The sequence below is a fragment of the Pezoporus wallicus genome, unplaced genomic scaffold (genome assembly GCF_028554395.1).
Source record: "Pezoporus wallicus isolate ANWC-B61680 ecotype Strahan unplaced genomic scaffold, APGP_CSIRO_Pwel_v1 contig_1438, whole genome shotgun sequence".
Taxonomy (NCBI): domain Eukaryota; kingdom Metazoa; phylum Chordata; class Aves; order Psittaciformes; family Psittacidae; genus Pezoporus; species Pezoporus wallicus.
The window spans coordinates 1383683-1455771 of record NW_026638681.1 but is presented as its reverse complement, the minus strand read 5'-3'; the positions used below and the strand labels follow the sequence as shown (position 1 = coordinate 1455771).

General features: G+C 40.1%; 1 protein-coding gene across 1 annotated transcript; it reads left to right on the top strand.

Annotated features, from left to right (window-relative positions):
* The first annotated feature begins 30783 nt into the window (after positions 1-30783).
* PRRG1 (proline rich and Gla domain 1) lies at positions 30784-60936 on the top strand. Its single transcript, XM_057411849.1, has 4 exons — positions 30784-30832; positions 46781-46830; positions 50997-51157; positions 58997-60936. The coding sequence occupies exons 2-4, from the start codon at positions 46821-46823 to the stop codon at positions 59519-59521; spliced, it is 696 nt and encodes a 231-aa protein (XP_057267832.1). The 5' UTR covers positions 30784-30832; positions 46781-46820; the 3' UTR covers positions 59522-60936.
* The last annotated feature ends 11153 nt before the right edge of the window (positions 60937-72089 follow it).

Here is a 72089-nt window from a genome sequence, read left to right as displayed (position 1 = left end):
CAATTGGTCCTGCTAACCAGCTCTGCATCAGTGCATCCTGCTAGCCAGTTCTGCATCAGCCACCATTACACAGTACTAACTCCATCTAATGTTTAGCTTTGCCGGAAGAAGCTTATTCATTAATAGATTAGGTCAGATTGTTTTGCACCAGTGCTGAAACTAGTCATGCTCATGGAGACCATCTCCATCTGCTCATATTGGTTCCTTTTATTGGGCAAATACCAACTACTGTTGGAACTGAAGTCCCCAGAAGTCTAACTTTCCAAAGACAACACAAAAAGTCAGAAGGTCTTCAAAACTGGAGTAGAGAGTTACATATGGTTCAAATTAACTCAAGTAACTATTCCATTAAATTTCCTAATTGTTCAACTGGAATATATGCTGAAAAAGCCTGTTTAAGCAATGAATTGAGAAATATTTGAAAATGAAAGGGAGAGGTAGCATTTTAAGTACTTTATTAGGAAATTTAGGTGTAGTGAATGGAAAGTGAATTCTGTAGACCTTGAATCAATTTGGGATAAATTATCATTGATGTGAAATGATGTGATTAAAGCCTTCCTACAGAGAAATGAAAGACTGCAGGTTTCAGTACATAGCCAAGGAGAATTATCATTCCTTGAAAAAGCTGTGTTCTCATTAGTTTCAAATGCTATAATAATAGCAGATAAATCTAATTGGGATTAGGTCCATGTGGTTTCCTGATATTAAAATGCATTACTGTAAGGATTAACAGAAGCAAAGTTGACCTAATTAAGTATAGAAAGGTCTGTCAACAGTATCTTAAAAAACTGCAAACCAGTAGCTTTACTTACTGTTGTGGTTTAAACCCAGTCAGGTAATTTGTTCGCTCACTTCCCCCCCCTTTTCTTGCCCTCCCCCTGCTCTAGGAGGGATGGAGAGGAGAATTGAAAAGAATGCAACTCCCACGGGTTGAGATAAGAACAGTTTAGTAACTAAGGTATAACACAAATCACTACTGCTACCACCAATGATAATAATGATAAAGGAAATAACAAGGGAAGAGAATACAACACCTCACCACCCGCTGACCGATAACTCGCCCCCAAGCCCGACCAAGCTCCGACCGATACCTCCTCCAACCCTGCAGTCTCTCAGCCCTTCCGGCTAACTCCCAGTTACATCCAGGGCATGACGTGCTGTGGTATGGAATACCTCTTTGGTCAGTTTGGGTCAGGTGTCCTGTCTCTGCTTCCTCCTGGCTTCCCCTCCTCCCTGGCAGAGCATGAGCCTCACAAAGTCCTTGGCCAAACCAAAACATCCTTGTTATCAGCTCTGTTCCCGAGCTGAAATCAAAACACAGCACTGCACCAGCTACCAAGAAGGAGAAACATGACTGCTACTGCTGAACCCAGGACAACTTACTTTACTGAATGGAGCTGTATCGCAGATGTATGAAAGGACCACACACAAACGGGTGACCCTTGGAAAGTCTCCCCTACAGAATGACAACTACTACCATAACAGAAACAACAGGAGCTTAATGGAAGATATTGAAGAAGAAAGCTTTTTATGAATCCATAGTAAACCAATTAGTGACATGGTCTCTAGGAATCAAGAAGAAAACTGAATATAATCAGCAAGAAATTACAGTATAGGCATCAGAGATTAAGATGAGAGCAGGTCGAAGGTGGTGATCCTCCCCCTCTACTCTGCTCTCATGAGACCTCACTTGGAGTATCGTGTGCAGTTCTGGTGTGCTCAACATAAAAAGGACATGGAACTGTTGGAACAAGTCCAGAGGAGGGCCACGAGGATGATCAGGGGGCTGGAGCACTTCCCGTGTGAAGACAGGCTGAGAAAGTTGGGGCTGTTCAGCCTGGAGAAGAGAAGGCTGCGTGGAGACCTCCTAGCAGCCTTCCAGTATCTGAAGGGGGCCTATAGGGATGCTGGGGAGGGACTCTTCATTAGGGACTGTAGTGACAGGATGTCCTGGGTTCAGCAGTAGCAGTCATGTTTCTTCTTCGTGTTAGCTGGTGCAGTGCTGTGTTTTGACTTCCAGCCTGGGAGCAGTCCTGGTGATACTGATGTTTTCGGTTGCTGCTAAACCACAGTGATAATCACTGCAGCCAAACCAGAGGACCAATTCGTACCAATATCGGTTGCCCCTGTACGCAAGGGAAAAAGCAAAAAAGAGGCAAGAAGGGTGAAGCAAGATGAAGAACCAATGAATTCACCACCTGGTCTAGCATCTGATCAGGAGTCATCATCACATGGTGAAGAAGAAGAGGTAACTTCTCAACCACAGACCTCAACTGAGCTACGGAATATGCAAAAAGATTTTACCCGTCAACCAGGGGAGCACATCATCACCTGGTTACTCCGATGCTGGGACAATGGGGCCGATGGTCACGAGCTAGAAGGTACAGAAGCCAAGCAGCTGGGATCACTTGCTAGAGAAGGGGGAATGGACAAAACAATTGCAAGAGAGAAAAAGTCCCTCAGTCTTTGGAGGTGGCTCTTGGCAGCTGTGAAAGAAAGGTTTCCATACAAGAATGATGTTATGAGTCATTCGGCCAAGTGGACTACTATAGACAAAGGCATCCAGTCTCTGAGGGAATCAGTCATCGTAGAGATGATCTATCACATCAAGCCGAATAACGGGGATACACCTATAGATCCAGATGAAGTTGAATGTACACGACCCATGTGGCGAAAACTTACACGGAATGCACCGTCATCATATGCCCATTCACTGGCAACAGTGACCTGGAATGACATAGTACCACTAACAGTGGATGAAATGGTTCATAAACTCCGAGAGGTCGAAGGCAATCTCACCCCTTCCATCATCTCAGCTGTGAAAAAACTGTCCCAGGACCTCGAAAAATTGAGGGACGATGTCTCTGATTTATCCAGCTCCTCACGTGTACCAACACACGTCTCAGCTATTAACAAAAGGCGTCCTATTGTTCAAGAGAGGAGATACAGAAGGTATACGCCACGGGGTACCCTATGGTTTTACCTGCTGGATCACGGAGAAGACATGACAAAGTGGGATGGAAAACCTACTTCAGCTTTGGAGGAACGGGTGAGTGAACTGAAGAGGGGAGCAAGGGCCAAGACTGATTGTCCCATGAGAGCTACGGCTTCAGTCTCTGGTGAGCAGTTTCCCAGATGGAGTGGAAGAGCTGATTTTACTCCAGCTCCTGTGATAATGAAGAATAATCCCTTTCAACACGACTTAAGTGTCCAATGCTGTGACGACCATTAGAGGGGCCCTGCCTCCAGCCAGGTGGAGGTAGGGGACAATCGGATTTACTGGACTGTGTGGATCAGATGGCCTGGCACATCAGTCCCACAGAAGTGTAAGGCTCTAGTAGGTACCGGTGCACAGTGTACCCTGATGCCATCAAGCTGTCAAGGGGTGGAACCCATCTATATTTCTGGAGTGACAGGAGGATCCCAAGAGTTGACTGTGCTGGAGGCTGAAATCAGCCTGACTGGGAGGGAGTGGCAAAAGCACCCTATTGTGACTGGTCCAGAGGCTCCATGCATCCTCGGCATAGACTACCTCAAGAGAGGGTACTTCAAAGACCCAAAAGGGTACCGGTGGGCTTTTGGTATTGCTGCTTTGGAGACTGAGGAAATTGAGCAGCTGTCCACCTTGCCTGGTCTCTCAGAAGATCCCTCTGCTGTGGGGTTGCTGAAAGTTGAAGAACAACAAGTGCCAATTGCGACCACAACAGTGCACCGGCGGCAATATCGCACCAACCGAGACTCCCTGATTCCCATCCATCAGCTGATCCGTAGACTGAAGAGTCAGGGGGTCATCAGCAGGACCCGCTCACCCTTCAATAGCCCCATATGGCCAGTGTGAAAGTCTAATGGAGAATGGAGACAGTAGACTATCGTGGCCTGAATGAAGTCACACCACCATTGAGTGCTGCCGTACCGGACATGCTAGAACTTCAGTATGAACTAGAGTCAAAGGCAGCCAAGTGGTATGCCACGATTGATATTGCCAATGCATTTTTCTCAATTCCTTTGGCAGCAGAGTGCAGGCCACAGTTTGCTTTTACTTGGAGGGGTGTCCAGTTCACTTGGAACTGACTGCCCCAGGGGTGGAAACACAGCCCTACCATTTGCCATGGACTGATCCAGACTGCACTGGAACAGGGGCAAGCTCCAGAATACCTGCAATACATTGATGACATTATTGTGTGGGGCGATACAGCGGAAGAAGTCTTTGAGAAAGGGAGGAAAATAATCCAAATCCTGCTGAAAGCCGGTTTTGCCATAAAACGGAGTATGGTCAAGGGACCTGCACAGGAGATTCAATTTTTGGGAATAAAATGGCAAGATGGACGTAGACAGATCCCCACAGATGTGATCAACAAGATAACAGCAATGTCTCCACCAACTAATAAGAAAGAAACGCAAGCTTTCTTGGGTGCAGTGGGGTTCTGGAGAATGCACATCCCAAATTACAGTTCGATTGTAAGCCCTCTCTGTCATGTGACCTGGAAGAAGAATGATTTTAAATGGGACCCTGAGCAACAACAAGCCTTTGAGCAAATTAAATGCGAGATAGGTCATGCAGCTGTTGACGCGGGAGTCATGGACAATGCAGAGACGATCAATGTGATCAAGCGATTGCCAAATTTATTACAAAGCCTTAACTCCTTATATACTATTTCTTACATGCAGTTACAGTGATTTGGCATGTTATGATTGGATACATGTCTTGAAGACCCTTAGTGACTAACATATAATTGGTTAAGCACAGGTGTGAGAACTTGACCTCAAAGCTTGCCAACAGTCCACAGTTCTCATTAACTCAGTGAATTCCAGCTTCTTCCTATCTTGCTTGCTTAAGCTTCTTTGGGCCTCTCATGGCCTTGCTGTATCTTTCGGGATTATTCAGAGTTTATGTACCAATTATGCATTCTCCTGTGAGAACACTGTCTCCACATGCAGCAGCCCTTGGAGCTCTCCGGACTGGGCCAGATGTAAAAAACGTACTATACACTGCAGCTGGGGAGAACGGTCCTACCTGGAGCCTCTGGCAGAAAGCTCCAGGGGAGACTCGAGGTCGACCCCTCGGCTTTTGGAGTCAAGGGATACAAAGGATCTGAGGCCAGCTATACCCCAACTGAGAAAGAGATACTGGCAGCCTATGAAGGGGTTCGAGCTGCTTCGGAAGTGATTGGCACTGAAGCACAGTTCCTCCTGGTACCCCAGTTGCCCGTGCTGGGCTGGATGTTCAAAGGCAGGGTCTCCTCTACACATCATGCAACTGATGCTACATGGAGTACATGGGCTGCACTAATTACACAACGAACTCGAATAGGAAATCTCAGTCGTCCAGGCATTCTAGAAGTCATCATGGACTGGCCAGAGGGCAAAGATTTTGGAATGTCACCAAAGGAGGAGGCGGTGCATGCTGAAGAGGCCCCACCATATAATAAACTGTCAGAAAGTGAAAAGCAGTATGCCTTGTTTACTGATGGATCCTGCCATATTGTGGGAAAGCATCGGAGATGGAAGGCAGCTGCATGGAGTCCTGGACGACAAGTTGCAGAAACTGCTGAAGGAGAGGGTGAATCGAGTCAGTTTGCCGAGGTGAAAGCCATCCAGCTGGCCCTGGACATTGCTGAACGAGAAAAGTGGCCAGTACTTTATCTCTATACTGACTCATGGATGGTGGCAAATGCCCTGTGGGGGTGGTTGAAGCAATGGAAGCAGAGCAACTGGCAACGCAGAGGTAAACCCATCCGGGCTGCTGCACTGTGGGAAGATATTGCTGCCCGGGTGCAGAACCTGGTGGTGAAGGTACGTCATGTAGATGCCCATGTACCCAAGAGTCGGGCCACTGAGGAACACCAGAACAACCAACAAGTGGATAAAGCGGCTAAGATTGAAGTGGCTCAGATGGACTTAGATTGGCAACATAAAGGTGAATTATTTTTGGCCCGGTGGGCCCATGACACTTCAGGCCATCAGGGCAGAGATGCAACATATAGATGGGCCCGTGACCGAGGGGTGGACTTAACAATGGACACTATTGCCCAGGTTATTCATGAGTGTGAAACATGTGCTGCAATTAAACAAGCCAAGCGGTTAAAGCCTCTTTGGTATGGAGGATGATGGTTGACATATAAATATGGGGAGGCCTGGCAGATTGACTATATCACACTGCCACCAACCCACCAAGGCAAGCGCCATGTGCTTACCATGGTGGAAGCAACCACCGGGTGGCTGGAAACATACGCTGTGCCCCATGCCACTGCCCGGAACACCATCCTGGGCCTTGAGAAACAGATTTTGTGGCGACACGGCACCCCAGAGAGAATTGAGTCAGACAATGGGACTCATTTCCAGAGTAGCCTTATAGACACTTGGGCCAAAGAGCATGGCATTGAGTGGGTATATCACATCCCCTACCATGCACCAGCCTCTGGGAAAATTGAACGGTACAATGGGCTGTTAAAAACTACACCGAGAGCAATGGGTGGGGGAACTTTCAAGCATTGGGATACACACTTACCAAAGGCCACCTGGTTGGTCAACACCAGAGGATCTGCCAACAGGGCTGGCCCAGCCCAGTCAGAACTTTTACATATTGTAGAGGGGGACAAAGTTCCCGTGGTGCATATGAAGAATTTGCTGGGGCAGACAGTCTGGGTAATTCCTGCTTCAGGTAAAGGCAAACCCACTCGTGGGATTGCTTTTGCTCAGGGACCTGGATATACTTGGTGGGTAAGGCAGGAAGATGGGGAAGTCCGATGTATACCTCAAGGGGATTTGATTTTAGGGGAAAACAGCCAGTGAACTCAATTGTATGCTGTTGCCTGCTGTGTAATGCTTTTATAGCCCATCAACAAGATGTCTCCAGGTCACCAGCGACTGGCCCTGACTTCCCTCCAACCATCATCCCAATGGAGAATGCACTTTGATAGAACTGGATGAGTTCTGCATTAAAGGAACAACCAGCATCAGCAGGCAACCATCCAATACTGTACATAGCCTTTCCTGCCCTGAAAGATTGTTACAAGAGATGGAACCTGACATCATGGACCGAATGGACTCGGCAGCATTATAGGGATTGGTCCATGCAGTAAGAAAATGATCTTTTTCTCTTGGTCTGTGTGTATATGGATGTATATATGTGGGAGAGTGATGGTGTATTGAAAATGTAGGATCTGGGCATGATGTGAATGGTATGGAATAAGGGGTGGATAGTGTCCTGGGTTCAGCAGTAGCAGTCATGTTTCTCCTTCATGGTAGCAGGTGCAGTGCTGTGTTTTGACTTCCAGCCTGGGAGCAGTCCTGGTGATACCGATGTTTTCAGTTGTTGCTAGGTGATGTTTACCCTGACCAAGGACTTTCTGAGTCTCATGCTCTGCCAGGGAGGAGGGGAAGCTGTGAGGAAGCAGAGATGGGGTGCCTGACCCAGGCTAGCCAAAGGGGTATTCCATACCACAGCACGTCATGCCCGGGGTGGGGGGTAACTGGGAGTTACTCGGAAGGACACGGGCTTCCGGGTGGGACTCGTTTCTTGGCCGGTGGTATTGTATTCTCTTCCCTTGTTATTTTCTCTTATCATTGTTGTCGTTGGTGGTAGCAGTGGTGATTTGTGTTGTACATTGGTTGCTGGACTGTTCTTGTCTCAACCCGTGGGAGTTGCACTCTTTCGATCCTCCTCCCCATTCCTCTGGGAGCAGGGAAGGGGAGAGCCCCGGGGGGGGGGGGGGCCTTGATTGCTCTCAGCCCGGCACCACAGAGCCTTGCGTGAGATTGTTTAGTGTGAGGTGTCCCTGCCCATGGCAGGGGGATTGGAACTAGATGATCTTAAGATCCTTTTCTAACCCTAACTATTCTATGATTCTATGATTCAGTAAGTCTCAGTGGGACAGACTGTTCTGCAATGCTACAACCTCTAGTCTGTGTGCTATTTCATCCATTATTGAACTATTAGCAATGCAGGTTATGGTTTTATGTACTATAGTGGTAATTTGTTACATATGTTATCTCAAGGTTATTTTCAACAAGGCACTGAAAAATCAATACTTTACGAGGCAAAACATAAATGTTTCCTCAAGATGCCAGTGATTATGTGCAGACTGCAGACTGAACAGTGTGACCAACTGTGTTTTTAAGGAAATGGTGATTTGAACAGGTCACCATGAAGGAGAGAGTTATTGTAGCCTGAAGAGAAGCAAATAATTTTGAGCACATACCAGTAACATTACTGTAAACACACAGATATTAATTACGCATGGGTAGCAATGCATTATATATACATGTATACCTACATTCTTTAAAATGTGCTGCTCAAAGGGAGTTTTCAGGAATCCTAAAATGAGACTGCATACATGATTGAATCACTGACCTTAGAATAAGAAGGTACTGCAAAGTGCTGAGGCTATCACAAAGCCACATCTGGAAAACACTGCCAGAATATCTTAAAGAATGATAAACTCTGCCTGAACAGACAACGGTTATACTGTCAAAGAGTATTATTTTGACAGCTGCTAAAGAAAGGGCAACTTCTGTGTGAGATGGGGGGATTGTGCAATTTATCCATTAACAGAACATAGTGAAGCTGCCCTTAACTAACTGCACAAATGAGGCAGAACTGAGCACTGTGGTAGCCTGCACCACTATAAATGCAGGCATCATTTTATTATTATTAAAAGGCAATGTAACATTCTGCTTCCCCAATGAAGTACGGAGGTAATTTGTGTGCTACAGTCCCAACTACAGAGCATGGAATAAACTCCCTTCTGGAGTACCTGCCCTTGACTGGAGAGAAGGTGCAGCTGACCAGCATTGGGCTGGGCCACTGGACACAAACTAGAGTTAGTGGGGTTCTCTTCACCCTAGCAGAGTGGAAAGTACTTTTTTCATCCTCATGTGTTATGGCTAGATTCCTCTGCTTCTTTTTAAACAGAAACAAAAACATTTCTTAAATAAACAGTTATTCTTCTTGCTCTTCAAAAATTTCCATCTCCTTGTGGCAGCGGATACAAGTTACATTTTATATGCTCCTTAATACCCTTGAGAAGGTGTTATTTTTGTCCTCAGAACTTCCAGTCTCATTTGTTCTGATATCTTTATCCCTCCTTATTGACATTCCTGTTTTTTTCTAATTTGTAATTCATACTCACTAATGTTGGCCCTGTAGATTCTTTCCTTCCTTTAATTTGTTTCTCAATTTTTCCTTTAATTTCTTCCTTCGCTTACCACTGAACAAAATAAACTCCCAGACAGCATTTACTTGACTTATTTCTTGACTGTGGAATGAACCTGGTAATGAGTTTATTTCACAAATTACTTTTTGTCTTAACCTGGTTTATCTCAGAAATTTTCTCAACTTTGGAAATTCATTTGTGATTTGAAGCATATATATAAACACATATGTATAGATAAGATGACTATATAATGCTGAACAGAACTGCCCATGGTTTGTTCATGATGAGTATAACACCACCTCTGGTCCCAAGGTAACCACCAACTTCAAGTCCAGAGATTATTCATTTATCTTTAACTGCCACACTGTTCAAGTTCAAAATATCTATGTAATTAAGAAAGTAGGGAACTCATCCTGACCATACTGAATCAGACCCTGGATATTATTTACATCATAGTTAAAATTAGCTACTGCCTGTAAACAGACAGCAGGTACGCAGGGGATCAGCTCTCTCTTTCACTGCAGTTAAGTGAAGCTTTCTCAGAGAAACTAACTGCAAGACACCCCAGTTGTTTGAGATATCCACCAAACTCTTGGAAATCTTACCCGGAAATCTTACTAGCATTTCCTTCAGGAGAAGGAAGAGCTGCCCAGAATAATATTATGGACCATAAAAAATGCTTCACACATCTGAATGGCCTTGTCCCTTTGGATCTGAAGTGAATAGGAAAAAGAAACAAGCATTTAGAGGCATAGCCTTCAGTTCAAAGACATTCCTTTGAGTTTTGTGGCAGGGATGTAAAAGGTAGTCAGCTCAGAGAGATCTAAGGCCTAGAAATATAAATCCTGAAGTGCAGCAAGACAGATATACTCAAGTGAGACAGAAACTACTAGCTAAATAATTTAACAGTATGAGTAATGTTTCAACTTTGTGCTGCTACTTTTTATGGCATCTAAATCAATTTATTTCTCTAAATAGATCCTGATGCTTTGCTGCAGTAACTGGAAATTACTTTAACCTCTTCCACTCTATCAGTGAAAACTGAAATTAGTTTTATCACTTCATTGTAAATTTTTGCAAATTATGTAATTAGGGAAGAATAAATTATTTGAAACTATGAAAGGGCTAAAGCTATGTTCATCTCTCTGAGGCATTACAGAAATTCTGTAGCTTCAAAACAAGCCAAGTTATTCCTTGTCTTCTTCAGTTTTAAATATGGGTTTCATTATTCAAAGAATAATGAGATAAATAATGAAATGAGTCAGCTGTATCTTTCATCACTGAAATGCCATGTCCACAATGACTGTTTTCCCAGTACACCTAGGAATGCTAGGTTTACATCAGAAAGATATAGAGTCATAGAATCATAGAATAATTAGCGTTGGAAAGGACCTTAAGATCATCCGGTTCCAACCCCCCTGCTGTGGGCAGGGACACCTCACGCTAAATATTGTCATTGTACATGAAATAGGACTTTATTCTTCTTCCTACAGAAGTCTGAAGGACTCCTCCGCATCAGTTCCACAGAGGGCTTTATCAGAAGAGCTGTAGGGAGTCCTGCCAAGGCACTTTACAATAATCTCCGTCTCAAAACTGTCTCTTCTCTTCTGCCAGAGGCTATTTTCCTCAGAAAAGAGCTGGCAGACTGCGGTATGTGCACATACTTCCACTCCTCCAGAGCAAATCCTTAAACTATCAACAAAGACGGGCCACCAACACCAGGCTGCAAAGGGAAAGAGCTAAAGAGCACTTAATTCTGCAAGCTTTGCAACAGGGTGGCAACCTTTTGCAGGATTGAGTAAGGCAGCCACCAAGTGTATCGTATCATCAGTACCTGCCCCAGCCAGATATTGCACATATTCCTCCTAAGGCTGTACATCACAGCATTGCAGTTACAGTACAAGAAGAGAAGTCCCTGAAGTGGATAAGAAGGCATGCTGAACTACTGGGTCCAAAAGTAATTTGCCTTTGATTAGAGAACGTGTGGCTAAGAGATCCTGCTGGAGACTGTCAGAGGGAATTGGGAGGCCCTGAGCAATCCTGGCTAAGGGACTCTGTGGTTTCACACAGCTGATGTGCACGCGCAATGATTACTCTGCTGTTGTATCCAATTAGTGCAGGCTCTCCATGCACACCTTTGCAAAGCAGCTGTACAGCATGAATGCAAGGGTTGATATTCCTGCATCAACTGGAAAGGCTGCCAGACATCTGGAAAAGCAACTGACAGGGAAATAAAGGAAAAAACGTGTCTTCCAGCTATTTTTTAGGGAACACAGTCCAAAGTCTGAAAGGACTGCCAAGACCCTTTAGGGATTTGGACCCTGGAACTCAACAAGGCAGCTAGAAAAATCATTCTTCTAGTATACCAGGAGTGAAGAGGTTAATAATCAGATCCACATGTAGCTGGGACAGAAAAGATACAGAGAGATGTCTTTTTTATGACAGTCTTCCTGTTACTTGATTTTACAAGATACTTGGTATCTTGATAGAGTTGATGAGGCATCCTATCTAAAAGTGGTGGCAACTAATGAAGTGTTGAGAAGGCACCACTGCTGCCTTCTGTTTAATGACCTAGTGATGTGAAGAATACAGACTGTCCATGAGCAGCTCTGTTGGTACGTGCTCCAGGTGTCTGCAAACATGACATCTGCAAAGATGACATTCACTCTGCAGCCATACCTGAAACACACATACCTCAGGTCTTCCCAAAAGTAAACCAGTATTATTATGGAATCATATTATTACTAAAATGCATATGCAGATTCACTTACTTTAACCAGAGAGCGTCCTCATCAACATAGAGAAACCAACATGATACTAGGATCCAAATGCTTTTCTCCTAGATAAAGTAATACACTTTTATGTGTTTATTTAAGCAGCTTAATATTCTTATACACAGGGAGCAGTATTTATTCAATTGGCAAGACCATTTTAGACACACTATATGAAAATACACATTTTCACTTGAAGAATAAAACATTGTAATAGAGAGTAAAAAACACCATAAGTTCTAAAGAACTTATATGTCAGCAGTGCAAGTCAAAAAATGTGACTAGTCAGCTTTTAGCATAGTTTCCCAGAACTAGGAGAAAAAATAAAAGACTAGAAATGCAGGGAACAGCTTGAAACACAGTTGAATTTGTTTTAGAATAGGACCCTCATGCAAGACTGAACTCAGATTGTGTTAATGCTACTGGCATTTGACAGAAGATTACAGCTTGTTCACATGGAAAATTACTGTAATAAAAGGTAAGCTGTGATTCAAAAGTACTACAATGGCATTAATACAAATTCATATGTGGACACTTTCATCTAATTAAGAGGTCTTTTTCCCAGTTTTGGGATTAATTCCTTCAGAACTGATTTCAGCTAGACCAGAAAAAGCCACTCATACCAGAATATGCATCTATAGAGACAGTTATATTAGTACAGCTACATTAGCCTAACTATGCTTCTTTAATTTCCAAAGAAATTTGTAGGATGGAAAGCAGTTGTGGTTGTTGTTATTAACTTTAATTTTTATGATTTAATTGTGACTAAAGAATTAGTAGATTAGATGATATCCACCTACCTTTGCATTTGAATAACCTGCAAGTTTATGTATCACACTTACTTGTTTTTCTTAAACCACAGTTCAAATACAAATGATAGTTTCTCAGTTTCAAAAGACACAACTTTTTATATCTGTAAGAAGAAATTAATATAATGAATTTTGAATAATTTCCTCTAATGAGCTATTGTACAGATATGAAGTTAACTCTTTCTTTGTCAGTGAACCTTGGCAATAGGTATGTAAAAATGTAAAGGATACTATTTAAATAACGAATGACAGATCAAGTATGGTGAGGCAGATAAATGACCTTTGATGACCTCTAATGAAAGATCAGTGTTCAAAACTGGGACTTCTTCTGTAATCAGTCCTACTTATCTTTTAATGCCCTGAGATATGTTACTCAACCAGTTAGCTGAGTATAGTTATCTGAATGATACCATTAAAAATCCAACAGAGAAAAACATAAGCAATTAACACTGTACTGTTCATATTTCATATAAATTCCATGAAAGTCACTCATGCCAAGTTACCTGGGAGTTTGAAATTCTACTTATCACTGTCATAACTAAACAACTTGCAACCCAGATTTCCAGCAATTTAAGACCTTAGTGGGTTTCATGAAATATCTGATCTCCCTTCAGGTTTCACTATAAATATCTACCCTTTGTATTTTTGTCACTATTATTATTGCAAGTACAAAATTAAGAACAGGGTTAGCCAGAAGATAGCCATGTAAAGAAGCTTCCTCAGGAAGAAAAATTGTGTGTGATCCTGACGTTGTCCAATCTCACAGCGCTATGTGCTTTATCTTCTCATTTGTAAGCTGCATCATCTTGGGAGGTCAGCCGTCTTAGTAGCTCATAGACTGAAATTCAGCCTTTCATATAGTCTGGTCTTTATTTTTTAATCTCTTTAAGATTTAGCTCTGAGGCCTTCAAGCAACATGAGGAATACTCTGGGACTATGTGAAGGCATTAAAGAAGACTTGGCATATGCACAGAAGACTAACATCACGAGGAAGTGAGCCTTTATTTGTTGTACCAGGAGGAAGACAAACACAGTTGATACGTCTCTGGAAATCAAGCAGTTTTAATGAAGACAGCACCACAGTTCACTGTGATAAGATGCAGCCAGGACCCAGTGGGTAGTTACCTGCAAAGCGTATTCCATACCTCTGCTCTTTTCAGGCTGTTCTCTTTGTGGTCACTGTGCAGGGTGATGCTCTTTTTTTGAATGCTTAGTTTACTTTTCTGACCCTCAGTATATTCCCCCAGTCCATTCATCTTAACAGATTTCCCTGAATTAAAAACAAACTCTCAAAGGATAAGAAAGATGATTAATCTCTACAAGCTCACAGTTCTCCATGGATTTTTTTATTGTCCTAATGATTTCCATTACCTTGATAACACAATGCATTAATAAAGCAACAATAAGCAAAGAGAGCATATTGGCATTCCAATAAGTAGAAATAATAAATATTATAGTTCAATATATTAAAGAATTATATACTAGGAGTCTTTTGGAAAACAAAGAAGATGTAATGTGAAGAGGAAGAGGCAAACAGGTTAGATCTATAAGGAGTGCCTGAGCGAAAGAATGAATTCCAGCCTGAATCCTGCATTTAGTTCTGTGCCTACAAGAACAGGCTTTTGTTATTGAATTCAACACATCCAGTATTTCACAGAATGTGTAGCCCTCTCTGAGATGCATAATAAGCAAAATTATTATTACCTTTTTTATACATATGTTCCATTTTTGATGCTTTTCACACGACTGTTTATCTGAGAGCTCATGACTCCTACAGAGACTGTTGACACCCCAGCTTGAGCATAGTTATTCTGGCACAGCAGCCTAGTGAAGATGCAGTGTGCATCTGTTGAAGAGGGGTTTTCTGTCAACTTGGTTATGTTTTTTTCCCCTGCAACATTAATCAAGCCAACAAAAGCTCTTTCCTGCATCATGGCTCTATCAGCAAGGGACTATGATTATTTTCACACTTGCAGCTGAAATAACTCTGCTGGCAAAACTCCACAGTGCAGGTCAAATCTGAAAAACAGCTGAGGAAGACTGTATAGTTGATAATAAATAATACATGCTCTGAAAGCCATTGCAAGTTATTTACTTTGTCGGATTTAATGGGACATAGCTGTCCCGTGATGGGCTTTCACTTCTCCTGATAATCTAGTTTCTGTGTAGTGCGCATAATGTTCCTGGGTAGTAACAAAATAGAAACCATTATAATGAGTTAATACAGTACCATTTGCACAGTGCACATTTATGATTACAGCCAGTTCCCTCTAAGCTGCCAAAGAGGACTCTCACAGCTGTAAGCAAGGTTACTATTCACATTATAAGCACTGCCTCAGCAGCTTCCCCTGTGTACAAGATAGGCAGCGCTTCTTAAACTGCCTTCCCACAGGCAGATTCTGCAGGCAGACGTGGTCTGGAGGGACTGGAGACAAGCCATCTCCAAGCTAGAAGCTATGTACAGATGTTGTCAAGGGGCAAAGCTAATAAACCCTGTTACAGTAAACTAGCTTGGGCTCAACAGTGTGCTAAACAGGAGCACAGCTCCCAGTTGACCTAGACTGTGATAACAGTGAGTTCATATCTGCCTGTAGAAGACTGTAGGGTTGTTTAAATCTCTGGAGAACAGGATACTCACTGAAACTCTCAATATACTGCTCAGCACATAGCAAAAATCAGGGGGTCTACCAGACAGCTGAGTCATGATTCACGCATTTAGGGATTCATTGCAATACAAACAGATGGAATAAATTCTAGTACAGATGGGGCCATATACGCCAATAAAAGACCTGAGGTTTGAGGTCTTAAGATTATGAAAACTTCAGGCGCTTAAAAGAGGATCTTCCCATATCTGGTGTTTGCACAATTATGTTTCTTTGGAAAATTTCAGCACAAAACGTTCAGATATACCTGAGACTACAGATAAGGAATAGCATTGTTTTGCCTGTATTAAAAACCAGTCCCGTCGGCCTTTTCATTGAACATTCTGTTTTCTACAGATTCTAGTGCAGGAGCATGACATTTATTCAGGGGTTAATTTTATGTGAGGGAAGATTCTTTTGCATCCTAGTGAAAATCTGTCCAACTCTCCAATGAAATAAAAAAAAAAATCTTAGATTGCACATAGTGGTAACACCTCATTAGAAAACTAACTACAATCTATAGAGTCTAATGTTACTGATTTGCCAAACCACTTGCAGCAACTCAGACTACCCAAACCACCTGTGTGCCATCTATGGGAGACTGTATTTCAGACAGACTTTGTATCTTATGCTCCCCTTGCTATGGTGTGCAGGTAGGGGCTAGAACATAGAATAGGAAACTCTCCCGTGTACTGAGGAGGGAATTGACCTCATCTAACTTTGGTGATTTAAATCTTAAATTTCTAGTCCACAAAAACAGTCAAAATTCACTCTATGGAAACACTACTGAGAATTTTTCCTTTCTGAAAATGCTAGATACTCATCTTCAGATGGGACACATATTACCCTCTGGAGACAACTACTTTCTTCCACGGACCAGAAAGATAATCTACAAATGTAGGTTAGACTAGATGCCTAACTTGTAAATAGCTACAGAAAAGCAAGATGAATCTCAATTTAGGTAAGCCTTGCTACTCGGATGGTGACATAGCTAAAGACTATTTTATAACTCTAGCACAAGAGGCCATCAACTTAGATTACACAACTCCTGCCATTCCTGACTTCTGCGACCTTGACATTGATCCCTGTAGTGTTCCTCTAACTGTTCTTGTGTAGGCAATGTAGCTCCCACTGCCGAGCACATTTACCTTCTAATGACTACTATATGTGATCAGTCACAGTGTTTAAGATTAGAAATCCATTAAAGAAGAATTCTTCTTCTGAATCATGTTCTTTTTAACCTTTGTTTGGATACACTTACATTGGAATTGGGTGCCAGACTACTTTGGTGCTGTATTACTTTGGCTCCTGGAGCTCAGCTACCTCAGGAAAATCCATTTTCCAGCATCTGTTACTCATGATCCACAACATTCTTGAAAAAACAAATCCTCAGTACATCACCAATTGTTATTTCATCCCTAATGTATAGTAGATAAGACAGTTAATATGCTCATATTATGGCAGAAACATACATTCAAGGCAATTTTGTGACTTCAGAGATTTTGTTTAACCTCCTCAATGCATTTTGTATTTAATGTGATATAGAAAAACTGAACTTACACTTCATCTGTAGAACAGATACAATACAAGCTGTAGGTGATTTCCTATGCCAATGATTTCCTCCAACCCTATCTCAAAATAGGTAGGGAAAAAATATTTTTTTCCTCCTATCAACCTGAACCTTCAAGCCAGCTAACACAACTGTGAAAAGATGTCTACTGCCCATTTCCTTTAATGGTCAGTAGACAACTTTTCAATACTTCCTTATACTTTCCTGGATAGTATCCATAAAAGCCCTGAGTGTATTAATAAGCCTTACTGGCCCTGCTCAGTGCCCTGAGGGCCTCCCCCAACCCTGCCCATGGGCTTAGGAGCCCCATCTCAGCCCAGCCAGTGGCTGTCAGTCCCTGCCCCAGTCATGCCATACACTTGCTAGCCTCCAGGTCCACACACCCCTGCCCAGCTTGGTCATGTCACTGCCCTCACTCAGCCCCTGGCTGCCTGTGCCCTGGGGGGAGCATCTGACCCTTCCTGCTCCCTGACAGTAGCCTGAAAACACCTTGCTGACTTTGATAGGTTTCAGCATGTTCACATATACATGAGCAATGATTTTGAAATAATGACTTACTTATAGCTTTCTGCAATTATTAAGAATTATTGTGGTTTTGTTTAGAATCTTACAATATTTGTTGTTCCCTTAGATTCTCATGGATTTAATTCATTTTCTGAGAAGTATGACTTCCAATTAATAAACAGATGAGATCTTTAAGTCCTGCAGAAGCCTAAAAATCTAAATGTCTAAATGCTTGTTAACCATAAGGCAAACAAACCACTTGTGTTATTTTAAAACTTAATAGATTAACTTCTAAATTGCATTAACTGAAACTAGTTGAAAGTGTGGTTGATTATCAGGTATTTTGGCATGTTTAGGCTCCTTCAGGCAAAGGGTAAGGGTGACTTTTTCATTAACATGGGGAATATTCACCATTTCTTACTGTGGAATTTTTTAGGTTGATTAAGGTGGCTTCTCAGGGAATCAGTTTAAAAGAAAAAATAAATTTATCTAGGTTTTAAATGACAGAAAAATTAAAATATGCACAAATCTACCTGAATGGAAAACTGCTGGTGTTGATTTGAACAAAATGTTCCTGTGTTTGTTTCCTAATTTGTTTTCTTTTCACTTTTTTCTTAGTGAAAAAAAAAAAAAAATCATCATTTTGAATCCATTAATACTGCTAGGAAGGAACTTAATTTTTCCAAACGATTATTAATGTTTCTATGTGTGTGGAATAAATATAACATCACCCCCAATCACAAGTCTCTCAGGTTCATTAGGGAGACATGCTAGGGACAGCAACTTGGCAAACTCATTAAGAGTTTCTTGTCGCAATCAAATTTGTCCTGTCATTAGTTGCCAGGCACATTATAATAGGGAGAACAAAACTTTGTAACTCTGCTTCCCCATTCATTAAATTTTGCACTGAATATACCATCTTTGTTTTGCAGGAAGCATCTACAAAGGCTGGCAGAGTGTAGAAATGATCATGCTGAAAAGGATTTTGTTAGCCAGTGCTGGACATAGATTAGCATTATTTGTTTCTTTGAAATTACAATACTGTAGCTCTAAGTGACAAAACAGGGATGCAGGAAGATTTTCTGTGTACTAAGTGCAGAAAACCACAGGTCTATGTTTGAAGACCTCAGGGGCTTTCTATCAATAGGACAGCTAACCTCTAGGTTAAAGTAATTTTTGTGGGAGACTATTGGTGGCACAATACTTCCGAAACGCTTGTCACGTCTATGCCTCAAAAGTGTATTGATGCCAATGCACCTCAGAGTTCATTTCCACAAGGTGGGTCACTAAAAATTGTCTGCTGCTACTACAGGTGAGGTTTTCAGGAGCATCAGATCTGGAAGAAGGTAGGGGACCAAATGGTCAGAACTGGAGAAGAGCTGAAAGAGGGAAGATGGGGAAGGGAGGCTGAGGTAAGACAAAATGAGAGATCTGGAAGAGGGGAAAATGGAAGACAAAGAGGTAAAGGAAGCTCTCCTCCTTTCAGTCACAGCAAGTAAATAAATCAGCTTAGCTGGCTGTGGAACTGAACTTTTAATTTAAGTCTGAAAGTTTGAATACATTGGTCTTCTGGTATTATTAGATAGCTGTTTTCCAAAGTGCCTTTGATCTAGAGATTTCAAAGAACACTGTGAGATTAATTCTGAGCCAAAATTTAATTTATAAACATTTTAAAAACAAACATTTGCACACCCTGATATGAACAGAAAATATGAACATTTTTCTGTGGTGCATAGATAAATTCCATTAAACCAAACATCTTTCTGTCTTTTGTGTGTGCGTGTATGTGTGTAAAGTCTAAAGAGAAGCTGAGAAGCAACAGACCATTTTATTTATATTCATAGCATGGCACAAAGTGAACATAAGGCTAAATAATGGAAGAAACTATTGTTCACATCTTCTACTGCAATAACTTCAGAAGCCATCTGTAACAAATAGATTTTTTTCTTGAATACTATGAATCTTAACCTGATACTTTTCAGACCTAATGCCATCCAGAGGGACCTTGACACACTTGTGAGGTGGGCTGATGACAACCTCATGAAGTCCAACCAAGCCAAGTGCAAGGTCCTACACCTGGGTCGGGGCAATCCCTGGCACAGCTACAGGTTGGGCAGAGAAGAGATTCAGAGCAGCCCTGTGGAGAAGGACTTGGGGGTGTTGGTCGATGAGAAAATGAACATGAGCCAGCTTCAGTGTGCACTCACAGCCCAGAAAGCCAACCATATCTTGGACTGCATCAAAAGGAGCGTGACCAGCAGGTTGAAGGAGGTGATCCTGCCCCTCTATTCTGCTCTTGTGAGACCTCACTTGGAGTATTGTGTGCAGTTCTGGTGTCCTCAACATAAAAAAGGACATAGAACTGTTGGAACAAGTCCACAGGAGGGCCAAGAGGATGATGAGGGAACTGGAGCACCTCCCGTATGAAGATAGGCTGAGAAAGTTGGGGCTGTTCAGCCTGGAGAAGAGAAGGCTGCATGGAGACCTCATAGCAGCCTTACAGCATCTGAAGGGGGCCTATAAGGATCCTGGGGAGAAACTCTTCATTAGGGACTGTAGTGATAGGACAAGGGGTAATGGGTTAAAACTTAAACAGGGGAAGTTTAGATTGGGTATAAGGAAGAAATTCTTTCCTGTTAGGGTGGTGAGGCACTGGAATGGGTTGCCCAGGGAAGTTGTGAATGTGCCATCCCTGGCGGTGTTCAAGGCCAGGTTAGACAGAGCCTTGGATGACCTGGTTTAGTGTGAGGTGTCCCTGCCCATGGCAGGGGAGTTGGAACTAGATGATCTTAAGGTCCTTTCCAGCCCTAAGTATTCTATGATTCTATGATTCTAATGATCTGCATTACTTGAACTGAAATCATTAGCCAAATGCAATTATGGAATAAATTTATAGGATTTCCAGAAGAAATCAAAGTTGATTTATGTATCTGAAACAGATAATACAAATGTTCTCATGAATTTCTCATATTTAGAAAGAATCAAACCTAAGAACAAATTCATTTAGTTTGAATCAGTATTCAACTGCTAAAAAAATTACTTTCTATTTGTATGTTTAAAATCTTTTATTTAATAATCAGCATATACTGGAAAGCAATACAGCACAACAGTAATGCGAACTATTTTTAACATGAAATTGAATATGAAAGCAGGAAATTGAATTTATTTTTATAATATCTATTTGTTTAAGGGAGATCTGAAATATATCACTTCTGAAAGCAATACAAAAATGTATATTTTCCAGCCAAACATGAATTCATCCCCCTGTGTTGCATTATTGCCAACAAGCTGGGCATAAGAAATATAAATGCAACTATGGAAGAATTCAAATGTCTGCTTACTTGGCCTGATTCAGACTTTTTAAAAAAATTCTAAAAAGGAAAACTGTTACACATTTTATTGCTCATTCACCATTTTAAATCTGATCTTGAGGACATATTCAGAGACTTGTATCAGCAAAAATTACACTGTAGGATAAAAATGTAATCTTCATTTTGAGATAGTGTATTTGGTAAAAATCACAAGTATTAGCAAGAAAAATACAATTTCAGCCTCCTGGTTTACCTGACATACCAGTTCAAACTGTTTTCCTTCTAAAATCCTTTCTCCTGTCTCCTTAGCTCTTAAGCCCAAACACATTAACTGTAGAACAATACGAATTTTGTGACAATTTTTTTTCTTTGGGGAAACAACAGATGTTGGCTATTAAATACTTGGATAAAATACTAACACATTTTAAGAGCATGATAATACTTCCCTTTTTGATAAAGGTTTTGATATTTCACTAGCTGAAATCTTACAGTTGGCCATGTACATACTGCCAGAGGACTGGAAAGCAAAATAAAATGTGTTTGCACAAAACTGCCACTGAATGTTTATATAAACTAGTTTCACTTGGCACTGCAACAGATAATAGAAGTGCTACAGTAAACAGCCAAAGTTCCACTGAGGGAGTGATATGTAACAGCAAACGGCTGGGAAAAATGCAGCTGTTCCTTTTGAAGGCTGAGGGTGGAAATGCTCTAGGTTCACAAAGTCCATTTCTTGGCAGGAGGCAGTTTAGGGAAGCTCAGAGGCAACAAAGAGAAAGCACCTGCTACAGAATACAGTGCACTGACTTATAGGAACTCCATCAAGTTAGCTGGCTAATTCATCAGGACTGTACATGACAATAGCTAAAGACATAATATTACATGGCTTTATCATGTATCTCTCTTTTTTCACCATCCTTCTCTTAACACCTCATTCCAAGAATTCATTAAATTCATTAGAGAATGATGAGGTTGTCTTCAATCTGTAAGCCCTCTCTTCTAACACGTAAGCAGACATGTCAGAATACCTGTCACCTTCATCCTAATGAATTTCATCTTGCCAATCAGATATAGGCCAGCATTCCATTTAATAAAACAGAGACCAAAAATATTTAAATTGAGAGATCCTTGCCACTTCTAGATACCACATAAAGGGAAAGGGAAACCACTAAGCATTCTCTCTGCTCTACCAAGCAATGGATATTTATCTTTTGCCATAAGTAGGTGAAATCCTACTGTTTTCTGGCAAATAAATAAGAAACAAATAAACAAATAAAAAAACAACAAGAACAACAACAACAAAAAAAAAAATAGAAGGAGAGATTTGACTGATAATTACTTGAGTGCAAACTATTAGCTTTTCTGTGGTAATTCAGATTGCCATGTTCCAGAAAGATAGTAACAATATTTCCTTGCAAGGTTTACGGGATTTTAATCTGGATAGAATCACTTATAAATACTGGAATAGTGCAGATCAAACAGCCAATTCCAGAGATCTCTCAACCATGCCTTTCTGTGTGAGGCATGCTGCTAATGGCTTAGGATGGTAGGTGGATAAACTAGAATAGTAAGCAGCCCTTCCCTGTCAGGGCAATGCAACTACATCTGATGTAGTATAAAGCAGGCCCTAAGAACACCTGAGTAGTTTTAATGCATGTCCCTCGGAGTGGCAGGATACTCATTTGGTCTATGACTCACTCATCCCAAGAGACTTATTCTGTCCAGAAAAGAAGTAGGGTCTTCTAATAAGATCTCTCATTTAGCAGGACTGTAGCACAACAGAGGATGTTGTCACCATTCTGTTGCAAGTAAATTCAAGAGATGCACTTGGAAGACTGTACAAAATAAACATAATTCTCCATAGACTTTTATTAACAATCGGAAGGCACACAGTGATGCATCTTATAAGACCATGTCAGTGGAATTCTGACAGCGTGAAGTGACAAAGTGTTAAACAAGTCACTTAAATTTATACTTTGGATATTCGCTCTTTTTGTATGCTCACCTTGTCCCTAAGTGTGTGTATCAAACATACATCACAAACAGTATAACAGACTTTAAGAGAAAAAAAAAATGCATTGGAAGGATGCTATTTTATTGAGATGTTCTGGAGAGACACTATAAACCACAGAAAAGAAATCTGAGTTGCTTGTGATGTAACAGGGATGCTGAGATTGCTAGAACAGCCCTATTAAACATAGTTGCTTATTTACTTTTTATATCAAATGGACTTTTAAAAGCCTTGCATGGTGTTATAAAATGTCACTTATCTATTTCCTATTCTTCCTCTCTTCTTGAAAGTACAGAAATATATTCCAAAATCACAGGGTAGAGACTAGCAGTTTGAATCCAAAATCATTTATTTCCACAAGTATCATGGGAACTGGAATTTTCCTAACAGTTATCAGACTCTGTTTTAAGAATGGTATTATTTCATCAGCTATTTGTTTTTCTTCCAGGAAGTTAGTCTGAATATTCTCACATTCTTATCCAGTGAGAAACAAAGCTACTCAGAATCCCTGATTAGAAAACTGCTTATTTTGTTGTCCCAGTAGAGGTCTAGGCACATAATCTTCAGTTCCAAGGTTCACCACTGTCTGAAATAACTTGCAGATTCATGCCATTCAATGCAGCAGGTTTTGTGGCTGTTAATGCGTAAGGAAGAACTGCACAGTTAAAGGCCCTGGTTTGTTTTTAAGTATTTCACTTTATTCGTCTCTTTTTCTTTCCCTCTTTGTTTCAACAACACATAAGAAATTACAAGAGATAGAAACACTTAGGATCAGAAAAATAATGATGGCACTTTCATTGGTGACATGGAGACCACCAATCAAACTAAAATATACATTATAAAACCAGTGGTACAGGACTTAGCCTCCTCTCCTTACTGCAGGTTATAGAATAGAAATACCCTTCAATTACTCTGCAATATGTGCCTATAATGAACAGCACACTTATGTGATCTACAATGATTTAAGTGAATACCATCACAGATAGTGCTTTGTAAACAATTCACAACACAACGGGAACACACATCAAATCCTGTCAGTGTTTGGGAAGGCAATGTAGCAAATCATAACTTAATTTCTGAAAGCACAAAGCCATTTAGAGGCAAGTGGTCAATCATTTAGAACACTAAAGATTCCAATGCTGCTGTGCTAGAATAATAAAGGATTATTAAAAAATCTAAAATATTTGAATCAAGTTAATGTATTATGTGGAGATATTTAAACACACTTGAAAACAGCCCAAGAGTGTATAATTCATTAATGTGGTGCAAATTCAAATAATGCAGCAAGCAACTGTATAGTGAAGCCCATCTGCTGATATGAAGACTTTGTGAGGCAGTTCTTCAGTGCAGAAGCAGGGTTGGGGATCATTATGAGGCAAGACAGTTCAGCTCCTTGGGAACATCACTCCTCAGTACTACCATTACAGACCAATACCCTTGCCTGATTAAGAGGCAACTGTAATGGGCCCTAGAGAAAAGCCAACCTAGTCCTATGTGGCTGAGAGGAACACCTCTCCGGACCAAGATCTCAAGGCAGATGGACTGGAGAGAAGATGCAGCTGAGTATACTGGAAAATATTGTACCATTCCCCACAGCAGTCATAGCTTCTTTGTGCCATCTGAAATTTCAAATCTAGATAGCAAAACAAGATAAAGGGATAAAAGGAGGAGGGAAAGTGTGTGTTGCATTCTTGTTCTCAGACTAGCCTTTTCAGTGCTGAAATTTGCCATTTTTCAGAAGATGAGAAAAAGTCACAGAGCAGAAAACACTGAGTAATGAGAACATTGGATCTGTATCTGACATGGCACTCTAGAAACCTCTTGGGTTTACTTTCATTTGCTTTGTTTGATGACAGAGATAATAAATCAGTTACATTTATGTGAAAGCATGACATCAGAGAAATGCTCTAGTGCAAGGTACAATTTAACTGTGCAAACAAAATGCAGGAAAACTTAATATGTGAGTTTGAAAGACAGTGCTCAAAATAAACCTGCAGCATTTTGGGCAGTGAGTGATACTTTATATATTTCCCCTTTGTTCCTTTCAAGGAAGTTCTGCATTTAAAAGTATCTTTCCCTGTCTCATATTATACAAATAATTAAAAAAGACTTTGTAAGGCACCCTGTCTTCATATGTGTACCCGGTGCCTAAATATAGGGTATAGAGTTGTTGTGTTAAGAGTATAGAAATTTGGCAGAAAGCAAACCCCATGGTGTTCCAGCCAGTCCTCAGAGATCAGAGAGGCTTAGGGCAGCCAGGCTTAACTTCTGGTTATAACCAATTTGACACTCTACATCTGGTCATGTTCAATAAGAACTTTCACAATTGCGGATTCACAAATAGTGTGGTTTCTCGAAGTAACAGAAATACAGGTTTGGAATTGCTGTTGATAATTTCACTTACTGTATTAGCACTAAAATCCAAACCTAAACCATTAATTGAGCTCATACAGAAAAAAAACAATTGGTACTTCATTAAACTTAGTTCCACCTGGAATGCCAGCACAGTTGGAGATGCAAATCTTTCCAAAGAGATGTCCCTGTGATGCTTGCACCTTGCAAAGCAATGGTAACCCAGTAGTTCAGAACTGATAATGCTATATTCCAGAACTGATAATGATACTAATTTAAATGACTGAGATAACATAAAAAGACTGCTCTAAACAAAGAGCAGCCATCCTACTTCTCTGGGCGATGTGCCAGAAGTGGTAATCACATTATCACAGAATCCCAATGGTTGGTAGGGAACTCTAAAGATCATCTAGTCCAACCCTTCTGCAAGAGCAATGAGTAATGAGGCATATCAGACCCCAACCCTCGGATGACTACCCAGAAGAAAAGGGGCAGTGGTTAGGTAAAGGGTAATTCTGGAAGGAGGCAACACGACCACTGACTCAAAAGAAAAGAAAGACTGAGCATGCATACCTGATCAGCATGAGAGGTGAGAGGGACTTTTAACAGTAAGGGGTAGAATACTAATTAATGAATAAAGTGTGTAACTCTCAACCAATGGACACTGATTTGTTTGTTAAAATATACAAAAAGCTTATTTCTATACCACAACAGAAGTTGGGAAGAAACTGAGGTTTATGATATTTTTCATGAAAACTAAGAGTCATTCAGATTAACTGGAAGTTAGGGCTTCCAGGGATGTTTACTACTGCTGTTCTGGTGAATTATTTTTATGAAGTGAGACATCTCAAAGAAGTGGGACCCAAATGTTTCCCCACCTCATGTACAAGAAGCAGAAGAGCAGGGATTCGAGTTTGTTTTCAAAAATCCAAGGAAAGTACCTATACAGCAAATTTATTACCTGCACTAATGGGTCTCATTCTGTCTGGAAATTCTACCTTGGAACATAGATACCTTTCCTAATTTAAATTTTATTAAACTGTGTCCTCAAAACTTGATTAATTTCTGAGGAGAAAGTAAGGAGGATAACTGTAAGATTCCCCAATGACTTCTACTTAAGGATTGGTCTGCTTTTATGCTTCTACTCCTTTCACTAAGGCTCAATGTCAGTTTGCTTTCTCCCAGTATGGCTGTGACATTTCTTGTCCTCTATTCACAGAGGGTTTTTTTAACTTTTTCATTGCTCTGTTGAGTTTTTGGCTCTAAGCCTTCACAAACAAACTGTACAATGTGTCTGGAATCAAGGAAGAAAATACTGCATAATTACCAAGTTAAATATTGTCTCCTAGCCTTTATAAAGAATTTTTTAATCTATTGCCTTTCCTGGTTATTTCCCAACTACCTCTAATTAAGTTAAACAAATATGGTTGAATAACAGATATTCAAACAACTTGTGGCAAGCATTTGTAAATTATTACAGAAAAACTCCCTGCCTTCCAAAGACAGGCAGATCATAGAATCTTACAATCAACTAGGTTGGAAAAGACCTTTAAGACCATCAAATCCAACCTTTACCCCAGGACTGCCAAGTCCACCACTAAACCATGTCACTAAGGGCCTCATTCACACAGTTTTTGAACACTTTCAGGAATGGTGATCCCACCACTTCCCTGGGCAGCCTGTTCCAGTGCTTGATAACTCTCTTGGTAAAGAATTCTTTCCTAATATCCAGCCTAAACCTCCTCTGGCACAGATTGAGGCTGTTACCTCTTGTCCTACCAGCAGCAATTTGCCAAACAGTTTCCAGGTTACAGACAACTATGGGGAAAGGACAGGAAGAAGGACCGAGAACTGCTGCTTCACAGAGCAAGGAAGAGACTGAGCTGAGAAGAGCAGACTGCCTCTCCTGCTGTCTTGTGAGAGGGACAGTTACGCCACTAGATATCCCACTCTCACTTACCAGCAGGGACAATCACATCAACAGTACATCCATTAAGATGTGGCAGGCAGGTAGGGAAATTCAGCCTTTTCCATGAAAATTGGTCCAAATCAACTACAGGAAAAAGCAAAAGGTCAGTTGAGACCATTCTGAGGAAGGCACCTTACTCTCTCAAGCAACTTAATAGAGCTGGCCACTACTTTTTGTCCACACTATGGAAATTTCAAGTGGTGTTATTTTAGGACAAACTTGAGGCCATTATTCTGAAGAATATTCTAGTCTAAGGTATACAGAGTTTCTAAAATTTGTACCTTTCCCATCATTTATTTAGTAAGATATTTTTAAACTTGCAGCCGACTCATAAAATGCCCTTTTATTTTTATTCTGTTTAAAACTAATAGGTATCTGTATATTGAATTACAGAATACAATTTAATTTTAGAAAATAAATAAATAAAACATCAGTGAATTATGTGCTTACAATTAAAAAAAGATGTTCTGATGATTCAGACCAAACTGCAAATAGAATATAAAGTTATCTGTATTTCAAATGCAATTACAATACCATAATTTAAAAGGTATTTTTTTGTTCTAAATGTATTTGAATCTTCCCTCAATTCCTTCTTCACAGCACTGAAGATGCTTTTCTAGTCCTAAAAAGTATTCTCAACATAAGCAATAATAGTGTTTTTCTCACTGGTGCAATTGTTATCAGAGACACACACACACACAAAAAAAGCAACCACAAAATTTTCTTTCATAAAAGAAATTGTGATGAAAGTCTGTCTGTACTGCATATAAAATTTTAGATTTTCATCTTCAGTTTTGAATTGCTATTGCAAAACTTAAACATTCCTTGAAATATCAGACTCTCAGCATTTGAAAATCAAGTGTTTTTTCTCATGCTATTCAGGCAGTCTTTAACATAGAATCATAGAATAGTTAGGGTTGGAAAGGACCTTAAGATCATCTAGTTCTAACCACCCTGCCTTTGGCAGGGACACCTCACACTAAGCCATGTCACCCAAGGCCTTGTCCAACCTGGTCTTAAACACTGCCAGAGATGGAGCATTCACAACCTCCCTGGGCAACCTGTTCCAGCGCCTCACCACCCTAACAGGAAAGAATTTCCTCCTTATATCCATGTCACTGTTCTCTTGGCAAACATTTTACTACTTTGGCTGCAAAGGGCAGCTGAAACTTAGAATAACTTTAAAAGAATTTTCTATTCTACCAGTAATGAAGCCATCTCAAGGTAGGTTAGTGCTCAAAACAAACCAAAATGACTGGTGATTTTTGTAATTTATGCAAATTGCTCATACCTTGAGGTAATTTTTGCAACCAGGGAGTTTAGAAATTTGTCAGAAATAACATCTTTTGTGTCTGCAGACAGCTGGAAGTATATGGCCCTTATAAAAGTGACAATCTTCAAGAGATCAAACGGGTTCACAAGAACTTTTCCATGCAAAAGGTAAACTATCTTAAGTGTGTAAGAATCCATGTTCATTCAATATACCTCTTACTGTGACAAATGTAATACAAAATGAAACATGAAAATTATTTGGGACATTGTTTTTATCTTCTCTGTACAGAGTTTTTTCTTGTACAGTGTGTCTCTGCTTTCTCAGCATTTCAACTATAAATATTAAGTATTATATTGCTAATGGTGCTATATAACTTTCAAAGCACCTTTTCTCCTCTCAGCTTTTGACTTTTGACCTACAGTCTTGAGGTAATAAAAATCAGTGTTTTAAACAAATAAATTAAAATCTAATTATGTAGATAACATTGAATTTTCTGTTTAGTTGAACCATTCTTTTCTAGATACAGATTTTGTCCTTCATAGACATGAATGAATTGGTAAGATTGAGGGCTTTATTGAAATACTTTTTAATATCCGACTGGAATAAATTCTGCGGAGTAGTTTTGACTATCAGTTCTAGAAGGACTGTCTTCTGTGTAGTGAAGTCCATTTTGTTTAGAAGAGCTCAAATGAAACACCAATGAAGGGTACTAACGACTCATAAATGGAGAGAACTGTGAACTACCAAAGGTATACTACATGTGATTCTACTTTCAATGATTATTAACTACCTTATCTTTTTCTCTCTCCTTAAACTTAATGTGACCCTGATGGATTCAGCTACTCAAGAAGTTTATATGGGACTTATTGATGGCCATTTGTTATCAGGCCCTCAGCGAACTTTCAAGCAGCAGAGGTATTTTTTCTTCTACTGTTTCAAGGGATTTGAATTTCTAGATAATTCTGTCCAAGTACTGTCAGATATATTAGTGTCATTTATTTTGTTTAAATCCTGATGGTCTCAGTCCCAGCCCTCAGTTGGCATATATGAAAGCACTAACTTTTAATTATAGGCCAAGATCCATTAAAGAAGCTGAGACATGTCTGAACTATTACAAACTGTGTCTCATCTTTCTGTTCCCTAAATGGCTCTGTGACTGTACAATTACCTCATTCTTCTCCCTGCTCATTGCCAGTTGTCTGTTAATATAAAATTAAAGGTAAAAAGTACTGGTATACAGCATAGTAATCCATTAAAAATTGAAGCCACAGAGCATTGAATGAGAAGGCACAGCAGCGTAAAAAAAAAAAAAAATAAATAAATGCATATTTATAGGGAGCTTTACTTCCATTTTCATGGAATAAATGGCATTTTACGCTCCACACCATTTAGAGCTCAATCTCTTTTCTGGCAAGCTGAGCTGTTATTTTTGTGAATCATTCCTAAGTCATTTATAACCAGGCCACTGCACCACTGACAACAGCGCTTTTGAAGTCAGGTAGGGATTATTAATTTGCCGTGAGTTTTCTGAGCAGCTTTATCTTCTTTCTTCTTTCCATATGTATCCATTAAAAATCATAGAGGCAAACCTGAAGGTACTTGTCACAAACCCTTCCTAAAAAAGAAGCTAACAAACCCTTTGGTTTCAGATAAAGGACCAATTCTGGGCAGCACAAAAAAAAAAAACAAAGAAAAAAAGGCAATCTACCCTCAATTTATGTGAGACACCAGGGTTTTAGGGTTCCTGAAATGCACCTACCAGGAAGCTGAGATCCAAGCACCTCCAAAAGCCCAGCTCCCCGGGGAACAAGACTCACTGCCTCCATGCAGCCACTCCCGGCGACACGGTGAAGGGGTAAATTGTAATTAAATCATAACTTCTCCTGTCATTTTTAGGCCTCCATCAATTGCCGGTGGTGGGGTGGTACAAGTGACCTCCCTACCACAAGGAAAGGCTGCGTGTATCCTTATGGACAAATGCATAGAAACTAAGACTGGGAACACCTGGGAGCGATGAGGCAACTGCCGAAGTGTCCTCATTTTCGACCGTCCCGAGGGCTGTTGGGTCAAGGGTGACAGCCGAAGGGGGGGCTCCTCCATAGGAGCGGCGGAAGGGATCACCCTGCGCCGGGGAGGGAGCCGCTGACCCCTAAACCCAGCCCATTAGAGAGCCTCCGAGGAAGGCACAGCACAACCGAAGGTCAGCGGCGCAATGCGAGACGGCGGACGGGCTCGCAACACTTCGAGCAGATGCCCACCCTCGCCCCACCTCAAGGCCGCCCCTGGCGGTCGGCAGGGGGAGTCGCCGGCGGCGCATGCGCGGAGGCTTCGGCGGCTCCTCCGGGCACGCGCTGGGGAGCTCAGGGTCAGCGGGTGCGGTGGTGGTAGCGTGGGGTTGGCGGCTTGGGCCATCTCCGTTGCACACTACGCTTTGTCCCGGCGGATCCTCGCCTCGGGCGGCAGCGGTGAGTGTGGGGCAGCACCGTGAGGGCTCCTGCCCCTTCGCGTGGGCTGGGCCGGACGGAGGGGCGCAGCGCGGTCGAGACGGGCAGGGGTGTCCCGGGAGAGAAGCGAGCAACCGCGCCGGGGGAAGGGTCCGGGCCGGCAGACCGTGTCCCCTCGCCTACCGGTGTACGGCCGGGAGCCGTGCGGTGTCTCGGGGAAGCGAAGGGGCCGCCTGGAACGGGGCCGTGTGTGAGGGACCCGGCGGGACCCTGCGGGTGAGCGGGGGCGGGGGTCCCGGCTGGGGAGACCTCCATGGGGAGAAGAGGGGAACATACTCGGTTGCCCTCCTTACCTTGGTGGTATCCGGCGGCGGCTGGCGCTGGCGGAGCCGCCCGGAAAACTTCCCTCAAGGGGTTTGTGCCGTTTCCAGTCAAGCCAGGGAGGAAAATATTTTTAACAAAGGGAAAAATGCTGCGGACTTTCTTTTCCGAAAGAGTTCAATGGCTGCCTCCAAAAGAGGCAGTTAATAAATTTTCCTCTTTTAAGTTTTAAACGGCACCACCACCAAAGCGAAACAACAAAATTAAACCACAACCATCTGAAGCTTTCACTTGCCTGTTAAAACTTTTTCCACTTTTGTAGGGGCCGCTCAAAGCCTCCACCTGTGTTAGACCTGCAGTAGCCAGGACAGGCAGTAAAGCTGAAGCCATAAGATGCTGAGGGTGGGTAGGTGTATGGAAGGAAGCTCTTAGCCTGATTCTCCAGAGGTCCAATGGACCTCTTCTAGGCCTGGCACTGGCAAGAGAACAGTTCATATCCGCAGAAAGCAAGAGGGGTGTAGAGAGACTTTATGTTATCACAGTTGAAACTGGGATTGAATGTTGTGTTGGTTGAGGGGTAGAAGAGCAAGCAGTGGCTGGGAACAAAACAAAGAGGAATGGAACCAGTGAGTAAAGGGAAGACTAAGCAAATGAAGACACTCAAAATAATCTCAAGTTTTCATAACCCTGTTGTCATAGATAAGTCTAGGGGGAGAAGGGGGACAGTTATGTAGATGTTGGTGTTCTAGGTTAAAATCAACACCTTAAATTTATTACTAATATAGGCTGGCACTGTCACTGGAAAACAATTCTAGTCATGTTTTTTTCTGCAGCCCTGGTGTTCTTTGCCACCTTCTGCACCATCTTCTCCCCATTCTCTCCTAGTTAATACAACTGGTTCTCTGCCCTGCCATAGAGATGCTTATGTTAGCTCAAGGAACGACATGTGATGAGTTGGGAAAGGGTTTATTATTTTTTGTATATGGACAAATAGGTATGTATGTAGAAGCGCTGGGGGGGTTACATACACTTGAACATCTATACACACAGGGACGCAAACACCTGTGTAAAGGGATTGTGCAACTGCAGCGTCACGCATTCTGGGCCTTGTGTTGAGCAGAGGGAGTGCCATTGATAAAGTGGTTGTGGGGGAGGTTTACAAGTGTGAGAGGTGATTTACATTGTAGTAAGGGTGAGTTTGCGAGACTACTTCTGGCTGGGCCAGGGGAGTTGAGATTAGAAGCCAGAGAGGAGGGCATAGGGAATTTCTGTGGGAGAAAACTGCATGGAAGGAAAGGAGTTAGACTTTTTACACATCTGTTCAGCCATCTTACTTCAGCCTCTTTTAGACAAGAAAAAATTATATTCCAGAACAGTTTAGGAAAGAACCTGGGATTCCTCAGTATCCCCATTTTCTTGGAATTAATCCCCAGGAATTAAACCACAAAATCCCCAGGCAAAACATGGATTATCCCATTCTCATGCAAATTCATCCATAATTTGTGTCCACCTAATGCAGCAAGATAACGTATCAGCTCAAATGGCAAAGCGTTGCATTTGTGTTACGTGTTATAACCAGTTAAGTGTCAAGCTTATGAGTTTTGCTTTGTTAGAAGTGGATAGTTACACACAGTTGGAGTAACTGTACTAATGTTGCCATTTCCAGAAGCACTAACAAATGAAGGAGAACTGAAGTTTTTAGTTAGCTTTATTTCAGCCTCTTCATACATCTAGATTGAATGAGTTTTCTGTTAAGTAATAAAATAGTTTGTTACATAAAAAATTCCTGTTAGACTCAAGTTATTAAAAAGAGTAAGTATTTTGGCCTTGTCCTCATTACTTAGGTCATGTGATGTCATGACTTTTTTCTAAACATGACTCAAACCTGTGTTCATATTCTGCTTTGGCTGTGGAATCACCTTAATATCTCAGTAATCAAAAAATCTGCCCCTTAATTGACAAAACTTTCCTAAGACAAAGAAATAATCATCCTCTCACTCCACGTGGAGAATGAAAGATAAAACTATGGAGACCAAATCTGATCCAGGGTAGGACCTGATTTTTTTATTTATTTTTTTTTAGGGTATTGAGTTTGGTGCCCTGGTTTATTTTAAGTGTGCAGGTGCAAATTAGTTGAATAACTGGCCTAAAGCTATTCTACTTTTGCAAATCAACCACTCAGATTTTAGGAGAGGCACCCCTAAAATAAAATGAATGTAGCTGAAGTGTCCATTGAAACAGGATTTTTAAGGAGTTTATCTAGAGGCATGAATGAATTCTGTGGCAAAAATAGGGATAAAATGTACTTTGTGACAGTGCAAACTTATTGTAAACCACAGCATTGTGAACATTTTTGTTTGTCATTTTAAACAGTTCCCTTTTCCTATGATCCTCTTTTGCGTCATTTTGTCCTGCGTACCTCTGTGGCCTCCCTCACTAGTGATAGCATAACCATTTCTATATCAATCTGGTGAGGTGGATCACACAATTAGGTTGAGAAAGAAAATGTGACTTAACTTTTGACTTATTACCTGGCTTTACAAACAGCTGGATGGGTGGAGGAACAAGGAATGTGGTTGGTACCACTTACCCCAATATGAGTGCTGGGAAAAGCCTAAGCCATTTTGCTTCTCAACTTCCCTGTCCCATTGATCTCATAAATCTTATATACTTTGTTCTTTTTATTTAGTCAACAAATTACAGCAGGTTCCTGTAGGCAAGAATTTTGTTGCACCATGCTGTTAAAAACTTTTGCTTTCAATTTCTCAGTTAAATTATGAACATCTTTGCAGCTCTGTATCTTCCTCTTTCATGGATTCCAATCAGCTCTGTTTTTCCTATGCTGTCATTTTCTGTCTTGTGTTTCTTTCATGTGGGTTTTTTTTTTTTGCTTTAGCCTCCAGAGACAATTTACTTTCTTCCCTCCATCCCTTGCTTCCTCTCCGACATTATAAACAAAAGCGCTTGCAATGTGCAGTTGAGAACAATACAGAACTGGCAAGGGAATGGATTAAATGACCTAATGTCTGATATCTGTTCTCCTGTAAGCTATTTTTGTTTGAGTTCACATGTCTGTAACTGACCTTTTTAAAAATCTAATCTGACAGTACCCAGCCCTTTCCTTATTTACTTTTGCTTTGTTTACTGATTCTTGTTAAGTAAAATTTGATAACGCTTTTGTGAGGTCTGAAGTATGCTTAGCCCATTCTCTTGTTGCCAACAGTTTTGATGGCAATTATCAAGTGATCTGTTTTAGTCAAGGTTTCTGAATGCCATCATTAAAATAACTATGTTGTAAAAGCAAGGCCTGTCCATACTGGAAGTTAAGGAAATTACATAATAACTACCTAAAAATCACACCATGTATTTTAGCCTGTTAAGGAAATATGCTTGTTGAAAGCTATTTTATGTATATTTCAGGCTATCACTTATTTTTGATGATACATAATCATCATGTAAAATATCTTTAACTTTGGATAAAAGTTACTTATCTGTTCCAAAAGACACTTGTAAAATTGGACAAGAAATATGTTTGCACAGCCCAACATATTGGAGGTAACATCCAAGGCTAAGAATCCTGGAAAATATAACAGTACAAGAAGCATTGCCTATTTTCAAACTAAGAAGGCTGCTTTGTGTAAAGTTTTTTGGAGGAAGCACCCTTACATGGGTGACAGTTCTGCAATTACATCTTGAAAGTTTGAGATCATTCGCGTTTTATACATTACATTGTGCTGTGTTACCTGCTCAGTGGAGTGTTTCTTTGAAGCATTTGACTCGACCTTCTCATGTGCTTCTGAAATGACTTTTGAATGTTGGTTTCTTGTGTTTTAAGATCACCCACTTTCAGTTTTCTAATGCAGTAGTTAGTCTGCACCTATATGATTACTCCAATGACGATCAGATTAAGTGATGCTAAAATCAAGACAGAAACCATGTGAAAAGTAGGATTGAATAGTTTATCGTAGATAAAACTTCTTAGTCCTGGTGAAGTACTCATTTTGTTGCCTGAAACTGCAGAACATCTGTGTTTGCCAGAACTCTAGGTTAGGTGAGACTTTTTTTTTTTTTTTCACACCAAGCCATTATACCTTATTAATGTGCTCTGTTTTCTTGTAGTGTAAGAGTGAATGCCATGGACCAGTTTCAAGATTCACTTTACAACAATTCCTCATTAAATGCCTACCACTAAATTAAATGTTTAATGTGTCTAAACTGTAATATTTATTATAATAATCTGTATTTCTAAATGTTTACTACTTGGCATTGAAGATTGATGTCTTTTTGGCTCAAAAAGTGTGTCTTAGCTCACTGGTGTGGGGCAGTTGATGGGAATGCTACCAGGAAATTCAGAAATAAGAGTCTTCATCAGATGTGAACTTTTGCACTTGCCTGTACCTCCAGGTTAATCAGTGTGCTGTTTGCTGACCTTGTGTGTATTCTTCAGCTTTTATTTGCAGAGTATTACTTTTCAAACTATTTGCTAGATAAAGCTGTGAGGAAAAACAACTTTCTGTTCATTTTTCTGTCCCTAGTCTTCATTCTCGTGGTCATAGGGAAGGGTTGAACAGGGTCTCAACAGCAGAATTCTTAGCTAATTCTCTTGCCTGTCTTCCCATAGATTTCCCCTGTGGCAGCTGAAATTAGCACAGTCTGTGACATTTTATTTCAGTACTGCTGAGCATTTCTGGGTATCAGAAATGAAATGGACTCACTGTGCTATTTTCTGTTTGCAACTGTTGCTTATCAGAGCTGTGGGCAGCAGCAAGATAAAGGCATAGCATATTGACTGTGTGGCTTTGTAAGCAGCTTAACTGATCTAAGCTTGTCCTGCTGCCTGAAAACAAGAGTTCTTGCATTCCCCCTCTATCCTTAGCTAAGTTTTGCATTTTTACTGCCTCTCTTGTGCTGGAAGTGCACCGGCACTTTTAATGCTGTGCAGTCAACTGAACTGAGGAGCTTTGTTTTAAAATTAAACCAGTCAAACTAAAATAATATGCACACAAAAAAGGCTTTCCACTGGGCTACCTCTGGCTGGCCTTGGGCACTACTAACTGGACCTCGAATCAACTCAAGTGAGGGAGTGGGACTGTATGGTTCTGTGTGGAGTCTGCCTACTCAACTTTATCTGGGATTAAGTCCTGACTCCTAAACTGTCAGTGAAGCAGTATTGTATCAGCATCTTTCTCTGCCAAAATGTTTGAAGAATTGCAACAAACTGCTCAAGGGGCAAGGTACCAGAAGTCCCTCGAGGGCCAAGAACCTGGTGAACAGATCTTGGGGTCAGACTCTGAAAATGAAAAGAAAGGTGAACAAAGTCATCTTTTATGCAAAGGCCACTTAGGAAGAACTAGAAAGAAGTGTTCAACTACAAGCTCATCAGATCTGTAATTGTCTATGAGAAACAGAAGTATCAAAGCATTTTCATGATGGCCGTTCTTTAGAAACTCTGGGCAAAGGTTTGATCAAAGTTTTCATCTTGGTATAAGATAGGAATTTTTTACAGTGAGAACAAGAATTAACTGGAACAGCGTCCCCAAGGACATGGTGAAGTCCCCATCACTGGAGGCTTTCAAGATGCAATTGGACAGGATGCTAGGTAACCTCTTCTGGGCTCCTTTTCTCAGGAAAGATTGGATGAGAAAATTTGTTGAGGCTCCTTCCAGCCTGGGATCCTCTATGGTTCTGTGAATTTTTTTGTGTGGTTGAAGTTACCTGCATCAGAAATACAAAAGGTAGAGATGCACTTGGTGGTATGTAGCATGTCTGCCCTCACTGAGGCCTCTGATCCCCAGTACAGCACTGGGTAGCAGTGTTAGGAAGGGAGGACAGATTCCTTGACTCTCCTTCAAGGTTGAAGCCAAAATGTTGTTTTTCATTATACTTCAAAGATGTAAATCAGCTGAAGTACTTTTGTGTGTATGTTTGTTCATATCCTACTTAGAAAAAAAAGTAATTGTAATCAGTACAAACCACAGTCATTTGTATATCTGAACATATTTGGAAATTCATGTAAAGCTGTAAAGCATGTAAAGGTGTGAGGGAAAATGGTCATGGGTGTTGTGAGAGAGGGAAATAGCAGCATTTTAAAAATTCTTCTGGTTTACTGTAGCTGTTCTGTGGATTCTGGTGGTCTGTGCCTTTCTGTGCCCTCTGTGATTTTTCAGTATGACAGAAAACTTCATAAAAAATACGTAGAGTAGTTGTGCCTCATTGTCTTTCCCTAGTTACCGTAGAATTCAATAAGATGAAATATGTAACTATGACTCTTCTGTCACTTCAGTGCAATTTGATTTTTTTTTTTTTTTTTTGGATGACTGGAAAATCCCATTAAAGCATGGTCTGAAATGCTGTCATGTGTGCCTTGCTTCAGGGGAAGACAGATGAGGTGGAAACTTGCATTGAAACATGCTGACAGTGCATAAATATTTGGAAGAGAAGGCTTTGTTTGCACATTCCTCTAGCTTAGTTTCGCACTTCACAAAGAAATTACATTTTATATTCCGGCTAATTTTTCTGAGTTAAATGAGGTATAAGACATTGGCCTACCAAGCAAATACTAAATGCCATTTCCCTACAGAGCAAAGTATTTGCCTTACCTTTGCGTCATACAGAAAGGCAAAATAAACTTTATGAAGTAGGTTAATGTAATTGAAAAATACAATTATGGTATGCAAAATGAAGATGACAGTGTGAAATTATCCAGGCTTCTTTTGGCTACAAAGGTCTAGAATCTTTCTGGGGGTTTTTAATAGCTCTTTGAAAAAATACTGGTAGTTTAGAACAAAACTGTTTTTTAAAAATTCAAGAAAAACTCCAATGACTTGAGGATAATCTTTTTCAAATGTATAGAGTTGTCATGTCTTTTTTTTTTTTTTTTTTGTGTGTGTGAAAAGAGGAGACTTTAATATCAGATCCAGACTGATAGAGGCTTAATTTTGTACAGCCAGTTTGTGGTACTGGAAAATCCGTAAAGGTATTACTTGTGAAATTTGGGCCATAGTTTTGCTTTTTAAGATGTATTGGGAAAAAAAGTATCTATAATGGTTTCAAAGTAGGAAAAATGCCATGCAATTACCCCTGATCTTGTAACATTTTCAGGTTGTGCAAACTGCAGTGAAATTATGTTCTTGTAAATGGACTGGGCCCAGGTACTGTTGCTTGGCCCTTACTCTCATGCCTGAAGATGTATAATCTGAAGGTAGTACTCTGTTGTTTTTGTTAGTCCCTTACTTGACCCATAATGCTTTAAAAGGCAAACAGCACTGTTATAATCTGTATTCTGAATATTTTGATGTGTTGACGTGGGAACAGATGGGAGACCTAGAGCCAAATGAAGAAGGAAGGTTGTAGATCATGAGTAGTATATATTAAAAGACCGCTTGCCATCTATCAATTTGATTTCTATTATATGCTTGTATTTGCTCCCTAATACATTTCGTAACTGGTCCTAATACAGTTTTAAACCACTTTATCCAGCTCCTCTTACTTGTTCCATACTGGGCACTGGACTGCTTCCCTTCTTTCATAGTTAGGTAGTTGTAAAGGTATATGCAGTGTCTTTTGTAATGTATGTAATAATGCATACTTTCTTTGGAATACTGTGTAATACTAAAATGTGAAGGTAAGCTGGCTCCTGAACTTTAGCAAGTGGTTGAAATGTTTGGGAAATTGTGTGGCTAGAAACTGTAGAAGATGCTAAATTAGACATTAATAACGTGAAGATTGTTGAAAGGTAAACAGCCATTTTAGCATACTGGGGAAAGTAAGGGAGAACGTAAGTAAGAGCTGCAATACTAGATCAGGCAAAAAAGTCAGTCTGTCATTGTGTGTTGTGCCAGCAGCTGACTGGAGATGCTATGGGAAGAGTCTCAATGAAGAGCATGAACAGAATAACCTTCCCTGGTAAAGTCCTGCTTACTGTTAGATTGGAAACTTCATGGGATAGAGGATACATCTGGACAATTGTGTTATAGTCATCAGCAAACTTCTCCTTAATTTATTGATTTTATTTCTGTTATTTAAACCTATGTCTGCTTTTGTTCTGAACAGCATTTTACAGCAGCAAGTTCTATAACTTAGGCACTATGTGAAAATCCAGGTGCTTTGATTTATTTACATCTTTCAGCCTAGGTCACTGTCCTTCCTGTCCCACGTGTTGTCAGAAATAATGGTTAGCTGTAATGTGTTTATATTCTCTGGGCGCGAGTATACAGCCGAGCTGAATATCTGCCTTCTTTGAAGAGAGTGATTTGTTATATAGTGATTATTTAAACATAGAAGGCTTTGGGCTTGTTTTGTTGGGTTTGGGTTTTTTGTTGTTTTGTTGGGTTTTTTTTTTTAATAGTAGCATGTAGGTTTTAATCCTTATACAATCCAGTTTTCAGCTGGAGTTCAGAGCTTCTGTTTTCAGTTCAAGCTTCTCAGTTTGTTGTCTGTAAAGCATAGGGAGATGTTTTGAGCTCCAAAGTGAAAGCTGTTTGTAATTTACAAAACAGATACAGACTTTATTTGTATGAAAATGGGACAAAATAGGAGAGAAAAATAAAAGTGAGTGCACATTCCAGTCTTCTAATTTAAGGAGGCTGTGAGTGAAAACATACTATAAAGAAAAATGCAGATGTTGTGATACAGTTTGTGTGTTTTCATTGAAAAGAGCTAGCAGGTCCATTGATTGCTTTATCTTACTGTAAACACACAAAAAACCTGAAACAAACAAGCAAAAAAGACAAAACACACAAAACCCCCAAGCAACATGGTAGCTATTGAATAAGCAGTTGTCACTTCACTAGTGTAACATGGGAATTTATCAATACATTATTTAAAACTTCAGCCACCTGTAAATGTGAGGTAGAAGGATCATAACATAGTTTCCCTGGCTTATTGTGTATTGACTGTGAGTTTACAAGCTGGTAACATGGGGAGGAAGTTAGTGCAAATATTAACAATAGTGATCATAAACTGAATGTTAATTTTCTAGTCTGTAATTGCAAGTTTCCACTCCTTGTGTGAGTGTGGGGAGAATGTGCTTTGTTTTTCGAGTTTTTGGGGAAGCTGAGGGGTTGCTATGTTTTCTCCTAGTTCCCAGATTAGCTGCATGGGGGGGGGAGGGGGTGAGTGTGGTGGTGTTTTGTTTTTTACAAGCAGACACTCTGGTATTTCATATTTTTAGCTCTCAGATTGGACCTTATAGTATCCTGTGTGTTAGCAGTATATCATTTCCATAGTAAGAACACATTTGACGATAAGAGACAAGCACATAGGCTGCTTCAGAAATTTCTTTCACTATGGTGAAGTTGCTTGGTTTCTAGGAGTTTTCTTTGGTTGTTTGGGTTTGGGTTGTTTTGTTTTTGTTTCTTTTTTCTTGAGGGAGAGCCTCATGTTACCTGTATTTTTGTCAGCTTGTTTGTCAAAATAATTCTGTAGCTCTGCAGAAGGTTTTGCCATTCACTGTCGCCATGTAACAACCTGTAATTCTTTGCTGAGGAATCATTTATCTGGAGCTTCCTTCCTCACACCTTCTTACTACTTTGAGTATAGTCACACAGGATGTATTGGGTGTATCTGCAGTAGCATTTTGGTTTAGACTAGGAGTATGCTTTGGAAGCAAAACTCCCAGTTGTCACCACTTTCCGTGCTTTGGTTTGTATTGCAGAGGCATTTCAAAGACTCAGACTTGATTACTTTAAACCAGAAGATATGCTCCAAGAGCATCCCTTTTGCAGTCCTACTGCCACATGGTGTTCAGCTCATGGAATGAAATCAGAGCTCTACCCCAAAGTAAAATTCTCAATGTATGTATTGTGTCAATTGGGTCCTCGGCAGCAACTGTTTTGTTCTTCAGATTCACTTCTATTGCTCTGCATTCCTGGCTGATGTGAGTTTAGTCATGGATAAACATAATGCACTTAAAGGCTATTATTCATGACCACTGTACTTGCTTCAGATAAGAGTCCAGCTATTCAAGCCTAAGTTAGAATAGATAATATCAAAGTGGTTGACAACTTGAGTTGGATTTGGAAACTGACACTTAAACAGTAATTACGTCTGTGAACACCATAGCTATAATGAATCTGTTTTTCTGTCTGTGTTGCCTTTTGCCCTTTCCTACTTTATCAGTCTGAATTCTCCTACATTCTCTAACATACTTATTCTTGTGACACTGTTGCTAATGCAGATCACCACCATATTCTGATACCTCTTCTGTGCTGGCTGAGCTCTTTCCCTGTTCTCATCTCTTCAATGTTATTTGACTTGCCAGTTTGCAGCCATCTGTAGAGGCTGTGGCTGGTCCTGAGCAAGGTGTATGCTTTCTGACTGCCTGCTTTCTGATGGTGAAAATGGGTAATGATTTACAACCACCATAGGCACCGTGCTTCCTGAGATACTGCCGCAATTGGTAAACCGTCTTTACTTCAGTGAGAGCATTCATGGCTTTTCTCTGTCCTTCTTGGTCATTGATCTTTGTGGAAAACTTATGGTAGCACAGAAGAAGAAATCTCCATGTCAGATTTAGTTAAAAGCTATTGGGGGAGGGGAGGGTGGAGAGAACAGAAAGTAACACAGATTCATTAGTTTTCTGTCCAAACAAAATCAGGATAAAAACATATCCTTCTGTGAAAGCTTTACTTAATTGTTCACCAGTCCCACTTGAAAAAGGAGAGAAATTGGTTATCGTTATGTCAACACTTTGATGGATTATCAAGATAAATACTCCAAATTTTAATTCCTAAAGCATAGTGGGATTGTCTAACGTAAAGCAGCAATGTCTTTTAACTGTAGCTTATAGAAGACTGAGATCTGAAATGCCACTATGTAAGCAGCTCAAAACGGCACAGTCTCTTGAGTATTTATGCAGTTCTGGTTTCAGTACAGATGCAGTTACGTAAGTGTTCAGTTATGCCTCATAAGAGCTGCCCTGGATGGTTCCCATGCACTTTAAAACAATGAAACCTGCCAATGAAAGTCTCCTGAAGGGAGAGTGTTGTTACTTCTCCCACATGTCCTACTGGCCAAGTGTGTGCATCAGAAGATTGACCTTGTCTGGTTTTGAAGGGGAGGAGAAGGAAGAGATATAGCAGCTGCCCATTTGAGCCAGAGGAACCTGGAAGTAACCAGAGAGTAACCAGCCAGAATACCACCACAGCTTTAAAACAACAAAAAACACCTAAATAGATGTGCCGGTTTGGGCTGTGAGAGAGTTTTTCTTCATGGTAGCTTGTATGGGCCTGTACTTTGGGATTTGTGCTGGAAACAGTGTTGATAACACAGGGATGCTTTCGTTATTGCTGGCCAGTGCTTACACAGAGCCAAGGCCTTTTCTGCTCCTCACAACACCCCACCAATGAGGAAACTGGGGTGCATGTGAAGTTGGGAGGGGACACAGCTGGGACAGCTGACCCCAACTGACCCAAGGGGTATCCCATACTGTATGGGGTGATGCTCAGCATATAAACTAGGGGAAGAAGAAGGAAGGGGAGGACATTTGGAGCGATGGCATTTGTCTTCCCAAGTGATCATTATGCGTGGTGGAGCTCTGCTTTTCTGGAGTTGGCTGAACACCTGTCTGCTGGTGAGAGGCAGTGAATGAATTCTTTGTTTTGCTTTGCTTGCATGTGGGGCTTTTTCTTTACCTGTTAAATTTTTTTACTTTCAGTCTTCCTCCCTCCTCATCCCAATGCGAAGTGAGTGGGTGAGTGCTTCTGTGAAGCTTAGTTGCCAGGTGGGATTGAATTGTGACAGTCCTTTTTGGCACCCAACATGGGACCTTTTCAGCACATGTCACAGTTACTTTGGAAGAAGGGGTAATGAGACTTCACTCTTAGCCATCCGAAGTCCTGTCCGGCTGCCATCAGGATGAGCCACCTTCTCTGTGCTAACAGGGTGGTGTTGGAGAGTTGTACTCGGCATGCTTGTTCTAAGAGTAGTAATGATACATTTTATTGGTTTTAAGCTAGAATGGCAGTCCACTGAATACAGGTTTCTCTTAGCAGTCCGGTTTGTGGGCTTGAGTCCATGTGTAATCAAAATTAATGATAATGTTTTATAATGCTGTGATTGGGTATTATCTATAAGGCAGAGGTTTTTTCAGTTCTCTCATTCACTCTTATCCTTGTACCGGAATAAGTCTCAGGTGGGAGAAATCTTTTCTGTCCTTGTCTGATTAAGTAGCTTCAAAAATGTTTCATCCCTCTTTATTCCCATCCAAATTCTCTGGAAAAATCTTGCTGTTGCAAGCAGACCAAACTTAATAAATGCAGGCTTCTCACATATCCTTATCTACAGACTTCCTATTCAAAGAAAAATCAATGGATTTGTCCAACATTTGAATGTATTTAAGTTCTTTGTGTGCTTTTACTGGGGAAAAAGTTACTTGAAACAAGTCATCATAAGAGAAAATTGTAGTCTTCTGCAGCGTTTTTTCCAAGGATGTAAAAGACACGCATGGTGGGACTGGGCTTTTTAGGTAGGCACATAAAGTATTTTGAATAAAGGCAGTCAGGCAACTATCATCTGTTTTCCTGTGTAATTATTTAATGTTGTCATTTTTCTTCTAAACAAACCTCCCACAGGAGTGTTTCAGTTGTTACGTTGCACTTTTTTTGAGGATATGGATTAGAATAGGTGTGTTCATTTTTAGACTGAACATCTACTTATGTTCAAGTCAGTGTCCCTTGAATGTACCTGCTTTCATGAAAAGCTCTAGAAGAACCTACATATTTATAACTTTAAGAAGTTGTATAGCTCTATGTAGCATCTGGTTGTAATTGCATCCCAGTGGCCTATTAATTGTACAGTTTACAAAACTAATACTAACAGCTGTATTCCTTGTTAGAATTGTACTGTAGAATGAAAAAAGTCACTTCCCTCTTCCTACCTGGGTACTGTAATGTGTATTCCCTCCCCATTTTTGAGAGGAGCATGATGGCCTGGCAGTGCTTTATATCACTGTTAACGAAGCCTGTGAGAAACTGTGTGAAAATGCTGTTGCTGCTTTTTGTTACGCTTATTTTCTCTTCTCTTTGTAATTTCTTCCCTTAAGGACTTGCTTTGTTCTTTATATTCTGTCTCCCTAGAATATATGACAAGTCAGTGAGTGAGAATAGTGAAGGCAGTCTGGACTTGTGTGCCCTCCGTCACATCTTCTGTCCTTAAACAATACATGCTGCACCCAAGTTTCCATTGAACTTGTAGTCGGGGAGTGTTCCCAGAAGAAGTATACCTGCCAACCGAATATGGTTATCTTGACAAATGCAACAAAACCTTGCAGAAATGCTGTCATGAGCCAACAACTTTCAGTGCTGAAATTAATTGACTTCCCAAATTAAGGGATACATTGCACTACTAGAGTATGATTACCAGCTTTGAAAATGTGCATAAAAACATTCTATGCTTTGTGCTTATACGTAGTGTATACAAGGTTTGGGAACTTTCAGGATTAAAACAAAATATTAGATGTGGAAAGAAGTGTAAAGCTCAGTTTGTTACTTCAATATTCTTTAAAATTTCATGCAAAATGTTTTTCCTTAGTGAGACTGTAGCCCTTTGGTGGTGAGCACAGCTGCTGGTAAATAGCAACGGCTTTGTTGGTATGCCTCCTTTGCTGTCTCACGTGCTTTAGAACTCACTGAATTTCCATTAGGTCATTATACTTTCCACTAGAAGTGGAAGGTTGATTGTTTTAGTTTAGTTTAGTTTCTTACCATTATCCTGTCAGCCAAGTAGGCAGGCAGAAAAGGTCACTTGTTGGTCAGGTATGTCAGCTTGCCATTGAACTCAGAATTTAACACTTGGCTATAGAGCTATCCATGCTGCCCACCGTGTTGTCACTTTTTCCACAAGCAAATCTAAGGTGATGTATAACCTCTTGAGGAGTGTGGAGGGGATAATATATAGAAGATAGTTGGAAGAGGGATTCCTGATGCAGTAGATATTGGTGTTACTAGTGAGATACTCTCTGTAGAGGATTTTATGTTCTTGCATTGGCATGTATATATGAAAAACATTGCTTTTGACACCATAGGAACATCCTAACCTTCAGTAAGGTTCATGAAGACTTAAAAGCAGAAACTAAATAGAGTTGGGTAGAAAAATAAATGAGTCGGTAGTGAGTCAAGATACTGTAGTATTGCCAGCCCTCTTCAGCTTTATTGTGTACTTGTTTGTTTGATCCCTTCTTCCAAACAACCTTTGAACTATTTAGTTTGAACCAAGACTGTCAGGGAGTAGAGGACTGAAAAATAATTAAGCTTTTTCTTTTATGTGAAGGGGCAGTTGAGGGCAAAGACCCAAGTGGTTCCTCTGCAGTGGGAGAGTCTGTTTTTTGGTGGGGTTTTTTTGTTGTTGTTGTTTGGTTTGGTTTGGTTTTTTTGTGTGTGTATTTTTTGGGGGTTTTTTTGTGGGTTTTGTTTTTTTTCAAATGTTGAAATCCACACACATTACTTGTTAAAGGGTGAAATATCAAAGACTACATGATTTTTTTTTTTTTTTTAATTTTTATTCTAACTTTAATGCAGAGAAGAGTGCCCATTAGAGAGGGTAGGCTTGGTGAGGTACCTTTCATACACTGTTGTACTGCTACTTCACGAGAGCAAGGGAGGACTCGTGGGTCTTGCTTATCTATTACTGGGATCTTGAGCTGCTATTGCAAAAGCAGCCACCTGAAACTGGCAGGTAATAAATGGCAGAAGAAATTCATAATGTAACAGATGAAGAGAATAGTTATAGCAGTAGCCAATTTTTTTGACCTGCTTGTTAGTAAAAGCTTGGCCGTTTCTTCAGCATAGGTATTTGGGTTGTAACAATGTGACTACCCAGAAAATGACACTGATTTTGGCTTTGTTCAAGAAGCAAGGGGCAAAGGTGGTTTTGTCTTTGCATAGAGAAGTCTGCTAAGAAAAATGACTCCAAGAAACTGAAAACAGCCCCTCAGACTACTCTTTCTGCTTTCAGATGTAGTTCTTGGTGTTTTGCCTGGTGAGTGCAATGAGTTTTGGCACTCTTGTGACTGAGAGCATCTTTTGTCTGGTCTCTTTCCAAGATGTGGTATAAAGTACATGTAGGTTCTTGTAGGACAGGTTGGGATCCTCTCATGTATTTCTGTTTCCTTTGCCAAATCACGGATCTTGTTCCGCCACTGAACTTTATGCAGGAATTCTGTTTTAATTAGTAGCATATTGTGAATGAATTTGCATGTGTTCATTCTGATCTTAGAAAGCGTGATCCATAGAATAAAGATAATGAGTTGACTTGGTGATCTCTGCAGAGTGAATTTAAGTTTTGGATACGGATTAATTACAGTGGAGACTGTAATACCTTTCAAGTTGGATTAGGGAAAACGGTGGTTGCAGGTTTTTATATACACCTTCTGTTTCATATCAGCATTTTTTGCATATTCTAAATATGGAAAGCTTTGAAAAAGGTTAAAGCATTCACCATTTCACAACAGTTACCTTTTTTTTGGATAGTATTCCTATATTACTGAATTTAGTCTACATGCAGTATTGGTACAGTTCAGAAAAGGGGTTAATTTTGACCATGGGGTTTCCAACACTCATACATTTGTAGCAACATGTGGAAGTCAAGAGAAACTTTTGCAAGTTCATCAGAATTCACAAACTAAACAGGATGTTTCCTTTTTTGTTACAGACTTGATATTTGCAAGTTCCTTGCCTTGACAGTAATCGTCATGGATCGCGGTAAGTTTGTTAACTTAGTGATGAGTGTGCATTCTTTATTACTTCCTGTGAAGTGGGCATTAACACACCCCAAAACTATCCTTTGCTCAAAATCTCAGTCAGTTTGCGTAAACAATGTCCTCTGCTATTGAACTAGATCTGGTGTTATATAGGATGCAGATCTTTTCCCACACTGAAACTGAACTGGAATCATACTGCTGTTCTAAAAGAGATACTATATGCAGACCATAGTAATCATCCCATACTCATTTGTGGACTTTCGAAAGCTGGCTGCAGAATGAAGACCACAGAGATGAATTTCCAGCCTGGAGTACTTTAGGTTTAACTGTTCTTAAGCTTGTCCTAGTACCTCAGCATTCTCGGAGCAGAAGTTACTTTTAAAGCTTTTTAAGTAAATGCTCAAATAATCTTTCTCCCTTCTGCTCTGTGCAAACCAAATAATTTTTTTAAGATCACCTACAGAAAGTTTCAGAACTATCAGTAGCTGCACCTTCATACTTTAAATGTTTGTATCTAGTATTTAATGGTGGTTTTAATCTGCTTAGGTGTTGGTAAGAAGTCAGAAAAAGGAAGATTCGATAGTAGTCTCAATAGAGCTGGTTTTGGTGTCCAGAATGCCGTGGGCTTTGCTTCAGCAACGCTTCTGTGCCTCAGAATACTTTTACCATGCTGCTGCTCCCTGTTCCTTCTGTCACTAAAGACCTGAAACCTGTTTTCTTTGCCTGTGACAGCTTCAGCTGGTAGGCTGACACATACTTACCCTCTCGTTTCCTTACCTGTCTCTTTCTGATTCTAATTGAATTTCACCTTGCTAGAGTATCTGTTTGCTATTGTGATAAGCACACAGGTTTTCTGGGGAATGCATTTCTGGCTGTATTACTCTCCTCAATAATTGTAAGCGAAACTGAGACTTTGGAATGATTTTCTTTGTAACTGTCTGGTGCATAAAAACTTGCTAAAAGCAAAGTGTTACAGTAACACACTGAGCACTAGCGTGTCTGAAGAAATAAAAATGGATTCAGATGCATTTAATTTGGTAGCTGTGTATCTTTATCTGTATTCTACAGAAGTTCAAGGAGAGGAAGACTAGATTATTTGTTTCTGTGCCTATCTTATGTAATGCCAAAATAATTTTGATTTTTTTCCTTTTAGTCCCTTTTGATTTTCCCTTTATTTGCTAGTTAGTTTCCTTAACAAAGTGAAAAAGTTTTATCTTACTCTGTAATTTTATTCTTGTCACATGCAGTTCTTCTCTGATTAACTCCATAGTAACAGCTATGGTGAATTCAGCCACACCGTAGCTTGCCTAGGTGCACATCCAGCTCAAAGCAGGTTTTTTAGTCCCTCCTGTGCAACTATAACAGAATGTCTGCATGGTGGTACTGGAATACTAAGTAATATGGTTCCATTATCTCACTTTATGGGATTCATCAGGCAATGACTGATTCTCATTAAATATTTCAGTTGGTATCTCTATCAAGATTGCTTTGATCAGTGTATGTTTTTGTTTTCTTGCTGCATTTGTGTTGACTTCTTGATTGGATTTAAAGTCAATAAGAGTGTGGAGAGCTTCAAAAATGTCAAATAAACCCAGACTAATTAATATACTTAATTTTTCCAGCTTTGCAGGGTCAAAAGCCATTCCTAGTCTGGACTAATCATGGTTTATTATTTATCAGACACGTTTAGAATTAATCATTGTATGCTTTATTTTCCTCAGTGGGCTTTTTTGTCTCTATGATGTACGCATTTGCTCTACTATATTGTGAGAGAAGAGACTTTCTGAATATGAATCGCTAAATAAAAAAGTTTGGTCTTTTTATATAGTCATATATTGGTCGTTCTTGAATATTGGATTACTTTAATGTTTTGCTGTTCTTTGTCAATCCATTTTGAAGCAGGAATGTATGCTGAGCTCTTTTTGGAAAACTAAACTATTTCCTAGAAACTCATCCCAATGAGTGTATCAAATGCAGTATTTTGTAACATGCCAGCTTCTAAACCTTTGTTTTCAGTTTCCTGCTTTGAGAAATTGAAAAGTGCTTGCAGGAACAGAGATTTGTATATTGTTTCTGAGAGCTGGAGGCTTTGAATTGGGGTATTTTCAGCTTTCTGCACTTTCATTTTTCTTTTCCCTCTGCATTCAGTACAAAGCTGTCACAGTTTCTCTCATTTCTCTTTTCAGAAACAGATTCCAGTTGTGAAATGAAATTCCCTAGGTTTTATCTGCTGAAGGGAAACTTGATTTGTAGTGTATTATCTGCTCCTCACTGATTCCACGTATGGGCAACGTGGAATCTCTTAAGAGATTCTGGGCTGTACCTCGTTCTGCTTCAGGAATGCCCAGAGGACGAGTTGTTGAGAAGTACAGAGGACTGGCAGTCCATCCCCCTGCATGGCTGCATGCTGGCTTCCTGATGCAGACATGTCCTTCAGCTCATCATGTTTAGGTGATCACCGAGATGTGTTGAAAGAAACCAAACTCTTTAGGCCTAGAGGGAAGTCAGAGAAGTGCTGTGGGAAATGTAAAGAAGCCATCCTTTATTCCTTTCCCTTTTGAAGAGATCCTTGCATATTAATTTGTATGTTCAGCCAGCGAACTTATGCAATAGCAGATGCTCATGTGCTTGCCTGAGGTGCTGTAGAAAACCAAAATTTTAATGGGTGCAGTTGTAGAGTTCTATGCCCTGAACCTCTGGCAGCATCATGAATAGTGTAATTGTGTGGTGCATTTGCGGACCACATATATTCAACTGAAAGTATGGGAGTGACTGGGTGTTTTGGAGTTTAATCTTCAAATCTTCATTTAATCCTTTGCAAAAGGAAAATGACTGTCTAACAATTTATAACAAAGAATAACACAAAGACTAAACAAAATTAAAGTAGATCACGCTAATTATGGTAATAACCTCATTGCTGAAAAATCACACATCAATCTAAAGCAAAAGCATTGTGGTCATCTTTGTAGACTTGATGCCATCCATTTTTGAAACTCAAAATCAGATTAGCAGGGAAAAGAAAACACAGCTGATTTGTATAATATTATAGATAAATCATTTCTTAAACCAGTCAGTCACTGTCTTTAGCAGATAGTGAGTTTGTCTTCCTAGTATATCAGGTGTCTTGAACTAGCTGTAAATGAACCAATTCAGAAATGATTGCACAAGTAGGGAAAGTGATATGAGTGTATCAGCATGGCAGTGTATTGAATAATTAGCCCCACTTGCTGGCAGCGAGAGCACAAGAACAGTGTTGCGCTTACATGATGTTCTTGCTTTCTGACCTGAAATACATGGAGAATTTCTGCATTGTTCACTGCAGATGTACCTCGTGGGTAATTCAGTCTGATGGATTTTGGAGTGTGCCAGTTGCTGTGTATTACTGTAAAAATCACTGGGTCAAGGTGTTTGAGGAAAAACTGAAACATCAGAAGAGCTTCCAGCTCTTTTCTTGAACCGAAACCTAAGAAAAGCAAATAAGGAATACTGTGTCAGAACATTTGTTGTCTTTTGAGGTTGTTTTATTTAATTCATTGAATAGGGTGAGGTTTTGTGTATGATTCAAGAAAACAGAAGTAGGCTACTTTCCCTATGGAAAATGACCCCCAAAAGGGTCGTTATTTCATGGTTGATATTTCTGGAGTGAAGAAAGGAAGTCTGCTTCAAAGTTGCTTAAGAAAACTTACAGACTTAACACCAGAACAGCGGCATTTATCAAAATTTATGTGACCGGGTAATATTCTTAAATATTTACATCAAAAACTTCAGAGCATTCTCGTTGTGATGCCTTCAGGCAGTTGAAAATATCCTTTTGGATGTTCACAAGCACTATTTGTTTGTTCTGTGTCATCTTAGTTTTAGAAGTTGCTTGAGCTGAGCATGTGCCTGTCTCTTCTGAGCACTCTTCTTAGGCACAGTCTTCAATGTTGTTTAAGCAGACATGACTGTGATACTGAACTGAGGTCCATCACATTTGATGCATACGACAATAACTACTCCAAATACTTACAATAGTGAACTGAAAGGCCTTTTATCATATTAAATAAAGGGGAAGACTTTGAAAAAGCTCTTTTAATTCTCAGAATCACTTTTTGTTTCAGCAGTTCTAGCATGAGGTTTTGGATGTCTATTTCAGAAGTGATCTTTGTTGTCTTTCCTATTATTCAGTGTTCTTAACAGAAGACAAAGCCAATTCTGTGTTAAAAAGATACCCGAGAGCCAACACATTCCTGGAAGAAATAAAGCAAGGTGACATAGAACGTGAATGCAGAGAAGAAATCTGTAGCTATGAAGAAGCAAGAGAAGCATTTGAAAATGAGGAAAAGACGGTAAGTTTTGGTGTGTATGTAAAGATGGCTGAGGTGTATTGGCACTAAATTTTTGGGTGTGCTGAATGCTTGTGTGTTTTCCAACATTAGATTTGGTTTTTGCCCATTTCTTTAAACAAATAAGGTGTATGGTGGAAATGGATAGTCTGTGCAACAGTAACTTTTGAATCCTTTGTCTCAAACTGAATTTGAAGGGGGTAGAAGTTTCAAAGATAATTATGCTCATAAGTGTTGTGCAGTAGACAGTTGGGAAGAAAAGGAATATGAATTAATACCCCCACTTGAGAAGAGTTAGGCAAATCTGTCATTGTTTGGCAGCACTATTTACCCAACTAACCTATGTACTGGTTATATTACTATCACACACTTAAGTTTGACTTGGATATCATAAATGCAGTTGTTTGTCTTGGAAAAAAGGGGACAAGGGGTAACGGGTTAAAACTTAAACAGGGGTAGTTTAGATTGGATATAAGGAAGAAGTTCTTTACTGTGAGGGTGGTGAGGCACTAGAATGGGTTGCCCAAGGAAGCTGTGAATGCTCCATCCCTGGCATCATTCATGGCCAGGTTGAATAAAGCCTTGGATGACATGGTTTAGTGTGAGGTGTCCCTGCCCATGGCAGGGGGGTTGGAACTAGATGATCTTAAGGTCCTTTCCAACCCTAACTGTTCTATGAAATCACAGGATTCAGGTTGTTATGGGGCATATATAGTAGCAGAGGGTATAAGTCTTCGTTTATCTCACTCCTGGAATAACTTGCTTATTAACTATGTCCACAGGAAATGAGTGAGCAGTTCAAAAAGCTTTCTGTTTAAAATATGCCTTCAAATCCCAGATACTGGTGTAGCTGGCCAAAGGGTTTAATGCCCAGACTGTTAATAGTCTAAAATAAAGAAAGTCTAGTGGTCTTTTTAAAACTAAAATCTGCAAACCCCATAGGGTATTGTTACACAGCAGTGATCTAAAATATGGAAAGAACAATAATGTATGTTATGCAAGGGCAGTGATGCATTGACTTGATGGGAATGAAGCAGATACTGCCCTCACAAAATTGTTGCATAAGTCTGATGGCTTCTTTACTTAATAGAAGCTTGTGGGCTAATGGCTCTGCAGGCAGTAGCTGCACATCATACCCAGCATATCTTTTATTACTTCCCAACATATAAAAACAGGTCACAGGGTTTTGACAGTGGCATCTGACCTATTTAATGCAATACAGTCGAGAATTTTTATTATTGTTATTCAAGACAGACATGGATGAAATTAGGCTGAATTTGACAATAAATGTGAACTGAAATTTTCTAGGTGCTAGAAAATGTGACTCAGAACAACAAACAACTACCTTCGGCAAACATTTTTATCCCTTGTGTGTTTTTGCACAGGGAAATTATACTTGCAAGGCCAGTGGGTTAATGGGCAAAGTGGCACAGGGAGCATTGCAGATTTCTTCCAGAATTTACACAGGTGATGCATTCCACTCTTTAGTGACTTGGCTCTACATCAGGTAATAGTAATGTGTAAAGGCATACTGAATGCATGGAAAGGCTGAAATGAGAGCTTCCTAATTTGTTAAAGTTAAGTAGTAGGACCTGAAGTGTCTCTTCAGAGCTGCTTCTTTCTGAAACTTTAAAGTGCATGCACACACACGTATTTTACCTCCCAAACTTGGCTTGGTGTGGCCATTCCTAATGATAGCTCATTATGTAATTAAGAATAATGTGTACAATGACACAACTTGTGTAAAACTCTTAACACAACATCACTTCTGGTGAAGTAGCACAAGAAGTTCAAGTCCCCAGAGGAAAGCATAGCCCAAACATACTGCTTCTCACTTCAGCTTCTTTTCTGCCATTTAGGAACATTTTGTGTTTTGGTAGTTAACATTTCCCTTTCAGAGGTATTTGGGAAATAGTAAAATAGAAACGGTTACATTTCCATCCTTGCTGCAACCTTTGTGTCACAGTGGAGAAAGGGCTTCCAATGAGGTCCTGAACTTTTATCCATTTCTACTACTGTATCCTTTTTTGCCTAGCTGCTTTATTCTGTTGTTGGTAGTTTGCTAATGGGCCAGGCTCTGCTAATGTGCAGTTGTGGCTGACCAGCCTCATTTACTCAGAGCTGTATTTAGTCCATTGTTCTCCAGCTGTATCCATCCTTACAGCCACTTAGGTAAAACTTAACTTCTGTGTCCCAGAGGAAGGAAATGGATGCAGTAGACTAGCATTGTGATACAGTACGTTCAGAGTGACAGATGCAGCGATTTCATAGTATAGGTAGACTGGAATTCAAATAGGGTCTGTAGCTTTTTTAGCTCATGGTAACTGTTTTGTGACATCTCTCTCTTTGTATTTTTTATCTTGTCCACTTGGTTCTTGGCTTTTCTGCAGTCTTCTGGGGAAATGTGCAACATACAGATGCATAATATTGAAATAATACCAAGCAGTTCCCTCAAGTTATTTTTTTTGCATGAGTTTTTCTTGGAAGTTAGCACAATGTATGTTAAGTGTGCATGCATAGCTGTAATGGAAATATTGAATGCCTTTAACACTATGTAGGCTTGGGGATTTTGATAGGTTCAGAATTATAATTTAAAATGACAAAGGGATTATAAAGATAATACAATTATGTTAGTAAGACTAGAGCCAACAGGGAAGAATTTGCATGGCTTTGTGGATAAAACAGAGTATGAAAATCAGTGCTGACAAATGTAGTGCATGTGCGGGAAAGAGGAACATTCATTGTATATATGAATTGCTCTGAACTTGGGGACAGGATCTGAATTTGAATCTATGAAGACTTGTATTTAATGCTTAGCAGTCAGACAAAACCAAAACAAAATAAAAGCTTGAGTACTAGGAATATGAAGAAAGGAAAAGTGATGAAAATGGAGAACATGTTTATGTCATTGCACGACTGCATCTTGAATGTGCTAAATACAGCTCTGACCTCCCTATCTCCTAGAAATCAAATTAATAGCTGAGGAAGGAGCAGAGGGACAAGTGTGACAGTTGACCAAAGATATGAAAAGACTTCTGTAACAATAATAGATATTGAAAGAGTTAAATGAGGGAATATGTGAAGATGTCTGTGACGAGCATGAAGATCAAACTGAGGTCAGTCGCTGACAGGAGAGCTAAGAGAGCCTTAAAGGAAACTGGAAGGTGCAGGTTCAAAGCGAATTGAAGTGTCTCTTCTCACCACAGATAATTGAGCTGTGGACTGCCTTGCCACAGGATGTCTTGGATGCTGCAAGCTTGTATAGGTTCAGAGAACAATGATATAAATGAATGGAAAGTAAATCAATCTGGAGCCATTGAATAAGAGTGGTCAGCTTTGGCTAATGGAAGTTCTGCAAGTACAAATATTTGAAGCTGGGAGAGTTATTGCTGTCTGCTTTTATTTGAACTCTTCTTCCAGGAGTTTCTAATGATTGTTGTTAGAGAGAAGGTAACAGATTAGGTGAACCCTGGGTCTGATCGAGTAAAGCTGTTTATTTGTAGTACCTGTAGCCTGCAGGCAGGACTGTATGTGATCACTGGTCAGTTAGAGGTTGCTGGGAGACTCAAAGATTTATTCAAAGGTTTCTCTGCAAAGTATCTGAGTATGATTGAAGCACTGATACTAATTTTGTTTACATTAACTGATTTTTTTAAGTTGCACTGCGTGAAGACTTGAGAAGTTAGAAATCACAGATCTTCATTTGTGTTTAAAATTTCCCACAAATTTTAAGTATTAGAGAAAATTGCAAGGTTATAGCTCTATTCTAGCAAAACAAGACACAAAAGCTTAGGAAGCAACTCAAAACTTGTCAGCACCAGATCTGTGATCGAGTAAGACTGCTAACATAAGTCTGTGTGTAGTTATGGGTGCTGGAAAAATACCCAGAAGAGAAGAGCTGAATCTTTTGCTGCTACCTGGAACTGAGGGCAGACCAGAAGAAAACAGTGTAGCAGGTACCCTTGCTTCCCATTATTGCCTTGTTCACATCCTCTGCCTAATGAATACCAAGCAGTCTCCTGTTTGGCATGTTATTAGTCTACCTTGAAAACAAATCAGACAATTGACCAAGAATTATCTGAGGTTGGCGATGCTGTCAAATGTAGTAAAGGCCTCAGCTGAAATTCTCAGCAGGGTGCGAATCTCTTGAGTTTCATGTGGATTCTTTATTTGAATCATCATTCAGATCCAGCCGATGCTCTATTCTGAGAAGTATTAGAAATAAAAGGGAAACAAAATTCTAGCAAATTGACTGCAAGTGTCTTCGTGTGGGATACCCTTGAGAATTCCTTTTGATTATTTCCAACTGGATTTGCCAAAGCAGTAGGGGACATTGAGAAAAGTGGTTCTCAGGAATAAATGTTAGATGTTTTCTAAGTTCATTGCAGTTTTATGATTCTGGCCTGTTTATCTTAGTTTTTCAGCCTTTTAAGGCATATATGCCTGGTATTCCCACCTGTACAGCACTCAAGGTTAAATGGTTATTGGGGTATTCTTTTCATAAAACAAGAGGTAATGATTTTGTCAAGTAGTAGTAGTCCTTCTTGTTGGTGGTTCAAGAGACCAGCAACTGTGGGAAGGGATGTTTGTGCTGTGAGTTCTCCGATTTTTAAATTACTCTAAATTTCTATGCGAGCTGTACAGCTGCTTCCTAAGTTTTCAGTACTTCCCCCCTCTTGTTTTTTTTTCATAGCAGTTTGTACAAACGCTCACACTGTGCAAATTCATCCAAGTTCTCTCTGGTTTTGTTGGGCTGTGATTCAACGTTGACTTAGGTGGCTTTTCTCTTCCTGTGCTTTCACTTCACAGTGCAGTGTAGCTGTGTCGTGACAGAGCAGAGGGGGAGCTGCTTGGCAGCTGTGCAACTCCAACCAGAAGTATTAGTATCCTAAAGTTCCTGTCAGTTCTGTCACTCTGGAACTAACAGTATTTGTGCTTCTCTGAGATCTGCCTTGCAAAAAATTCAAGCTAGAAACATGGGGTCTGGTACACCTAGTAAGATTTTGGTTGGTGGGATTTTGTGGGTGGTTTTTTTGGTTTGTTTTTTACTTTCCCAAAGAGGAATATTTAAAGAGAGATTTTAATTGTTTTGTTTTCCTAATGACAAAACAAGTATTTGTTTCTTAGTATTTTTCACCTGTGTGCAGAACTTTCTTACTTTGTAAGATAGCCTTAGATCTAAGGCACTCTAACTTTTGACAGGGGCATATGTGTCTAAACTGTTGGAATTTCTTTTGCCTTGCATGTAAATAAAAATGGACACTAAACTATTTTCATCCTTAAAGCAGTTTAAACTAGTATCTTAAGCTCTTTATGCATCTGTCTTGTCACACCATCAACCTGAACATCCCTCACAACCACACACCCTATTCTGAACTAATTGTCTGCTGCTCTGGGAAAATAGCTTTTCTGCTGCTTTGCCATGTTGCAGAGTGACAAGGAGAGATGCTGTTATTCCAACTTTCCGAAGAGGGTACAGAGACATTTTCTCCAGTAGTTAGAGCTGAGCTAGGAGTAACATGGAAACAATACTAAAATACAAGTCACAACTTACTACCCTTCCCTCAGAGAAGGTGTATTTCCTCTGCAGCCTGCAACACAAAATACATTGCTAGGGGTAAAGTGTGATTTCTTCTTTTTCATCAAAACTACCTTTATTCTCCACAATCTTTAAAATAATACATTCTTGCACACTATACTTGATGACTTCCAGTAAATCTTTGCAACTTTGCCCTCAAAACCAAACACTGTACCATTTTATGCTTTGCTGCTGTTGAGGCAGCAGAACAGTGAAGTGGGAAGCTTGGTTCCAGTACAGACAGCAGGATTTAATAATCCTAATGAAACCTTTTATGCTTTTTTAGTCAATAATATATTCATTATTTATTCTGCTAAAGAATCTAGTTAGTCATATTCAAACCGGGTGGAAATAATAGGTAACAACTGTCTGGTGATTGGGTGGGGAGACATGAGGTGTTGCATTTTGTTGGCTTTTGTCATGCAGAGATCTCAAAAGTCCTCAGCTGTGCAGTTAATGCAAGTTTTTAATGTTAGTTCCCCCCCCCCCCCCCAATTTGTTTTTTTCTGAAGTACGCACAGTTGATCTGGCTCTCACTGTAGAACAATGCGTCAAGGAAGGCCTTTGTAAATGAGTATCTATGGAGGTTAGTCCATCTTCCCAGACTTGCTTACTTTGAAGTCGGTGCTACTTAGCTTAAGGTTATTTGGACCTGGGTTTGCATCAGAGGATCAGAGAGGCACTGTGACAACCTGCTTGTGATGTCAAGCCTTGGAATGTAGGAAAAATACCTATCCTGGATTGCTGTAGGAATTAAGATTTAATTTTTTTTAATTCCTTTTATTTAAACTGGCACTGACTATTGGTATAAGAACAACTGAATTTGTTTTAAAAATGTACAGGATAGCCAGCTATTCCATACACATGGCATTGCTCTTAACCTTAGTGAATTCTGATGAAGCATTATGAGCATGTGTTTTGCCCATGCGGTCCTGGTCCTTTGCACAGGGCAAGCTGAGCCCCCACACTAGAGGGGCCATGCTGCTTCTGGACTCAGGCTGCCTCCAAGATCAGTTTGATGGCATTGTCCGTCTAACGCCAATCACGGCAACAGTCATGAACTAAAAAAATTATGGATCTGATTTGTCTGTGCACAAAGCCAGTCAGTCTGCAGCCTGAGTGCATCACTTACTAATAACTGAGCATGACAATATCGATCTTGCCAGGTGACTATTTTATAAATAACTGCATGTGAGTATATGTGCTATCACTTAAAATGGATGCTGGCATGAGTATGAATGAGTCAGGCCTCTGCATTTTAAAAGAAAATAGTTCAGAGTTTCTGGCATGGATTTGAGGGTTGTGGGGCTTCTTTTATTTATTTATTTGTTTATTTATTTATTTATTTTTATACATGACTAGAAAAGTGGAAGTGCTGCTTAGTAGGAGAGATCTTATATTACAGGTGAGGATTACTACTTTTTGAGGCATGGTATGCTTTTTGTACTGTTTTTTCATAGTATTCACTGCAGAGAAAATTGGATGGCAATGTGGTCTTTGTGTTCCTGCTTGTGCATATTAATATAGCAAAAAGTACTGTCAAGTACTGGTGTTCATCTTTATTTTCACTTGGTCATATTTCCTTTTTTCCACATTCTGTTCCATTTATCTGTAGCTGTGTTGTCAGAATTTCCAGAACATAATAAGCTGTGTAATATTCTCATAGTGCTGGAGCTATTTTGAACTATAAATAGAGGATCTGAATCAACTCAAAATAAGCTGACAATTGCTTTATGAGCCAGAGTGTGAGGGAAGTCTAAATTACGAGATGACAGTATAACATAGTTGTGCTTTGCCAAAATGGTATGTCATTCTGAAAGAGTATTTCCCTGTGAAATCATATTAGTATGTTACTACAAATTTAAAACAAAGGAGCAGAGTACTATCTTTTACCTTGAGCGATGCTGAAAAATTTTAATCCACCAGATGGCTGATGTGCATGCTGATTAGATATTATTATTGTTGTTGTTGTTGTTATCCTAGTCCTGTCTGAGCTGTGTTTTTAAATATTAAGTGTAGACACAGGAATCTTAAAAGCAGTGAGGAACTGGTTTTTAAAAACCCCAAAATTCTTTTGTATTGCTAATCACATCAGTAGAAAATTTGAAAGTTTATTGTGTGTGCTTATCCATACCAGTTCTTAGTTTAATCATCAGTATTTTAAATGCCTTTTTTGTTTTCTCATTCATTTGAAACAATTTGATTACAGTGATTGTTTTTTAACTGTCCTCTAGTTTCTGACTTATCTTGTCTTGTTCTTCTAGAAGGAGTTCTGGAAAGTCTACAAAAACGGACTTCAGGGAGAAAGTAACACAGGACATACCTGGTATTCATTTTACCTTGCATTTCCATTAATCATTGGCCTTTTCATTATCCTCATTGTCATTTTTGTCATATGGAGATGCCTGTTTAAAAAGAAAATGCGTAGACAGTCGGTGTACATGCATAGGGGAGCCCACGAAGCGATGGGTGATGGTGCTGTGGCTGATGGCAGAGGTCCTCTTCCGCCGCCTCTCAGCATTGTTCATTCCCCACAGGAGGAAATGTATGAAGTCAGTGGGCTCTCTCCAGGAGATCTGAGCTATATGGATGGACGGTCAGACTCAGTATCCACAAGGCTCTCAAACTGTGATCCTCCTCCTTCATATGAGGAAGCCACTGGTGAAATCAGTATGAGAAGAAGTGAAACTGAACAACGTTTAGATCCCCCCCCAAAGTATGAAGACATTGTGAATTGTAGTTCAGCCGGTGCAATTGCACTATCTCCTATTGTCACCAGTACTAAGTAAAACAAGAAGAATGCTATGGACTTTTTAAAAATTACTAATCATTTTGTAGCACTTTATCTTGGCTTATTATGCATTTCTGTAATTTAGTGGACTTGTATGATGAACTTCACTTTGGGTTTAGATCCACTTTTTCTTTGGGTTTGGGATTTTTTTTCCCTTATGGCAGATCTTAAAAATTACGGACTCTGCATTGAGAGTATAGTGCAGATACAAACGTGGTGCTCTGTCATATATCTCAAAAGCAGGTCTGTGGTGAGGATGGCACTTATTTCAGTCCAAATATTGTCCACGTTCCCCACAAGATTTATGGAATCTCCCCTTTCTTACTGCAGACTGTCAGAATTGCCCGAAATAGGGAATCCTTAAGCAGCATTTTAGACAGCTATTTACACTAAAGGGGACTGATTTTGCAGTATTGCCTTTTGCCCAGTTGGTTCCTTTTTCTCACTTGGATTTTTTGTTACAATTTGCACTCTATCATGGGCCCTTGAAGCAGTAAGCCATTGTGTTCAAACCGGTATCTCATTAAGAGTATGCTGGTGTAATAGCAATAATTTCCGAGTCCTAGCACAAGAGGTGTATTCTAAAGCTTTTGCTATTACAACTCAAAATTCTGTAAATGTTTAGAAGCTAACAATCCAAGACACTACTTAGTGAATTTAATACTGTACTACTTTTGTCCATGTTCTGACTTTCCTCTCTGTTTTCATATCTGTTTTTACTTGTGTATTCTAGAGGTGAGGAGTGTGTGTATGTTAAGTTTAGAACTTGAAAGTTCATGCAACAGTAAATAATGAAATACTGAAATACATGAGTGGATAAAATCCTGATAGTAGTCTTCCTACTATAGTCTTCACTGAGACCAGGATATTATCCATAAACTCAGAAACCCATAGATATTACTTTCCTTCTAAAAGGGGGAAAAAAGGAAAAGCATTCAGTGTATGTGTGTGACTTTTTTCCCCAAGCTGTGAAATAAAAACCTCTTCCTCAAATCCTGATACTCTTTGCCTTTTGCATACTTACATGTGGCATGTGTGCACCTTACCTTGGTTGCTATGGAAATCCTTTGCAGAGAGCATAACCATTTTTTCAACAACAAATATATTTATTGCTTATCAATTCCAACAAGGTGCTTCTGTTGCAAGAGTTAACTATGTTATAATGAAATACAGCTACTTAAATTTTTCATTGTTTCTAAGAAGAGTGTAGTGCTCTGATCGATGAGACGAACTCCTAAAACACACTCCATTCTCAGTGTACACAAGGTTTTTTTTCCACAGCTCTTAGGTTACAGGTCCTCATCAGAGTAAGAGTTCCTGGGAAGCATGTTAGTCGAGCCTGGGTCCAGAAGTTGTTGCCTGACTCATTCCAGCTTTGAGCATGGGGCCCACCTGCTAAGGCAGAACCAGGAGGACACATGATGTGTATTTTTAAGAAAACAATGTAGGCATAGCCCCAAGCGTTACTCTGGAGTGATTTTTTGAGGCTGAAGACAAGTGGATTTCTGTCAGACTTGATGCAAGTTAGAATGGAGGCTTGTACAGAATTTCAACCACCTGATTTAGACACTGATGATAGTTAAGGTGGTACAAGCTGTAGTGTGGCAATTCTTTTTTCCCCAGCTTGATTTAAAAGTTCATTGCGTGGTTTAGCTTCTGAATACTCATTTCAGTTTTCTTCCCATGCCAATGTAGCTGGCATTACCTTTTGTATTGTTCTGTGTTCTACTAATGAATAATCACCAATTGAAATGTATGAGACTTGAAGGACTACTGTGTTGACTTTCCTACAGCAGAAGCCCAAACTGCATCTTGTTCCAAAGACCCCAAATGAAAGGCTAGTGGCATCCATTTGAAATTCCTGTTATTGTCCAAGATGTATGCTGGTGTCTTCTGTCTCATGGGGGTTTGGTCCATCTTCCCTAAGAAACTTCACAGAAAGCTGCTGAAAAGAAACGTATGGTCATAGATGGGTGTGTATATGCACAATTCTGTAAGAATCTGATGTGATGTATTGACAAATGAAGTAAGGATTTTATGATTAATTTTAGTTTTCAATTTTGATGAAGAGTAGGTTGCCTAAGTTGCCTGCTGAGGACATTCAGTGGCTAAGGCAAGTTGTATTAAGAGTTAATAGATGAACTCCAGGCCAAACCATTGTCAAAAACTTAACCTATATTCCTTTTATATGATAGTTATTGGGCAGATAAGTGCAGTGTCTTGGACACTTGCAGTAAGAATTGCCTGGGTCTTAATTTTGGACTTTCTGACCTTTTCTTTTGAAGTGGTTTTAGCTCTTGTGTGTCTTGAACTGCCACTTGCAGAAGCTCCTTTTATACTGAGCAACAGTTAATATACTGCTTTTGGCAGACGTTACCAAAACAGTGCCTCATCTCAACATGCAGGAACCACCTCAAAAAGAGCTGGTATTTCAATGTCCATGCCATATTGGCATCTCCTGTGCCTGCCAGCACAGCTAGTAGTTTTACCAGTTTGGATATAGACTTTCCTGTAGGAAATGCATGGAGATTGTCCATTTCAGATTAGGTCATTTAGCAGACATCATCATCCCCTGAACATGGGCAATCTAGTTTAGAGATGAGCTGGCTTTGCTTTCTCTTCTGTTTTAATTACTGTGTATTCCACTGCTACTTTTAACGGTTTTATGTTTCTGGCTCTTAAATTGAACGTGTTGTTTTTATGTGCAATACAATAATGATGCTCATCCTTCAAAAAAAAGCCACAACCAAATATCTAAAGTGATCTACATGTTTAATTTATTGGGTTATGCCTTTTGCATGTACATGAGCGTGAAAGCCATTGTGGGTTATAAGCTTACGTGTTGGTGAATAGATTTCATAATTAAACAAAACTTGCGTAGGACAGTTACCCAAATGTATTTCCTCTAAGACATGAACAGCTTTCTCTATGTTGGAATAAAGTCAGACTACAAACTGTTTTGTTCTTATTTATGAAATGTGGGAAAATAGCTTAGTCTTGTGCCTGGCTTTTCTAATCTGATTGAAAAATAAAATTTCATTTGTACTGGGTTTTTATATAGGGTTTGTTGGTTGTTTTTTTTTTTTTTTTAGATCACTTTGGTGTTTTACCTATCCTGTAACTGCACTGTCATGCAATAAATATTATAAATCTATAGTTGTACCTCTCTAAAGGTTTTGCAAGTCTCAATGCAGTACTATCTTGACTGATGATATGAATTGTCACGGACGCTGCCTTTCCCACTTCTGAATATAACCTTGAATTTCATCTTCTATTGGGACTGAGATGATTTATCTACTAAAACTAACAGATATGTGTCACTGTTTCAAGAAATGATTTAATTATTTGTTTAAATGATATTCAGAATTAGTGAAGGTTGTTCTGTCTTCACTGGATGTAAATAACCTCTGATTACAGTATTGCATCCTTTAAAGGGGTTTGGTTTACATTAAATTATCCTATTTAAACTTTTTTGCCTATGTTTATAGAAATTTTTTTTGTAACATTTGTTTTTCAATATGCTAAATAAATTTTTTTAAGATGCCGCTTTCAAAATGAGTTCTGCATAACTACAGTGAGAATTTACTTTGTGTATTTAAGTGGTGGTCTCTTCATTTCCATTGTTGTATGTACTTAATCATTTGCATTGAATCAGTTGTTTTGATAACTTAAAATACAATTTTGTTTGCAAAGACTTGATATTCTGCTCAGTTTTAATCAGATCTGTGAATTTATTTATTTAACTTAGAAAAAAAAAAGACATTTGTTGTAGCCATAACTAAATAACAGTCACAGGCAGGCAGAAAGCAGAAACTGTTCTCTGTTATAAGGTGAAACAGTACATTGTAGCAAAAAATGTTTAGATCAGAGATCTTGATTTCAAAGTTGGCTTCAGCCCTTTGAAAGAAACGCATTGCAAAATTTTGCACTGGCTTTGGGAATGATGCATTAATAGTGAACAAAAGGGGAAAAAAAAAACACAACAAAAAACTAAACAAAGAAAATGCAACCTTGCATAATGATTCCTGCTGGAAACTAAAGATCTCCATTCTATTCAAGACAAACTTTGTGTCATCCTTTCTTGCTCAGCTGCTGGTAAATAGGATAATATGTCCCTGGTACTTTTCAGTGGTTTACCGTGTGACTGGAGTCTGTTGCAGGCATTAGTGAAGCCCAATGGGAGGTAGGTAGCCTAGAGTGTCATGAACACGAGTGCAGTTTTGTACTGGTCATAACAAAAGTGCAAAAAAGAGTCACTAAACAAAGTGTGTGGGACTTCCCAAGCCATCATGTGCGTAGTGGGTCAGCTTTTATTTGCATAGCTCAGAACAGTGCTCCATGTTGGGTTAAGTGGCATTTGCTGTGCGCATCCATCAGCACTAGCTAACCTGTTTGCACATGGTTCAATGCATGATTGCCTTTGCATGCCTGACATCTAGCTATTGAAATGTGGCAGATATAATGTTAATCTGGTATCATGAACCTTGCTATCTATAAAAAAACATCACACCAGGTTACTAGTGATAAATGTTCATTATTTGTTTCGTGAACACTGGTCTCTGCTGTTCTAAATCACACTGATGGATTTCTTTTCATCTGCGTAGTGTGAACTTTGTGACTATTTTGTAGTGCTACTTGCTGTTTTTTTAAAAAGAAGAAAATACATGTTCAGCTGAAAGCAGTGAGGTGACATCTGTGCTGTTTCATTGCTTGCTGCACACACATTTGATTGATTTGCTACAGGGTAATAGAACTTTGAGCTTTGCCAGAAAGTTGAACTGTGCTTTTCTTCTGCAGTGGGGTCTCAGTAATTGTATTTTTCACTTGGCAGTGAGTTATTGAATGCCAAGTAACAAGTCAATGCAAGAAAGACCTTGCCTGTATTTTCTTGATTGTATCAGTTATGCAGCATTTGCTTACCATTTAGCTCTCTGTAATGGTACTTGCTGTAATATTAGGACCTGTGTTGTCTTTCCCTGTCCTGTCTCAGTATATCATGCAATAAAGCCACACTGACTGCTGTACAGTTTTCCCATTTTAGAAACAGCAAAGTCTAAGAATCCAAACAAAACACTTCAGTGTGACCTGCCCTTTCCTTCTCCATTTGGATGCTTTTCTATGTACCTGTGTGGCTCCTGGGGTTAGCTGAGGAGCTTAGAGCAGGAAGGAAACAATCAGAAATGTATTTCAGTTTACCCAGCAACATAATCTCTGCATGAGGATTAACCTGTACCATGACTGTTTCCCTGGCCTTTCCCATGGTGTGGGATAGGTTTTCCCATAGGACAGACCCTGGACCAATTCTATAGGTCAGAGGTTCCTAGTTTGATTTTTCTGTGTTATCTTGACTGTTACTGCTGTCAGTAACAGCACCCCCTTTTTGCTGTGCACAAGGACTTGTGATGTTTATGACTGCATATTGCAAGGTCTATGTATCTGGTGACCTTGGGACCCAAGCTTGCTTACTTTTCTTCCTTGTGCTGGCTTGCTTGTACTCCATGCTGTATTTCAGTATTGATCAAACACAGCTGAGGGGCTGAATGCAGGCATTTGGAGTCAGACACGGCCATCACTGCTGTGAGGCAGAGGGCACTCTTACCACCTCTGGCCTTTTCATTTTCAGTCTTAATGCAGCCACTACACGTGGATCATTTCCAAGATTAAAATCACTGCAGCCAGTGTTTCTTGCCAAGATTTTCCGTGAAAAGTGATACTGTCAGAGGCAAGCAAGGACGATATGACTAGCTCAGATATTTTTCCCTGTCTTGCCCCAAGTCATTTATTTCCATTTACTATTAGAATTGTTCTTAGTTTTTATTTTTTCTTTTCATTTTGTATTGTCTGGGTTTTGGTTCTGTTGTAACCATAGGTTTTTCCTTACAGGTAGATGAAGGTAAAATATATTTGCCCTCTGAAAGAAAACCCTGTGAATGAGAGTTGATCAGACTAGATTTTTTTGTGGTTACCCACCTCACCAGGGTTTTAAATAAAACCAAAGGGTTCCACACCAATGTATGCCTTTTACATTGTCTCCCGTTTATACCTCTCTGTCCCCTTTGCAGATTGCAGTCTTGTGACCTTGCATTTCTGAACGTTAGGTTGGTGTCTCTGAATGTACGCATCCAACACCCATGTGAAATTGTGGTTTGGATCAGTTCCGACTCACCTACAACTTCAAGAGTGCTCATAAAAGTGTAATAAAGGCTGGGCACCCTCGCACATCTGTTTGCTAGTAGTGTAGGCTGCAGTAAATCCTCTGTGAAAGCACCTGACAAAGGGAGAAGATTGAAGGTAATTGTCAATTTTAAATTAAAACAGCTTCCTTCCATGCAAAAAGTCAAACAAAAGAGCTGACCCCAAACTTAAGCCTGACTGCTGCCCTGGGTGGTTGGGATGCATTGCAGAGAGTTTGGCACAGGACCCGTGATCTGCAGCATAGCTGCTTGTGCTCTGTGGGCAGCAGCCCATCTGCCAGCATAGCGAGACTTGTAGGCTGGGAGAAGTCCCAGCATCCTGACTATTAGCACAGCCCTGACAGTCGTATGCTGGGCTTCTGTGGGTTTTGCCCACAATAAATGTGTTGTAATGTTTTAGGTTCTGTTCGCATGTGGGTGTGCAAAATCTGAGGCACGGGGGCAGCCGAGAACAAAACATTGCTTTAACATCTACGTGCCCACCATGGTCTCCAGGGACTGGCTCTATTCCACATCAACACGGTGTTAGTGCAGCCAGGCTCTATCAGCTGTGCCAGGCATAATGGCCCTGCACCCACAGAACAGCCTGCACTGGTTTGTGGAGCCCGGGCTGGCAAGTGCAGCCTGAAAGTGTACTTGGAGTACAGTTGCTCCTGGTTATAGGGATTGATATTAACATTTAGGTAACCTTTTACTCTCGGTCTGAGCTCCAGATTTCTTTTTAACAGTTTAATAACTTTTGCAACATGAAAGGTGTCTGCCATATTTACTCAGGTATGTCCAGCAATTGTAAAAGGGTAGATGCTTTGGTTTTGTATTTCTAGGTTGTTTGTGTTTGTTTTTTCTCTTAACTTGCTGACTTTTGCATTTTATTTAAAAACGGTGCTGAGTAATGGTACTCTCTTGTTCTGTTTCCCCGTAAAATCTTCAATGTGCTTTTATATTGAAGTGCATAAAAGTTGGTATTTTTATTGGGTGCATTCATTAGAAGAAATGTAGGCTTGGAAATAATTTCTAATGTTGTATTCTCTTTGATAATGTTTTTTTTCAGCTTTATGAGGTGCTATTTATTGCTCAGTTTTCTTACCTATTTGTGCTGCCACCTCCATTATCTTTCAGCCTTTCCACACAGGCAGCTTGGCTCTGTGAAAATGCTGTCATCTCCCCCATTGGCAGGAGAAGTGTTCAAAAAAAAGGGTTTTCTGTCCCACACCGTGCTTTCAGATTTCAGCACTAACTGTTGTGTATGAGCACAACACTGACAGCTTGAAGGCTGTTTACAAAGTCATGATACCAGTACCAGAATACTCAGTGGCTTGGGGCTGTTAGCAAATGCCCAGCCTATGAGGAAGGCTGGTTCTTGCCCTGGCCTTTCTATTCACCCACAGCCCTGGAGCAAGGATTTGGGCTTGGGCTTCCTCCATTGCAAGGACATTAGGCTGCTTTGCACACTAGTCTAGGCTAGCATCTTTCATCTTTTCTAACTTCAAAGTCCCTTGAAATTTCCTATAGTATATGCAGATTTCTGGGTGTAGTGAATTTAAACTACTTACCGTAGACATAATTTACTTACTAGCTTCTCACAGGTTGTTGGAAAGCAGATCAATATTTTTCTGTTAAGGGATATTGCAGGGTGTGGGTTTGAGCTGCTCCCCTTGCCTGGTTTTTTGTTTTTTGTAAACTGGTGACACCAGCCTTCCCTTTGTACTTTTTGGGTCACAAATTCTATCTGGAACCTGCAAAGCCATTGCCAGTGCAGGTTTTGTTCCTTGTTTTTGTCAAAACTGGCATGGTCCCAGGAGTACTTTTACCTTCCCCGAGTTACTCCTCAATATAGAAGAGTTTATTAAAAATATTCCTGAGCAACACTAGTTGATGGTTGTATGATTGAGTACAGTGATGTTTCCTAGCAACTTGGCTGAGAAAAGATCATCCCACGTTGCTCATTTGTCCACAGCTTTCCAGATTGCTGTGTAAAAATATGTTCCTCCTCTTGAAGCTGACTAAACCATCTCACTTCATCAGTACTCCCTGCACCAAGTTTTGCGCCATACCTGGTAGAAAGGCTTCTCCAGGAGGAGAATTAAAGGTATAAGCCCCGTTCTCTGACTCCTATTTCAGGTGCAAGACCGACATATCCAAAAAGCCCTACCATGGGCACAGCTAAGTAGTGCTACCCCACATCACCAAAACATTCACTTCTCTCTGGCCTGCCATTTCTCAGCAGCTCTTCTGTGCCAGAGCTTGCAAAGAATAGAGAGCTGGGCAATTAATTTTGCTATCAGACACAGGTTTTCAGAGTCAGGTACAGCCTGTGGGCCTTTCATCTGAGCATCTCCTGTGTGCTGGTGATGATCACAAATGATGAGCTGATTGTCAACATCATTTCAGTTATGATAGAATACCAGTTGGAAGGGACCCCAAGTTCTAGCCTTATTTTTTTCTTTTAAAGAGGTTGCTGTTGTTAATTACTGTAAACAAATACTCCTCTTTCGATTCCATGGATGAGATGCTATTCCCCTTCTCCTCATGGCATTTCCCTCTGCTTTCTCAGATAGTCTCCTCAGGCTGTGATGACACTGTATGTCACCATCACAACCGTTGTCTGTATTGATCAGAGGCTGGCTAACATTCAATGCAGACATGATGGAGGCGTTGCTTGGTGAGAGCAATGGCAGAGATGCTGTCCTTTCCCCCTCCTAGAGAAGGGTGGTGCACATTGATGGAGAGCTCGTTGACAGAACGTGCTAGAGCTCAGGCTGCTATAGTGCATCTCCTATGGTAGCAGCCACTCTCTCTAGCCTGCTAATTGCAATTGACTATACGAGAGAAGAAGACACTGTCACTGCTTAGAGGGCTTTAATGCTTCAGCACCAGCCTATTGCAACATACTCTGCATGACCACACCTAATGTGGAAAGAACTGCTCAGCCATGAGTGAGGCACTTAACTGCAGGGCTGTGAGACCTGTGCTGGCTGCCCATTGGCCTAGGGTAGCTGTTCTGCTTTACAAACCCCTAAACTGCCGTGGACCTCTCTACTTGAGAGATCACTTCTCTCTTTGTGCCATACTCCTGCAACTACAGGTAGCAACATCTTAGCTGCATTTGTGCTGCAAAGGAGTCTGGGTGAGCATCAAAAGCTTTTCAGACTCATGGAGTCGCCTGTCTCCCTCTTACTCATGTGGTCTTAATTTTCATGTCTTGGGGGTATATTGTAAAAGTTGCATTTTTTTTTTTACATGGCTTTGAAGGCAGCATAAATAAATTATGTGGGCGTATTTTGGGAATGTTCCTGCCATCACTGTCCAGTGCCTGATGCAAATTGTTTTCTTCACCTTGTTATTTAAACTGCTGGCAGGTGAGATAATGAATTTTAATAGGATGCAACAGGGTTAGTTTTACAAATCTAATTATTGGAAGGGCACTCAGATATGTTAAAGGTCTCTTTTAATGCCAAATCTAAAGACAGTGAAACAATTAAATAACAGTCTAGTCTTTTTCTTAATGTACATTAAAAAAAAGAAAAAGAAGATGTCAGGTCAATTGAAGCAATTGCACTAGTAGTACTGCAGGAGTGTTAGAAGCCCTCCAAACTGCTTGGTTTTGTTTATGTACATATATCTCTGATATTATAACTTTATTGTCTATATTTGCATCAAATTAATGCACACTTCTCTGCTTTGACTCAGCCTGCCTTCGTGCTGCAATTGATATCCAGATAGCCAGGAAATCCACAACAAGGAGATCATCAAAATGGGGATATTAGGCCAGTCACACAGTACCAACCACTGTCAAGCGCAACCAGAGATACTGGTCTGCTAAGCAGGATTGGCCAGTGCAGGCCAATACAGGTGGTATCTGTGTGAGTCAACCTCCAGAGAAGGGTAGTTGGAGGCTCCTTAGAGTGCAGGGAGGCAGCAGGGAGGAAGGCGAGCAGGAATGCTGAGGTTATCCCAGGTACCTTGCAATGGCTGTCTAACCTGATAGGTGTTTTCATTCCTTGGGATTTTTTAAATCACCTCTCTGCTCCTTTGGTGGTATGTATAAGGTTATCTCTGCAGGGCAGGTAGATACAGTGTCCCCTAATGCCAAGAAATTTCCAATATCTTTCTTGTAGAAGAAAGTAATTTCTCCCATCATCATGTCTCCTTGTCATTTCCCCTTTATGGCTCTGTCTGTAACAACAGCGAAGTCTGGCCTGCCATAGTTCACCTTAAGGAAGCAAAAGTGGTTGAAGTTCAGTTTCGACGTAAGTTTATACATTCACATATCAAATCCACTCCACCCTGGATATGAGGTTAGAGCAACAAGGTCCTGTACCTGACTCTGGCCTTACATGATTAAGGGTGTGGAACGGTTGACTCTCACTGTGGTTGGAAAGCACTGATCAAGACCTGTGGAGAGTTAAATCTTGCTGTATTTCAGGTCTTTTCCCTTTAGTCATGTTCCTCTTGAACTGAACACTCTTCAGAACACATCTTCACAGATTAGGCTTTCTTTTTTATTCTAGCCTATGCCAAGGCGGATTTATAACAGAAGTTTTCTTTCACTCATGTATAACCTTGAGAAAGATTCCTTCAGCTGTAGTTTGACTAATCTTACAAAGAGCAGAGTTGCACAACTTTGTCTAATCTCATCATGTTGGAAAAGATGTATTAAGAAATAAAAAGATGAAAAATGCAGCGGTTGTGCACGAGTCCATTCTCATTACATTTTTCCAAGTAACCATTTCAAGCTTTTATCTGTTGTTGAGCTTTGTTTCTATCACTAATAAAACCACTATGAGACAAACAATGAAATATTGATTTAGTAACTTGAAACTTTTTAAACTGCCACTTTATTCAATGTATCCATAGGCAGCACAGCAGAATGAAAGTTTTATTGTAGACTGATTGAACCTATTGGTTTGAGCATGACACGATGAAATTGTAACATAGCAATAAAATTGCAGGGCACATTTATGCCATCTGTTTCATAGTAGAAAAACAAATAACATTTTGGTGATGCCCCCAAACAATAAATCTGGATTTAGAAAGGAAAAATTATTGCAGCTTGTGATGTTAGGAACAGCCTAAGATGTTGCACATCCTCCTTCCCCTGCTGTTCCTCAGCAGCAAAGTTCTCACAAGTGTTTCTTGTTTTAGCCATCCTTAGGTTTTATAGTCTGCTGGGTTAAGGGCTCAAAATCCGTCTTGAAGTCACAGAACACTGATTCAGCAGATGATCGCCACTTCCTGTCTCATCTATTGCTTTTATCACCTTTTAATTTTTGGAGTGGGCAGGAAGGAAGGTGGTGTGGTTGCATTGCTCCACAATCAGTCAGTGATAGGAAACAAAGGTAAAGGGTCACAATCTATTAGCAGGAGGCAAGCTTGAAAGAGTTTTGGTCTACCTTCCACCAGAACAATGTAAAATCTGTAACCTGTGTTATCAGGAAATGAGGGAACTAGATCACTGTAAATTATGTAGTGTGTGTAGAAAAGATGTTTTCCTTAGGAAATCAATGATGTAAGATAAGGGTTCTCTTATTCCGACCACTCATCAAGCATTTGGTATTGTGGCCCTTGTATGTTTAAACATCCTGTGACCTTAAAGAAGGGCCTATATAATACTGTCCTTGCACCTACTGAAATCTGTAGATACAGAAAGTTATTGAGTAATAAATCCTTTTTTAATGATTTTTGTTGCAAAGTTATAAATGTTATGGCATATCTACCTAGTAAGAAATAAAAAGCATCTTTCTTCTTTGGTGGGCGGGATTTCTTGCAGGGAGTTTCTATGCAATTTCTTAGTTCTCTGTGTGTCCTGTTTCCCACAACAGCCCTCTGTATTGTACCTGGACAACCTTCTGTAATGGTATCTGTTCAAAGTCCGTACATCAACATTTGGAGGAGGAAAGAGGAAGACAAAAGATGTTAAGGTTGTTGAAGCATTAGTTTCTGGTCCAGCTGCAGCACTGTGATTGCCTCCGGGCATCTGTGTGCACTCCCAGTGGCAAAACCCCCTTTGATATGTCCTCCTCAGTTCAGATACCCATCTCCAGCTCTTAGTCCTGGTTCCTCAGCCTGCCAAAATGTGGCAACTAAAAACTTCCCTGCAGCCTTCCCCATGACCTGCTGCTTTACAGAGCCAGACCTTCATAGGTAATTGCTGTGAGTCTACCATCAACTTCTGTTACCCAGCTGTCTCCATTAGGCACCTAGTTACCTGCCTGGCACAAATCAGTGCCTGCCTGATTTTAAACGAGAAGGATGGAAGCAAGTGGGTTTGTTTGTGTTTAAGCTGCAGAAGGCCCAGTTTTCATGGGGTTTTTTAATAGTGTTCGCCAGTTTTAAGATGAGAGCTTGAAAATACCATTAAAATGAAGAATG

Coding starts and splice junctions, on each gene's coding strand:
- PRRG1 (XM_057411849.1), top strand. Junction 51,158..58,996: donor TTGAAAATGAGGAAAAGACG/GTAAGTTTTGGT, acceptor TTGTTCTTCTAG/AAGGAGTTCTGGAAAGTCTA.